Raw genomic sequence first — 72,089 nt, 5'->3', positions numbered from 1 at the left:
TTGCATACTTAGGAGTGCAAGTAGTGTCTTCAGGTGAGATACTCGGCACCCATCATATAATGGTATGGATGCTTTGTCTCTAAGCAGATCAAATGTCTTGACATCCATGGGCATCAATGCATCGATCATTACCTCCATCTCAGGCTCCAAGATTGTAGGAAAGTCTGGAAGGCTGCCTGTCTCCTCTGGTATTGACGGTATACATTGGGTGGTACCTTCCAAGCGGTGGATTGGCTCAGGCACTTCATCCATCACACGCCCAGGAACTCTTCTAACTGTCTGCAAAGGGTGCACTCCTCCTTGGGACAAGACGTCACCTCCCTGGATAGAAAATTTGCCAGCCACACCCAATCTTTTTGTATATGGTATTCAATTAGCTTGCGAATACAATGCATGATTAATATACACTTTTCTTACCGTTTGCTCAAAATCTGAAATCGCCTGATCAATGATCTCTTATTGAAACTCACCGAATCTAATTGCTAGCTTACATTGAGAGCAAGGACATGGGACACGTGATTAAGATACACCTCGCAATCTTGAACATCACGACCTTCATCGTTTTCCATTTGGTCTATGTTACGACAAACAATTTGTTCTTGTTATCATTCTTTTTTTCTTTCTTAAATTGTTTGAGAATTTATTTCTTCTCTTGTAACTCAACAAAATTAACGTATGTAAAGTCTCCACCCACCCACAAGTTAACGTATGTCGGAGTGTTTCCCGTCTCGTGGTATTGTACCGGACCTCACCACCACCACCACTACTACTACAAACAAGAAAAGAATATGTTAAAGAACAATATCTTACCCTCTCTTTGTTTTTTATCCATTCATTCTCTTCTCTCCTTCCATCTCTCTCTCTTTTTCTATTTCTTTATTATGTTGTATGTTTATTCCCTCTCTCTCATTCCTTCTTTCTTTTACTCTTCCTCTCCCTCTCTCATTTCCTTTAACAAAACATCTCTCTCTCTCTATCACTACCACTACCACTACAACAAACAAGAAAAGAAGAAAAAACTACAACAACAAGAACAACAACAAGCAAGAAAACTAAACAACAATAAACAAGAAAACCAAAAAAACTACTACTACTACTTCTACAACAAACAAGAAAACTACTACTACTACTACTACAACCATGACTACGACTACCACAACAACAAACCACTACCACTACCACTACAATAAACAAGAAAAGAAAAAAAAACAACAACAACAGCTGCTGCTACTGCTACTGCTACTGCTACTGCTACTGCTACTGCTACTGCTACTGCTACTGCTACTCCTACTGCTACTGCTACTGCTACTGCTACTACTACTACTAAACAAGAATAGAAGAAAAACTAATACTTCTACAAAATTTTCATTGTAAAAGGGTAAATCAAGGAATGATTCACTACATGGTAAATCCCTCTTCCCGTCCCTTTTACCATTTCTTTTCCAATCCGATGTATATCATGAAATGAGCTAAAAGAATTGAAGTGCCATGTTGAAAATAATCACAAGGAAAAGTGAATGTTGGGTGAGATGTGAGATGTGAGATAAAAGAGAGGTGACCCTCCCTCACACTAACAATCTTGAAGGGGTGCACAACTTGACTTGAGGAAATTTGGACACCCCCGAAGTTTCAAAGCCCATGTAGGGAGCCCATTTTCTCCCTTCCCTCACACAAGTATAGTGATGAGAAGTGATAAAGACAAAGTATCTTATTGAAGTTTCAACCTTAAATCAATTCCCATAGGGAACTTCAACATTTACAACCGATTGAGTAGGAAATTACAGGGATTAGAGGTTAAAATAGGATGTTTGGGACCTTTCACAAGAGTTTTCCAGATTTGACAGGGTAATTTTGGACCTATTCATCAGGACTTGCAAGAGTACTTTTAGTGTACAAGTCTCAAACAGGGCATTTACAAAATGGTAAAAAACAATTGCAAAGGCAAGGCTAATGAGGACCTGCAATAGCAAATCAAAGATTCCAAGGAACCTAATGCTAGAAATACTTATGGGGATGATTAGATGAGAATGTATATGAAATTCTAGCTTACATTACATTGAATAATACCTTATAATAGTGGCCTTTGTGGTACATATAATTATCAACCCCATGGTGGACAACCAAATTATGGTGATAGAGAATTGATAAATAAGATCATGCTATCCAAGTATAATGGTCAATCATCCTCTCCATCAAACCTTGAAGAGTGGCTTCGAAATTGGAGGATTCCTTTGATATATTTCCAAAGGCTGATTATCAGAATATTCACTTTGCTACCATACACCTAAAGGATTTTGCCCACACTTGGTGGCGATACATGAAGGAGGAAAACCATCAGTTAGACACTTGGGAGGATCTTAAGACACTCATGGTGCATGCCTTTGCTTCCCTTGTGGAAAAAAAACCTTACCATATATGTGGAGGGTTTGGATCCCAATCTTTCAATCGATGTGATGGCACAATCCCCTGCAAGTTTGTTTAAAGTTATTGAGTTGGCTAAAAGATATTCTAGGAAAAATAAGAGAGAAACTCCTTTGTAGTCATCTTTTGGGCATTAAAGAAATACTTTGAGGCAAGGCCAGTTAGGGATAGGTTGTGGAGTTAATAATAGGCCATTTAGCAACCCCAAAATACCTATGTATCTACCTTTTAATGTTTCAAGACAGTAAGGTAATATTTTGCCAATAAACAATTCAAGAATGGACTATAAACAAGGGGGCAACAAGCTTTAAAAAACTTTAGCATTTGATAATTAATATCAATTCCCATGGACTTGCAGTACAAGGAAAGAAAAGAAAAGGGACTTTGTTTTAAAAGTAGTAACAAACATATGATAAATCATGCAACAAAATTGTAAGAATGCAAAAGCTAAGATTCATAGCATGCTAGTCCTTTAGGATTCAAAGGATGAGAATGATGATGCAAATGTACTTATGGTTGCTACAAAAAATAAAGATATTGAAGAGGACATTGGGCAATATCAGTTTTATGATCATGCTGATACTTTCCCTTTTGACCCAAGTGGTAGTGTTCCTTTTGATCTCATTGGGAATGATGAGTCACATGATATCACTATTTGTTTCATTTCAATGGATGCATGAATAGGTTCAAGAAGCCCAAACACACTTCGTATTCAAGAGAGCATTAATGGAAAAAATGTATTCATTTTGGTTAATAATGGTAGTATCCACAGTTTCATAAATAAATCAACCCAAGACAGGTTAAAGTATTTCCTTAATGATTAACAGCAACCCATGAAAGTGCAAATGGAAAATGGAGATGAAAAAATTAGCAACCAAATGTGTCCCAAAGTGCGTATTTAATTGGATGAAAATTATGGGTAGCAAATGGACTTAATTGCTTTGGATACGGGCCCCATTGATATTGTATTAATAGGCTGCGGTTGGCTGATGAAATTAGGCAAAATTGTTATGGATTTTTCTCAGCTACTATATATGGAGTTTGTCAGTGATTGACAACTCATGAACTTGGAAGAAATCCATAACAAAACAAATTTTCAAATTATTACACCAAAGCAAGTTAAAAAAGGGTTCAAGAAATACTCTCAAATCTTTGTTTTGCATCTCAACAAAAAAGTATCAGATCAGCCCAAAGAATCGGCTAGAAATTCAACAATGAAAACTCTTTTGGAAGAGTACAAGGATTTGTTCTAGATACCTATAGCATTGGCCCCTAAAAGACTAGTTGACCAACCAATTGATTTAGGGCCTCATTCTAAGCCAATTAATAAAACCCCATTTAGACTCTCCAAGTGTGAAAGAGAGGAAGTTCGAAACATATCGAAGAACTGTTTGAGATGGGATTTATAGAGCCTAGTTCCTCATCATATCCATCTCCAGTCCTCTTGGTGTAGAAGAAGGATGGATCATTTAGGATATGTATTGACTGCAATGATCTTAATAAGATCACAGTGTAGAATACATATCTTATCCCTAGGGTGGATGATTTACTTGATGAGTTGAAAGGAGTAAATTATTTCACCAATATAGATTTAATGTCTAGATATCATCAAATTCATATAAGGTAGGGTGATGAGGTTAATACCACCTTTAGGACAAATCATGGGATCTATCATTTGTTAGTAATGCCATTTGGATTGACAAACACCCCAAATAACTTTCAAACTCTCATGAATAAGATTTTGCACTCTTTCCTCTTTCATTTTATACTGGTATTCTTTAATGACATCCTCACTTACAACAGATCATTTAGCACACATAAGAAAGGTATTTGATGTCTTGAGATAGCATAGGCCATTTGCCAAGGAGTTCAAGTGTTCATTCATGCAGATTGAGGTGGAATATTTAGGGCACATTATCAATGAATATGGAATTCAGGTTGATCCTTTAAAAATCCAATATGTAAAAGAGTGGACAATGCCCACTAATCCCACTTCTCTTCATGGATTACTTGGTCTACATTCATTCTATCGGAGATTTGTCTGTCATTATATTACTACGCAACAACTCTCATAGACAAGCCTAAAAAAGAAGCTTTCTTTTGGGATGCCATAACTAATCAGAGTTTTAATTAGTTGAAAGGATTGCTTACCTTAGCCCCTATTCTTATTAGCCCTAACTTTCTAAAGAATCCACTATCTAGTGTGATGCTAGTGGATGGGGCATTGGAGTAGTTTTATTGTAGAAGCATGGGGTAATATCCTTTAAGAGTCACAAGCTCAATAACAAAGAGATGGCAATGAATGTCTATGACCAAGAGATGTTGTCCATTTTTCATGCAATCAAACTGCGGCATCATTATCTTTATGGCAATCAATTCGAGGTGAAAAGTAATCATAGGATCCTCAAATATTTCCTATCATAGTCAAACCTCACTCAAAAGCAACATAGATAGGTAGGTACATCATAGAATTATGATTTTGATGTTATACATACAAGGGGCAGGGATAACATAGTTGATGATTCCTTATCCAAGATGTGGGCATGCACAATTTCAACCATTGCAAAAATTCATAGTGATTGGAGAGAGCATTTCTAAGAGGCTTATCTTTTAGATTATGAATTCAGCTCTATATTTCGAAAATTATAACAAGGCATTATGGATGAGAACTCTCAATATCAGTTGAAAAATGGTCTTATATGGTTTCATGGTAGGATTGTCATTCCACACACTTTCCCATTTACATAGAAAATCATCCAAGAGATGCATTTCTCACCTATAGCTAGTCATTTTGGTGTGTTCAAGACTTATAACAAGATTGCTAAAAGTTTTCATTGGAAGAGCCTTTGGAAGGATATGAAGACTTTTGTCTCTAGCTTTGTACCATGCCAGTAAAACAAGGATAGCATATTAAAGCCAAGAGGTTTATTGTAACCATTGCCTATCCTTGAAGGTAAATGGACACATATTACTATAGATTTCATCATTGGTTTACCGATGGGGCCAAGAAATGATGGAACAACATTTATGTGGTAGTAGATAGACTCAGCAAGGCAACCCATGTTATTTCCACAAAAGTTCAATATACAACATCTCAAGTAGCCAATCAATTCATGAGCATGTTTTCAAGCTATATGTATTACCATGATGTATAGAATGCATGGAATTTGTGGTTACACTTGGGGGAGTTTGCTTACAATAACTCCACTCATTCATGCATAGGAGTTTTGCCTTTTGAGGCTTTGTATGGATACAAGATTCCCCTTTCCATGGTCATTTTCAATGATAGGATAAACCCTCAAAGCAAGGAAGCATTGGATCACATGCAAGCTCTTCTTCAATAATGTAGTGTGGGAAATATTAATGTGGGGAAATATTAGCTACACTATTTGGAATATAAGGTGTAAGAGACTTTTATTTTTCATCATCAATAAATACAAAAGTCTTTTCATCTTATATCTTCTCTCTCTTAGCTCTCATGGCTTCTCTCACCTATTTCCTATCTTTCCCTCTCCTCATTTAGATTGTCTCTCCTCTCTAAACTCATATGTCCTCTCTCTCCCCCTTTACATTAGAGAGAGAGGAAGACAATAGAGGGGAGTTGTGAAAAAAGGGGTTGCCACATTTGTGCCAAATTAGGAGACACACACACACACACACACAGTGTGTGTGTGTGTGTGTGCCTACGTGTGTGATTAGGCAAGCACAAAGACAATTATAAAGACACTTGCACGGAGAGAGAGAGAGAGAGAGAGAGAGAGAGAGAGAGAGAGAGAGAGAGAGAGAGAGAGAGAGAGAGAGAGATGTGTGTGTGTGTGTGTGTGTGTGTGTGTGTGTGTGTGTGCCTACGTGTGTGATTAGGCAAGCACAAAGACAATTATAAAGACACTTGCACGAAGAGAGAGAGAGAGAGAGAGAGAGAGAGAGAGAGAGAGAGAGATAATGGGGGTTGATGGAGACAAGTCACAATGTGTTTTCTTGGTGAGGAGTTATTTCATAGGCAAATAAGAGAGCAAGGTAGAGAGAAAATGGGAGACTAGGTGTGTGGTAGGGGATAGGGAATAGGGAGGGAGCACTTAATGTAGTATTTTTTTACTAGTAATAGGGTTGTCGACAAACAGGATTGTTGACAACCCTTTCCTAGCAAAAAAAAATTTCACAACTCTCCTCTGTCATCTCTCTAAGGGGAGTTGTGAAACATTTTTGGGCCAGTTTGTTCTTGCCCAATCATCGTGTTTACTTAATTTGTACTATAATGATACTATTTGTGGATGATACCATAGAGAAGATGCAAAGTAATCCACCTAGCTCTTTTGTATGCCTACCTAATTTGAGGGAAATCCCATGGATAACGTCCTCTTGAAACATATACTTCCCTATTTGACTGAGCTAGAAAGTTTTCATGAGGGAGTCCAAGTTTTTCTTAGAGAATACCAATTTCACCCTCTAGCAATAAATCTAGATTGATATTTGATGTTTGCAATAAATACGTTCACTTGCTTTGCACACACCAATTCACTATCTTGCAAATGTATTTGTGGATTTAGTATTTTTTAATAGAAAGTTCATGTAGTATAATGTAAAATATAATAGCAAATCAAAATATTTGATTATTAAAGTTTGGAGTGTGAAATGGTACAAACTTGGAAGGAATAACTGATGTATGTAACAAGGCAATACTGCATTTTACAAAAAATGTAAACCAATTGCAAGGTTATTGTAAACGGATGCATAGAGAGAGAGAGAGAGAGGAATGTGTTAAGTGTATGTGTATGTGGTTTCATTAATGTGTGCACAATTGAAGTGTTAATACATCAATATGTAATTATAAAATATGTGCAAAGAATTGAGAGAGGGGGAATGTGAATGTGATATCACTTGTGTGTGCGTAATTGAACCAGACATTGTGATAATATTGTCAAAAATAAGCACACAAGCTTAATTTAGTGATGCAAAGAAGTTAAGGAGAGAGAACTAGAAATGCATTTTATATATATATATATAATGTAGTTAAGGAGAGAGAACTAGAAATGCATTTTATATATATATATATATATATATATATATATATATATATGATAAATAAGAGAGTTGGGGATGAAAAAGAGAAAGAGAGAGAGGGTTGTATTGGGGGGAGGGAGGAGATGGAGATGTATGTCATAGGTCCCCAACATGTGTGTGTGTGTGTGTGTGTGAGCTGGGGATGAGAGAGAGAGAGGGAGGGGTGTTATTGAGGGGAGAGGAGAGGAAGATGCATTCCATAGATCCCCAACATATGATAGAGTCTATGATTGAGAGAGAGAGAGTGTGTGTGTGTGTGTGTGTGCATGCATGGGTCCATTATAAACGGATGCATAACTTCAATCTATACATAAGTCTAATTAGATGAGGAAGAGAGAGAGAAAGAGAAAGAAAGAGAGGAATGTGTAAGTGTATGTGGTTTCACACATGTGCACAATTGAAGTACTAAGACATTAGGATGTAATTATAAAATGCATGTAAAGAATGGGCAGGGGAGTGAATGTACATGTGAGTGTGATATCGCTTGTATGTGCACAATTGAACCACTGATATTGTGATAATATTAACATAAATAGGCACATAAGCTTAATTTAATGATGTGAGGAAGTTAAAAAGAGAGAACTACAAATGCACAAAGAGAGAGAGAGAGAGAGAGAGAGAGAGAGAGATGTTACAGAGTGGAGGGAGGTGTTGGTGGCTGTCCCCCAACATATGAGGGCAGAGAGAGAGAGGAGAATTGTACTTGAGATAGTTAAAAAGCAGGGAGAAAGAGACTAAGTGTTAGTGGTGCTATTGGTTGTTGTACTAATACGAGGAGGGGGCAAGTAAGATGCGGTGGTGGTGGTGGTGGTGGTGGTGGTGGTGGTGGTGGTGAAGGTGGTGGGGGAGTAGTAATGGAGGTGGTGGTGGTGGCAGTGGAGGAGTAGCAATGGTGCTTGACATATACCCACAAGAAAAAGAGGACCAAGTAGACTATGTGGAATAGAATTAGAGGTTGCCAAAAAAAGCTCAATCAAAAGCTCACTCCAAAAGATCGCTTCCCACATGCAGTTGATCTGAAGGAGTCTTTAACTGTCTTCAACAAGAAATTCATAAACTTCTCAGATCCCACCTTCATTACCACATGCACCTACCTATGGTTACTCATGGAGCTACTAAAACAAACCCATACATTGTACGAGGACATGATCCCTAAACTATCCTTTGATGTCAATGCTAAGATGGATTCCATAGTGATGGCATGACTCCATTTTGTGCATTGTTTCTCCCATATTATTGTTTAGAGCTACTAGAAAACATAGTGGACAATAGGTTCACCCCTTCATCCCTTTTTCTCACAATCCATCATACCCTTGTGATAGTCCCTTGGAGAATATTTCCTAAGTGAGATTTACTTGCCCATAGACAATGCACCACATCCCTATAAGTTAGCATTTGAAAAATAAAAACATAAAAGAAGAAGGATAAAAGAAAAACAAAATAAAACAAATAGAGAGAGAAATAAAGGAAAAGGAGAGCAAAAGCTCCAACTATAAAAGAGGTGCACTCACACCATTGCACCTAAGAGTCACTAAGTTAGAGACACCTAATGGCTTCAACAAATGGCTCCATCTCTACCCCTTTGGCTCCTTCCCTTCTACACAATTCAAGGCACATTAAGAGAAGGACATCACGGGCTTCCTCAATTGACTTGTCACCTTGAATTCCATTGGACCACTCACCCCTTATATCAATTGGGTCCTCAAGTGTGGGACACATCCAAATAGTCTTGATTTCCTAGCATTAGATCCATCTCCTAGTTGCACATAGCACAACCACCATCACAACATGATTAGATAGACAACCCCCAAGGAGAGCACATTTGCCTTTATAGGTACACATTGGAGGATAACCTTGGAGCTACTAACAATGTCAACCCTTCCATTCCTCTTTAATACTTCCTTCCCATCCATTGAGTTCCATACACATTTGCTACTCCAATCTACTATTTTTTATGGTGCATGACATGGGATTAACACCCACCTAGCAAGAGGGATAAATGTTAATCTAAGGAGACAACAAGCTAGGGAAAAAGCTAGTCAAGTTGGAGAACAAGAAGTGAAATGATAAACAACTTGTGCGAAAAATGTTCTAAAAAACGTGATGTGCTTTTTTGAATTTCATTGTATTATTTTTAGTCACTTTAATTCCATAAAGTGGATATTTACTTTTCCCATTTTACCACCTACACATATTAGATTTGTCTATTTTTGTAAAAGGAGCTAAGAGCCAGGCCCACTATTAAGAAATTTGTGAACTATATTAGATTTGGATTTAGGAGACCCACAATAATTGTAGAGGTTGCAAGTAAGGTCTGTTCATTTAACAAAGATTGTGTTCACAAGTCCACTATAGGTGGATCATAAAGCCTAAGTGCAATGTAAACAAGAGGAGGAATCATAAGAGAGAAAGGGTTAAGGGTGCTGAATCAAAAGCAAACCTATGGATATAATGTGCAAAGAGAATAGAAACCCTCATTCTTTTGTATGAAAACTTTTGAGAGCCTTTTCTTCTCTATCTCCATCTTCTACTTCACACACACACACACACAGTTGAAGAGGTAAAGTCACTCATCATTCTTCCTCTTCCTCTTCTTCTTTCCATCTTGGTGAGAGCATGAGGGTGAGGGATTAACTGAGAGAGTGTGTGTGAAAGAGACTATGAGGGTGGAAAGGAGATCTATTCCTCTTCAGACTACTTTGTTACAGAGATAAGTTAGGTGCTACTACATATCATATATCTTCTTTCTCTCTTTCTTTTCATGGGTTTGAGTAGAGAGAGAGTTCAAAGCAAGAGTACAAGTGGGCTATGTGAGAGATAGCTTCAATCGGAGGCTAGATTGAACTCTTGAAAGAATAAGAGCTCCATCACTTATCCATTGTGGTGCATGAGCGAGCCATAGCATCCTTTTCCACTCTTGGGTTTTTGGTTGGGTAGTTTTTTCTTTTGATATTCGTGCTTTCACTAGATCCTTTGACCTCTCCTTCGTTTTTTTCATTGTCCTCAAATATATCCCACAAGTTTTTGCACATTAAATGATCCATGGTTTTCTCTTTCCATGCATGAAAACCCTTCCCATTAAACTTGGCAATCTATGCAATATCTCTCTTTTTCATTAATGAAGGGGCTTGTTGTGGGCTTATATATACACGAGCAATGTCTACCCTTTTGTAATTATGAACGCATTATTGGATTTTATTGAATAAGCACATTCTTAGGGTTCATCATATGAACAACCCCTTAACCTTTTAATTATTTTTAATGAGAATATTAGAAGAATATAATGGTGGTGAAGATAGCATTAACCATTAGCATTGATTATTTCATTCTTCTTATTCTCACTAATTGATGGCATCTATAGTAGTATATCATTTTTCTTCTCTTTTCCTTGTTAGCTTTCACTTGTTCATTTTTGTTATGTTTTCCCCCTATATATTTCACTTGCTCTACTTGTGGTACTTCAGCCAATCGCTGGTTAGGGTTTATAAGCTACATGTGTTTTCTTCCTTTTTCAGCCCAACATACACACATGTAATCTTCACTACTAATAGAGGATTGAATCTTCTTCTTTGTTCTTGGAGACTTGGTGGCCGGTAGTACTAAAGTGAGCATAGCAATAGGGCGTGTACAATTGATGCAAGTAATAGTTGATGGTAGTGAGGTGGCTTCTATCTCAATGCATGCACATGATAGAGCATCAAGTAATTATTGCATTATTTAGCGAACAAACTAGGGCTTTCAATAGGTAGCGTTGAAGGAGAAAAGTCAGGAGTTTGTCTTGAGGCGAGGTCAATGATTGTGATCAAGAAGAGTGTGGTAGTTTATGAGTCTTTAATAGTGCAGTTGGAGATTCAATGCTAGCAATAATTGTGGTTTTTACTAATGTTTCCCCTTAGGACATATGCTATCATAATGGTACAGTGAGAAGGCAATCCTTTGTTGGACAATTATACCTAGTAACTCTAGTTAAGTGGCCTTCTTATGGAGAAGAATGTTAATAGCAAAAGAAATTTGCTATTTTGCACACTTGTTTTAGATTATGGCAACAACATCACAGGTTGAATATTGTCATGCATATATGAGAAACGGTAGTTGGCAACCAAGCACTAGTTGTTGGCAATATTTGTATTATGTGATGCAATGAATAGCTTGTAGCAAGGACAACATATCGTGGTCTTGGTAACCAATAGGTCAACTATTAGCATTAGTCATTGGAATGTGTGGAAGCCAATTTTTCGCATTGCACGATCTCGATTTTTATCTTCTTATTGTGAACTAGCTCACATGTGACATTAGGAGGTAGAGAGAGAGTGCTCCACAGATGTTGTAGAGAAAGAATGAGAATGTAGACATGGTGTTCAGGCCTTAAGGTGGTTTAAATCCTACTATCTACTTGAGTGACTAGATGAGAGAGAATACTAATAGCAACCAAACATTAACTTACCAACAAGCAAAAACTAACCTAAGTGACAATCTAGCATTGACTAGAGGATCTTGATAGAGATAGCATATTAAGAACCTTGCCCTTCCATAACTAGTGATAGCTCAACATGGCTTTGATACAATGCTAGAAAAACATGGTGATTTAGAGCTACGATAAGCTATCTAGATGAAATTCAAGGAAACAAAGCATGATCAAGATTGGTGAATAAGTGAACGATAGAATGAGTAAGCTAACTAGCTTTCCAAAGTGGAAGCTTAGAGGAACATGGAAGCTTGTGTCAAGTCGTACTTAGCATGTTGAAATTTGAGCCAATTACAATCTTATATAGCTTTTGGAATTATCAATCTTCCTCAGATTGCTTATGGGTTCTTGCACTATGTCTAGAATAATATATCATCATTTATATATACTTAAACATTTACGTGTTTCATCTAAAACATAATTTCCACCAAATTCTTTTCATTATATGTGAGATAAAACATTGCATGCAAGTGCCATTGATCGCAAAATTTTCCTCTCTGTTTATATTTCATGATAAGTTCTACTACATGTTCTATGTTGTTCAAGTCCTCTAAAAAGGAGTCAAGAATAGTGACTTGGCTTGTAGTGGTCATTAATGCATGTTGGAACATAGGATCCCATATTACATTAAACATAATGAAACAAGCAACAATTCCTTCTGTCCATGTTATCTGTAATGTAGAACATTTTGGCTATTAATTCGTATATGTAAGTTATTAGCTAGAGCTTCAACACATATTTTTGAAGTTGTGAACTAGGATATGGATCTGTACTTGCATGTTTATTATAGATGGTGATGCTCATGTAGTGCCTTCTACATTCTTGGTAAATTTGGGACAAGGTACGTGCATGAGAGAATCCCAAAAATTTTAACAAAGTTCACACATTCGGCAAGTGGATTTGCACAACATATCGTATTCTTTCTAAATCATAAAATATATTATTTTATTCTCCTAGTTGACATAATAAGCAACTTTTTACATTTTGCATCTCATCTACATATGATAGTTTGAATCACTCAATTTTATCAATATGTTGCCAAATGCTCAATATCTCAATGTACTAACTTCTATTATTATTATTATGTCATGTGTAAGAATATATATGTATATGTAAGTTATGCTTTTATTTTTATAGAAATGGCTAGTTTTATTTTATTTAAAACTTCACTTATGACATAATTTGGATTATTAAGACCCTAATATATATATTTTTAAAGAGTTTTCTTAACACTAATGGATCTCTATCCAAAAGCATGTCTAAATATGCATGTTCAACCAAATTACATTTTAATATTAAAAAAATACAACCATTTTATGCCTATGATTTACATCAATATTCATTTTCACATGATAATTTCAAATTTAGCTACTATTTGATTGATATGTAGTTGCAAATATTAGGAGTATTTTCATAGTAGTAGAAAGTATTATCATTTTATTTCCAAATTTTTTATCTCTCATGCGTTAAGGCTATGCAAGAACATATTATTCAACTTTGATATTTTCAAAATTGCCCATGACTTTTCACTGTTTTTTTCTACTCAAACAATAATCATAACAAAATTTTACTTCTTTTTTCAAGAACTTTTAGAATTTACAAGCAAGTCCAAAACATTTAGATTTGTAGAGTAGTTCTAGATATTTTGAGCTAAATAATATATTCTAAGATAGTTTTGGTCCAAGACATTTTGGATCGAAAAGTTGAGATGCCACTGAGAGAAATAATTTGTCAATATGACTCAAAAATTTTGGGTTTCTTTTTTGCCCCTTCATTTAATTTATTATTCGACCAAAATTTGTGAGTTAATGTTAACTAAATTTTTGAATAATGCACCTTAGGCAAATACCATCACATACTTGCAAAAAGACTAGATATTACATCTTTTAAAAATTGGACATTGCAATATGGACTTCAAGTGTGTAGCAATGGAGGAATGCTTCAATGAAGGGCAAGTAAGGGCGGGTGTTAGGAGACCAAGCACTAGACCACCACTTCAAAGTAGCATTAAAGAGAAGTGTAATGACTTTTTGACCCATTAAAGAATTAGTTGCTAAGGTTGTGAACTATGCCAACAGTATATATTGGAACCACAAGCAATCACAAATACAATGTTCACACAAAATCAACCATTGGTGTTTTTATTGGCTAGATTACCCAAAAAATCAATTGAGATTCAAGTTTTTTGTCAATGCAGAAAATATATGTATGTTGGGTCTTGATGAAAAGTCTCTATTTTTTTAAGATTTTAATCATAAGTCCTACAAACATTGAAACTTGAGTTTGTCTTGATGAGAATCTTCTAATGCTTTGATATTTTACTTAAATAACTAGTTAATGTCATTATAATTTTCCCCAAAATTGATGACATTTTCAACCTTTTCTTTTTTCCATTGGATGGGGAAATGAGTTTTTGGGTGTAACAATGCACAAAATTGGTCCTTTAAACTACTAAGGGTTAGTTTATGCAAGGCCCTAGTGGTGTAAGGTAGTGTTTGGGATAAGTAGTATTGAGAAATGTACATAAACTCCATTAGACTTATCTTAAAACAACAAAACAAGTAACTTGGACATACATTTATAGAATGTATTACTATTATAATGTATGTACTTCACGAAGCTAACGCCGAACATATATGTCACGTCTCTAGGGCTCCCCAAACATCCTTTTTCCTTTTCAAGAAATAAAATTACAAAAGTATAAACCCAATGCCAATCACATGTAGTTACAAAAGTATAAACCCAATGCCAATCACATGTAGTTACAAAAGTATAAACCCAATGCCAATCATATGTAGGTACCAGCCAACCATAGGGTGATGAACTTTGGGTAGTACCTAGGGAGTGGGTTACGCGACCTGTGCTTGATGAGGTGTGTCATGCTAGAGAAGGGCACACCGGAGTAAGGATGCTGAGATCATCTTTCCTGCTTGTCATGAGGAGAAGACGACAGCAGGAGGAGGAGGAAGCGCCAGTGGGAGGAGGAGTCGGTGTCGGCCTTTTGATCATCTGCAGCGCTGTAGGAGGAGCTCATGGAGTTGTTCCTTGCAAATGGCAAGGAGGCTATGGAGGAGATGTATCTACGTATGTATGTAGAGCTTACTAGCTCCCCCATTTCCTACTGTTGTTTGAGCCGTGGCAAAAATCTCCATATAAAAGCCTAGCATTTAAACAATTAAACAATTAAACTTACTTCATTTGTCAATGTGTCAAACATACATGATCCTTGGATGCATGCACAAAGGATTTGGATACATACATAAATCAATGTACATTATGCATATGGTGCCAGCCCAAATATTGTAGTGCATAATGTTGATGCATGTGCTAACACACTTGTTTGGGCCTACACCATAGGCTCTCATTTTAATAGTATTGCCATGCTTTTATGCATATTGTGGCAACCCAATATTGCAATAGACATTACATCATGCATGTGTTGACATACATATATAGGCCTATGCCATAGGCTCTATTAGATAACATGTAGTTTTGAGTGCTAATTTGGAGTGATTGCGAAGTAAAAATGACATTGTTGTCTATATATGCACAAAAAAGCAAGGCTAGCTTCATTAGTTTGAGTCACCCTTAGCTTGTGCCTTAACATGTGTTATTGAGTATCAACATAGATAAGTTTTTTGTAATAAGAAAGCATTTGATCACGTGCACACAGAGAGAGAGAGAGAGAGAGAGAGAGAGAGAGAGAGAGAGAGAGAGAGAGAGAGAGAGAGAGAGAGAGAGAGAGAATGTGTGTTTACATTGTTAAACTTACATAAAACCTATAGGAAAAACATTTGTTGCGTGCAAAGTGCACTTTTTTTTTGGGTAAGTGAAAGGAAGCGACCTTGCGATAGCATGGTCATTTCCTTTCACTCACAAAAATGCAAAGTAAGTGAGGAGTAGCTGCGATAGTAAGGTTACTTCCTTTCAATCACAAAATTGTGAAGCAAGCGAGACATAGCCTCACAAGCTTAGCAATGATGCCGACTGCGCGAGCCTGCAATGACCATGCTAGGTAGTTTTACATTATTAGCTAAAATCCTTCTTTCAACACTTCTCTACATACGAAAAGGGGTTGCTTTCCCTTAGTTTTTATTGTAGTGTTCCACCTCATTAGCTTTTGCGTGGGAAGTGTGCATACCTAGCTAGATGCGGTTGGGCTTTGCTAGGTATGTGATGGCTTCTAATTAGAAGGCCCGATTGTACCTAGCTAGGTATGCGGTGCCTCTTGAATAGAAGCTAACGGGCTGCTGCGCTCAACCACACCTAGCTAGGTATGCCAGCACATGATGTAGTTGTAATGAAAAATGTGGGATCTGAAACTTCTTTGTGTTCGAAACCCCAACCACCACCAATAAAAAACCAGCTTGTCACTGGTTGCGGGCAGCGCACCAGACTTTTGGAAGGTCGGGTTTCGGATAAGGCTGAGTGAGCTAGGCGTCTTTCCCTCTTCTGCTTTCACTTGCGAGCAGCCACCTGATCTCTTTCCAGGGGAAAAGTACAAGAAAGAATACAGGGCAAAGGAATCACAGAGAGAGAGAGAGAGAGAGAGAGAGAGAGCGAGGGAGGAGGGTTTGGTAACACCATAGCCTAATCATATCCGTAAATCATAACATACATCTGCACCTTTTTCTGCTGGCGAGCTCAAACGGCAACCCCAGCGCTGCTTGAATGGCTGCCCTAGCATCATCAGTCTCGTCCTTGTCCTTGACGTCGACTGTGCGGCAATCTGTCGATACCAAGTGTCTTCTTCTTCCCAGCACTCGTCTTATCGGCCCTCCTACTACTTCTTTTGTGGAACTGAGGCTGGCCTGCTCTGACACGCTCTTGAGCTCCAAAGACCGTCCAAACTGCCTTCGCTTGCCTGTGCAATGTGTGGCGATGGCTCAGCAGAGTATGTGCTCCGTTCGTCCAATGCACCGGGGCCTCAATTTGTAGGAAATTTAGCAAATGAAGAATGCGTCTTTGTTGGATGAAGCAGAACAAGCTTCTTTAGTTCATTTGTTATCCATTCGTAAGAAAATTTCGAACTAAAGTTGTGCTTTCTCACTTCAACAGGTGTTCCCACAGTCTCTGAAACTAAGACTGCGTTCCTTACCAAGTTCCGTAAACCAATTCCTAGCATCTATAATAATGTCATTCAGGAGCTGATTGTCCAGCAGCACTTGTTGCGGTATAACCAGACGTACAAGTATGACGCTGTCTTTGCCTTGGGCTTTGTTACAGTCTATGATCAACTTATGGATGGATATCCGAGCTCTCAGGACCGAGAAGCAATATTTAGAGCATATATTGGAGCCCTTAATGAAGATCCTGATCAGTACAGGTACGAACCACATCCTAATATCATGTTTTGGATTGGAACGTCCCACTTTACTGGCAAAACTTTACATTTACAGACTGTCAATGTGAGATCATCATGCTTGTGATCAGTTACTGAGTAATCAAACTTTGTGGTTTTGGAGCTAACCAGGACATGGTCTAAGAGCGTGTTTGGTCAATTTATCTAAATTACAAAGACTTTTAGTTTTATCAGATAATGTACTGCAAACTCAGAAGCTGGAAAGTTGTTTTACTTCTTTGTCTGCCTTTTTTGAGCTTTCCACCCACAATTTCTGTGACTTTATAGTGGATTGGGCCACTTGCAAGCAGAATTCCTGGCCTAATGCTATACCTGAGCAATCAGACTCCAGATCCACTTCTGTTTCATGATATTGCATACTAAATGACTCCAGTTTAGTACACAAGCAAACTCTCTGTTCATATCATAAGCTGATGCAGTTGGATGCTCCTGCTCAAGCACTCATCTCACTATATATTTATCCCCAGAACTGCTTGCAAACCATGTTAGACTCACCATGAACGTGATGACTGTGAACACACTTTTCTCATTGGCGTAGAAAATTATGTCAACAATTCCATAAATTCTGTGAGTACTAATTCCTGCTCATGTGCATTGTATATTGAAATTATTGCTACTTGTGCCAGAGCAATACTCTTCCAAAAAGTGAAAGTTTTATCAGCTAGACTCTACTCCTAGATGAATCTAGTTTGAGAGGTGTGACTAGGTTATCAAAGATTGGGTTGAAGCCTTAAGCTGATGTATCAGGCAAAGATCTTGTAGCTATCCATAACTAGGTGATGGGCCTCCACTACTTTAGGATGATCCCCAAATGAGAAAGGCCATATATTGATAGAAGATTAAAGCCAAAATTAGGAACATATAGGACTTCTAATGTGAATCTAGGATCTTGGCAGTCTGGGAGTAAGCAGATTCGAGAGTTGTCACCCGTGGTGACGGAATCTCTTCTGTCATGGAGATCTTGGAGCCAATCATGCCAAAGAGTCATATTGCTTGGCTTGCCACTATCCATGAGCCAAGGGTTCTTGGAAGAAGAGGAAACCAATGAATATCATCCACCTCATACACATGGCCAAAGATGAATTTCATCATAGTAGCGAGTGTGGTGGTCTTCAACTTCTCCTGTCCATCCTTCACCCTAGGTTGAAAGTGAGGGCACTTCTTCCTACACTTCTCCTTGGGGTGAAGTAGTCTTCCACCAATGAGGGAACTTGAGAAAACCTTTTGGCCTCTCGTCTTGGTTTTTGCTAGATTGCTCATGTTTACCTTTCTTTCCTTTCTTTTGTTTTTGTCCATTGGTAGAAGTCCTAGCCTCAAAACACAACTAAGAGGACATGCTTCACTTATTTCCTTGTGCCAGGGCTCATGGTCCAAGATCATAGAGAATAGCTCCTCCTAGTTGATTGCTTCTTGTAGCTGAGAGGTGAGAATACTAGTGTAGAAGGCATCATACTTGGGTGATTCAAGATGGGACAAAGGAGTCATCATCGTATCCTTTGACAAAAGAGTCTTTCCAAGAGATGCCAATTCATCTATGATCTCCTCCATTTTTAAAAATATGATCCTTCATGTTGGGGAATTTGAAAGAGAAAGCCGCCTTAGTAGCATGAGCAAATGTTTGAACCTAGCGTAGACTTGCAAGAGAGGCATTACTCCTTCACCCTTGGGGAGGTGGTCTTGCTTGATCATAGCCTTTATGAACTTATTGTTGTTAGAAGTGGTGCAGCAATGGAAGCATAGAGAAGTGCTGAAATAAATTGCTGAACACAAGACAAAAGAACAAAAGAACACAAGAACATTGCAAAGGAAGAGAACTCAGAGATGTGGTCGGGAAATGGAATCCATATACCAAAAACACAAGAATGATGCGTAGAACAATGAGTCATTGGCTGTGTGGACACCGACATTGGCTCCTCTCTCCAACAAGAAGACCACCTGAAGAATGATAATGATTGAATGAGAGGAGGAGAAGCCACTGAATAAATAGGCCCAAAACATGCCAAATATGGCAGCTGGTTGGCTAGCATTTAATGCCAGTCGGTTAGCAATAAATGTCGAAATAATCACTAAAATGACCACTATAAAATGCCTAAATTACCCAGTAATATCAACCATAGCCTAAACTTACACATAAGCTAACTAGACTGCTTACACACTCTCTCAGATCATTGGTGATCTAATACAATACAGTGATACAATGATAATCATATACAACAAAGAACCACCAGAGTAGAACCATGGAAACCTAAGTAGTGGGTTATCAAGCCACCACCATGGTGCCTTGGAGAGAACTTGATGTCGATCGTACCAGCTTCTGAAAATAGAGAAGAGTCATAATAGATCTTTGTGTTTGTCAATAATGTCTCATAGTAGCATATAACACTATTGTGTCAAGAATGCCTCTGAACGTATGTGACCATTGATTCCCCGCCTTTGGCCAAGGCTGCCAAAGTGTCTGCTCATGTGAGCTTAAGACTAGAAGCCAATACCGCTCGTTGTCAAAGAAACAATCCATCATAAACCTTGATGTTAATCCCAGCTCTAGGATTTGAATCTGCCAGCAATGCATCAAGAACATCCCTCTATGGAACCTGTGCATGTAATAACCCCCGCCCACACTACATAAACCCCCCCCCCCCCCCCCCCCCCCCCCCCCCCCCCAAAAATTTTCATAAGAAAATAATTGATTTTTAAAAAAATTATTACACCTCTCCCCCCCCTATCAATGCCGACAGCTCTGGCGGAGGGAGGGAGAGAAAGCACGATGACGACATGGAAGGGGGAGAGGAGTCACCGACGTGGAAGACGAGGGAGGAGAAGACGTCAATGATGATGCAAGGGAGGTAGCCGAGGGGGAGGCCATGTGGCTTACCACCCCCTCCCCCTTGGGCATAACAGCCAGATCATGGGCAGCTGGGAGGCTGCGAGCCCTCACCGCCATGCAGAATAGGTGGTGGTCACTACCACCACCACTCCACCTTTTCCCCACGCTTCCTCCCCCTCCCAAAACATAGCCCTCCCTCCCTATTATAAAAACCCCCCATCATAAAGAAAAAAAGGGAAGTATCACCTCTTCTCCCCCCTTACTGCCGGCCTGAGAGAGAGAGAAAGAGTAAGTGAGAGAGAAAGAGAGGGAGAGAAAGGGAGAGGTGAGAAGAGAGAGACAAAGAAGAAGGAGAAGAAGAAGAGGGAGAGAGTGACAGAGAGAAAGAGAGAGAATCTTCCAAGAAGGTTCTCGTACTCTTTCCCTCCTTAGAGGGTGGCCACACGTATTTTCTCTTTTCCTTCTCCCGAGCTCATCCCCTAACTCGCAAGACAATTTTTCCCAAATTGACCCTCTTCTCAAGCAAGTGGTTGCTGAAGTCTTGTACGAGTCACGTCTAAAAGAGGAGAAGACCAAGAATGACCCCCAAGCGAAAAGTGTCACGCGCAAATGGCCATCCCTCAACGAGCAACGAAGTCTCAGGTGAGGGCATCACTGCCAATCCAACTACGATACCGGTCATAAGTAATGAATTTCCAAACTAATAAGATGCTTGTTTTGATTGTCGCATGAGGTACATTAGATGCCGCATGAGAGTAGGTCATGGAAAGGGATAGGTTTCATCTCACACATTCGAAAGATAGAGTTGCAAAGCGTAGGTATCAAGAAAAGTAAATTGTATCTAGATGCTATACGACAAATTCGTACATAGCATAATAGCGTTCCAAGGTATTGTCGACTCTCCTTTTCATGAAAATAATAGATAGGTATTTCCCCACATTGAAAGTATGTTGTAGCTTGCACACTTGACGGATTGCATGATAAGTAATCTAGCCTAGGGGAAATTCAATCTCGAATCTCTAAGATCTTTGCCCAAGCTCTCGCTAATATCACGAATCTGTTAGTTTATTGGGATCTTGATGATGTGCGTAATTAACACAAATGACGACCATAAGGATGAAAACTACGATGCCTTGAGTTGCCCGATAGCGACTATGTTTATCAATCCTATTCGGGGTTGGGCTAGATGCAACAACAACTCTAGGACAAATGAAGAGCTCAAGGATTAGGAAACCCTAAGTCAAAGGAAAGATCGATGCTTTTGTACTTGTTGGAAAGAAGACAGGGTTATCGATTAATGTAAGTGATTAATAGAACTTATGTCTTGTACAATGTTTGAAACCTTAACATATGCCTTAGCCGAAAGAAGGGTGTGTTAAGTAAAATTTACATAGAAGCGTTCTTGATCCCAAGGGGGAGAGCAAATATACGATGGAAAGGTTATCGCGACTATTCTTGTAATGTTTGGAAAAGAATACCATTGTTTTTGTTGATTGATCGATCAACACCCTAAATGCTTTTACAATCAACTGATTGCTAGATTGAGGTTTGAATGATTATTCCAAGCGCTTGTGATTGATGGTAAATGCATGGTAGGGTTTGTGATGACAAGTTGCCATGGAAAATAAAAGAATGTTTTCTTGAAAGATAATATTAAGCCGATTGCCTTGATTGTGCTTGATTTTTAACTAGATTAATTAAGGAAAGGATAATTTGCACGGGTGTATCATCTCCAAGTTCGCACCGCGGATTAACTCGAGAGGGCACTACTCGATTCACGGGCCGAAGGTCTAGTAGTAAATAGGCCAACCACGGAAAATGTGTCTCACTCTTAGGCCGCTTCGGGTCAGATGGAGCTCTGAATATCCCTTACCTAGTCTGGAACAGGGTTGAAGACTGCCGTGAGCCCAGGGTTTGTGGCGTTTGAAGATCCTATTCTAGATAATGGATGGAAATTATGGTGCCATGTGATTTGGACCGGATACTTCTACAAGGCAGAAGAGATATATAATTTCTCCTGTATGGGCAATAAACAAAGATTAACTTGAAGATAAGTTAAGGAACTTGTTTGACAAAGAGGTTGCTTGCTCTGTATTCGTGTTGTGCCATAAATTATGCGAACGAATCCTGTTCCTTAAAAGGCTTAATTAAGAAAATTGATTTTAAATGTCACACATAAATGTGATAGGACCTAATTAAATAACTAAAGAATGCCTATTGAGGGAAGCGGGTGGGCGGAACCCAGACGGGTCCATCCTACGGCAGGGTGGTCCTAGAGAATTGGGAGACTTCTCATAAGGTTTTATGGACGATCGATCCTTAGGAATTGTTAGGTTAGAACCCCGATTCATACCGTTTTAGGGGATTGGAATGGGACTATGCCCTAAGGCAGAGAGGTTGAGCGAGGGATACCTTTTGTTTTCCATTTTCCTTGAACTAAGTGCGGCATGGATTTGCTTTAGAATTGGGTATCTCTGCAAAAAGCAGGATGACCAGGACCTGACGCTAGAATGTTGTTAGGAGACCTTGACCTCTAGGAATCCAGATTTCAGGTCGATCCTAGTGGGTTCGGCTACGAATATTCTGTTGCGAGGTGGACTTGAGAAACCCTAGGCAACAAACCCCGTAACATTCCATGGGAGTGCCGGGCGGCATCGCTTAGACTCGTCCCTCGATCGACCACTAAAAACGTATATGGACAGTCGATAGGCGGGCACGTTACAGTTGGTATCAGAGCAAAACTTCGTAATGATACGTGATTGATTATTGTATGGTTTGTAGACATATCCTAAATAAAATAATCTAAGTGGTATGGCTTGATTGTTAGGCATCTTTTACACCCACGAATGCTGACATGCAAGAGAATAAATTCATTCTCACGCAACATAAGGCACCCAAGTTTGGTGGAGAAGGAATAGACGTCGTAGCGGAGGCGGAGGTATGGATTGAGTCGATGGACGATTATTTCTCTACTTCGGAAAACTGCTGCTACCAATCAAGCAATGATAGCCAAACTTAAGGTAGTTGGCTAGGCTCGGGTATGGTGGAAGCAATGGTGCAAAGATCAAGGTGTTTCTGAAGCCGCTGTCACTTGGGCTCAGTTGAAAGATGTTGTACGCGGACGATACCTTCCGCTAACCTACCAGACTTTGAGGATGAATGAATTCTTCAAGCTTGAGCAGTTGGAATTGACCTTGGAAGCCTACTACTTGAAGTTTGTAACCCTACTAAAATACGCATCACCTATGGATATTGCGCAGCAAGTATCCAAGTTTTGCCATGGCTTGAACACTCCTCTAAACCATTGTCTCGAAACAGTGCATCTAACGGACTTGCAAGTTGCATTACTTCGAGCGAAGCCAATTGTCCAAGAACTTGAACCGGGCAATGGTGACAAAAATGATTTCTGAGATCAGGGCAAGAGATGCCACACGTGCGGAGAAATAGGGCACATCCGTAGGAGACATCCCAACCGTTGATGCTTCCACTGCAATGAGCTAGGGCACGTCTGAGTAGACTGCCTTGACTTAAGTTTAGAAGATATTGAGCCTCCAAGAAAACAAAGCTACACAGGCGCAGTCTATGGATATATAGAGGAATCAGATGAAGACAAAGACCTAGAACCCACTACACCTTATCAAGATGACTAGAAATCCTAGAAGTTTTATTGACATGTAATAGAACTTATATTTGGAATAAATCCTACTCTTGTACCTACAATTAATTGCAATAATATGAGTTGCACTACTTGAGTCATTACTAGTAGCGCAACGGACGCATGGTGGGTCCTAACCCACAGACCTTAAGCCCCATTAATGCTTGTCTTCCCTAGTTCTTCCGAGATGAGGACATCTCGAGTTCTCTAAGGGGTTAAGAATATAATATTCCTCGCTCGCACTGCATAACTCCCCTCTCTCCCCCTAATTTTCATAAGAAAATAATTGATTTAAAAAAAATTACACTCCCCTTGTCAATGCCGACAGCTGGCGGAGAAAGGGGGAGACAACGTGATGACAACATGGAAGGGGGAGAGGAGTCACCAACGTGGAAGACGACGGAGGAGAAGACGTCAATGATGACGCGGGGGAGGTAGCCAATGGGGAAAACAAGGGAGATGATGACGATGGAGAGGGGGGAGGCCTACCACCCCCTCCCCCCTTGGGCATGACGGCCAGATCATGGGCAGTTGGGAGGCTGCGAGCCCCCACCACCATGCAGAATAGGTAGTGGTCACTACCACCACCACTCCACCTTTTTCCCATGTTTCCCCCTCCCCTCCCCCCCCTCCCCCCCCCAAAATAATAATCCCCTGCCTATTATTAAAACCCCCCATCGTAAAGGAAAAAAGAAAAGTACCACCTCTTCCCCCCCTTGCTGCCAATCTGCTAGCGAGAGAGAGAGAGAGAGAACGAGAAAGAGGAAGAGAGAGGGAGAGAAAGGGAGAGGTGAGAAGAGAGAGAGAGACAAAGAAGGAGAACAAGAAGAGGGAGAGTGATAGAGAGAAAGAGAGAGAACCTTCCAAGAAGGTTCTCCTTCTCTTCCCCTCCTTAGAGGGTGGCCACATGCATTTTCTCTTTTCCTTCTCCCTGAGCTCATCCCCTAACCCGCAAGCCGATTTTCCCTAAATGGCCCTCTTCTCGAGAAAGTGATTGCTAAAGTCTTGTGCGAGTCGCGTCTAAAAGAGGAGAAGACCCAAGGATGGCCCCCGAGTGGAAAGTGTCACGCGTAGATGGCCATCCCTCACTGAGCAACGAAGCCTCAGGTGAGAGCATCATTGCCAATCCAATTGCGATACCGATCGTAAGTAATGAATTTCCAAACTAATAAGATGCTTGTTTTGATTCCCGCATGAGGTACATTAGATGCCGCATGAGAATAGGTCATGGAAAGGGATAGGTTTCATCTCACACATTCGAAAGATAGAGTTGCAAAGCATAGGTATCAAGAGAAGTAAATTGCATCTACATGCTATGCGACAAACTCGTACATAGCATAATAGCATTCCAAGGTATTGTTGACTCTCCTTTTTATGAAAATAATAGATAGGTATTTCCCCACATTGAAAGTATGTTGTAGCTTGCACGCTTGACGGATTGCATGATAAGTAATCTAGCCTAGGGGAAATTCAATCTCGAATCTCTAAGATCTTTGCCCAAGCTCTTGCTAATATCATGAATTTGTTAGTTCATTGGGATCTTGATGATGTGTGTAGTTAATACGAATAACGACATAAGGATTAATACTAAGATGCCTTGAGTCGCCCGATAGCGACTATGTTTATCAATCCTATTCGGGGTTGGGCTAGATGTAACAATAGCTCTAGGGTAAATGAAGAGCTCAAGGATTAGGAAACCCGAAGTCAAAGGAAAGACCGATGCTTTTGTACTTGTTGGGAAGAATGTTGGGGTATCGATTAATGTAAGTGATTCATAAAACTTATGTCTTGTACAATGTTTGAAACCTTAACATATGCCTTAGTCGAAAGAAGAGTGTATTAAGTAAAATTTACATAGAACCGCTCCTAATTCCAAGGGAGAGAGCAAATATGTGATGGAAAGGTTATCATGACTATTCTTGCAATGTTTGGGAAAGAATACCATTGTTTTTGTTGATTGATCGAACAATACCCTAAATGCTTTTACAATCAACTGATTGTTAGATTGAGGTTTGAATGATTATTCCAAGCTCTTGTGATTGATAGTAAACGTATGGCAAGGTCTGTGATGACAAGTTGCCATGAGAAATAAAGAAATGTTTTCTTGAAAGATAATATTAGGCTGATTGCCTTGATTGTGCTTGATTTTTAACTGGATTAATTAAGGAAATGATATTTTGCACGGGTGGATCATCTCCAAGATCGCATTGCGGATTAACTCGAGAGGGCACTCCTCGATTCACGGGCCGAAGGTCGAGTGGTAAATCGGCCAACACCGGAAAATGTGTCTCACTCCTAGGCCGCTTGGAGTCAGGTGGAGCTCTGGACACGCTTTGCCTAGTTTGGAACAGAGTTGAAGACTGCCGTGAGCCTAATGGTTGTGGCGTTGGAAGATCCTATTCTAGATAATGGATGAAAATTATGGTGCCATGTGATTTGGACCGGTTACTTTTGCAAGGCAAAAGGAATATATAATTTCCCTTGTATGGGCAATAAACAAAGATTAACTTGAAGATAAGTTAAGGAACTTGTTTGACAAAGAGATTGCTTGCTCTGTATTCGTGTTGTGCCATAAATTACGCGAACGAATCCTGTTCCTTAAAAGGCTTAATTAAGGAAACTAATTTTAAATGTCACATATAAATGTGATAGGATCTAATTAAATAACTAAAGAATGCCTATTGAGGGAAGGGGGTGGGCAGAACCCCAACGGGTCCATCCTACGGCGGCAGGGTGGTCCCAGAGAATTAGGAGGCTTCTCACAAGGTTTTACGAACGACCGATTCTTAGGAATTGTTAGGTTAGAACCTCGATTTTATACTGTTTTAGGGGACCAGAATGGGACTATGCCCTACAGGCAGAGAGGTTGAGCGACACTTCCCTTTCGTTTCCTATTCTCCTTGAACCAAGTGCGGCATGAATCTGCTTCGGAATTGGGTATCTCTGCGTAAAGTAAGATGATCAAGACTCGACTCTAGATTGCTGTTAGGAAACCTTGACCACTAGGAACCCAGATTTTAGGTTGATCCTAGTGGGTTCGGGCCATGAACGTTCCGTTGCGAGGCGGACTTAAGAAACCCTAGGTGACAAACCTCGTAACATTCCATGGGAATGTCAGGTGGTGTCGCTTAGACTTGTCTCTTGATGGACCGCTAAAAACGTATCTGGATAGCCGATAGGCGGGCATGTTATAGTGCACTCGTATACCTGTATAGATTAGGCTCGGCTGCCCCATCTCACGACCCTCTCACACTCCCTCTTGTTAGCAGAGTATTTGTCAGCTCATGTGTGAGTCTGAGCTTGATCTGGGCTGGGCATTTTTATTAGGTATTTTAGGTTTTTTTCTGGTGTGGCATTTTATGCCAGTGGAGCATTTTATGCACCAGTCGGCCAGCATTAATGCTGGCCGACCAGCATTTATTGCTCCCCACTTTTCAGCCTATTTATACTCAGTGGCTCCTCCTCAGTCATTATCATCATCATCATCTTCACCATCTGCAGACTCTGTGGAGAGAGGAGCCAGTGCCAGTGCCCACGCAGCCAGTGACTCACTGTTGTATGCGACTGTCTCGTGTTCAGATATATGGATTCCATTTCCCGTGCATACATCTGAGTTCTCATCTGTATCGTGTTCTTTTCTTTTCTCTTTTTGTCTTGTGTTTCAGCAGTTTATTTCAGCACATGTTTATGCTTCCACCGCTGCCCGACTTCTGACATGGTATCCGTTTTCAGGATTTGTGTTTTTGCTGTGTTTTATTGCTGATTTCAGGACTGTTTTGTACCCCTGCTGCTCAGGCGACTACTGTAGCAGCCAGGCGACCTGTTTTGGGGCTGTTTTCAGCCTGCGTTTTTTGCAGTATTGCCATCGTCTGCTGCCTATGCACCCTCTGCTGCCTGCGTTTTTCATCTGCAGCTGCTGGCGACAGTTTTCTACCTGTTTTTCTCCAGTTTACAGCCTGCGTTTTGCTGATTCAACGTCTCTCGTGGCTGGGTGACTGTTAATTCAGGCCGTTTTTGCTGTTTTTGGCAGTTTTTGACTGATTTTTTGACTTTCTGCAGGAGATTTTGTCTTCTATTGATCACATTTTGGGTTATATTGCATGTGAACTCTCATTTTCTGCAATCTGTGCTTGTGTTTTGGTTGTGTTTCCTCTCTACCTTCCATATGGCTCCTCCGTGCACTTCCACTGATAATAAGTTACATGGACCTGATTATCTCACATGGAGTGCTATCATGAAAGCTTGGTTTGTGCAGAAGCGGTTATGGTACATCGTCTGTGGAGCTATTGCTCGACCTCTCCGTCCTTTTCCTCTTCCTGAAAACTTTGATGAGGACAATCATGAGGAAGCGGTGCTCACATGGGACTCGGACAATGCCCGTGCTTACTCGGCGTTGCTTCGGTGTATTTCTAAAGCGGTCTTACCGGCGGTTACCTCCTGTAGGACCTCTCCTGAAGTATGGCAAAAGTTGCAGCAGATGTACGAGGCACCTTCCACCATGCGGGCCGTCACACTTTATGGCCAGCTCCAGCAGATGAAGTTTGAGCCGAAAGATACTATTCAGTCTTTTCTTCTTCGTGTTACGCAGGTACAGGACCAGCTTCGGCACATGCAATCTGCTCTTCCCGAGGCGCATCTCGTCGGGACGGTCCTCTACAAGCTCCCCCCAGAGTTTGATGGAGTGGCCAATGCTTTGCGGGCGCAGATATCATCGACTCCTGTCAGTTTTACACATATGACCTCGATGCTTCTTGAGCATGAGACATCCTTGAGATTACAGGGGTGGCTTCTGGCACATTATGGAGGTGAGGCTTATGTAGCTTCAGAGAGGGGTGACGGGAAGAAGAAGTCGAAGGCCCAGTGTTACCACTGTGGCAAGAAGAGACATTTGCGGAAGGACTGCAAGACGTTAGCGGCTTCCAGGAAGAAGGAGCAGAAGACGAAGCGGGACGTTGACTCTACCGATGAGTCCTCTCCTTCATCAGACTCCGACTCAGATCCTCCGCCCAAGGTGAAGTCCAAGGCGTGGAAGGGATCCTCTTCTTCGGATCGTGGGAAGGGCTTGGTGGCCTCTTTCTCGGCTGCTTTCTAGTGGTGGTGATGAGGTCATTCCTCACGACTCTCTTGTGCCAGAGAGGGAGTGTGAGCGGGTGTTCAGATGGGGCCGTCGTGCCTTATCTATACTTTTATACAGGTGCACAGGTTCCAGAGAGGGCCGTTCCTGACGCATCGACTTCAGTCTGGCGGAATCAAATCCTGGAGCTGGGATTGACATCCAGGTTCATGATGAGCTGGTTATCTGACAGAGAGCGGGAGGCTTTTGTCTGGAGCTCACATGAGGGGACACTTTGGCGGTCTGGCCAAAGGCGGGGACTCCATGGTCACATATGTTCAGAGGCATTTTTGACAGGATGGTCTTGTATGCTCTTGCGAGACATTGATGATGGACACAGAGACATGCTATGATCTTCTCTATTTTCAGGTGTTTGGTACGCTCGACATCGATATCAGGTTCTCTCCGAGGCACCTTGGTGGTGGCTTGATCACCCACTGCTTGGGTATCCATGGTTCTACTTGGTGGTTCTATGTTCTATAGTTTCTGATCCCTTTTCCTTGTACTATTATATTGTATCAGATCACTCATGATCTGAGAGAGGGTGTTAGCAGAGTATTTGTCAGCTCATGTGTGAGTTTGAGCTTGATCTGGGCTGGGCATTTTTACTAGGTATTTTAGGTTTTTTTTTGGTGTGGCATTTTATGCCAGTGGAGCATTTTATGCACCAGTCAGCCATCATTAATGCTGGCCGACCAACATTGATTGCTCCCCACTTTTCAGCCTATTTATACTCAGTGGCTCCTCCTCAGTCATTATCATCATCATCATCTTCACCATCTGCAGACTCTGTGGAGAGAGGAGCCAGTGCCAGTGCCCACGCAGCCAGTGACTCACTGTTGTATGCGACTGTCTCGTGTTCAGATATATGGATTCCATTTCCCGTGCATACATCTGAGTTCTCATCTGTATCGTGTTCTTTTCTTTTCTCTTTTTGTCTTGTGTTTCAGCAGTTTATTTCAGCACATGTTTATGCTTCCACCACTACCCCACTTCTGACACCTCTTTGGCACACCGGAGAGTTGTGAGGGATGACCGCATCACCTAAACTAGAAAGTAGCAAAGGAAGGGGTAATCAAGCCCTTCCTGTGGTCTAAAGAATTGGATTCCTTCCGTGCCGTGGACTTCTCCTTGGCGAAGGATCGGAGTCGGAGTTTGAGGAAGAGGATGATACGTCGGCAGAGTCCACAACCCGCTTCTTCTTTTTTCGTGAGGCTGCTAACTCCTTGTAGTCCTTCCGTAAGTGACCCTTCTTACCACACTGATAACATTGGGTCTTCGACTTTTTCTTCCGGTCACCTTTCTCTGAAGCTGTAAAGGCCTCACTAGAGTCGCCATAATGAGATGAGAGTCTCCCCTGTAAACGGAAAGATGTCTCATGCTCAAGCAACATCCAGGACATATGTGTAAAGCTCCTGGTGTGGAGGATGTTTGCGCCCTCAAAGCATTCGCCACTCCATCAAACTCTGGGGAAAGCTTGTAGAGTATCGTGCCCACTAGTTGTGCCATTGAAAGGGCAAATTGCATGTGTCGAAGTTGGTCCTATTCCTGTGTAACATGGAGCAAAAATGATTGAATGGTGTCCTTGGACTCAAACTTCATTGTTGAATCTGTCCATAAAGGGTCATAGCACGCATGGGGGAAGGAGCCTCGCACAACATCTGAAGCTTTGACCATATTTCGAGTGATGTCCTACAGGAGGTAACCGTCGGTAGAACTTCTTTAGAAATACACCAAAGCAGTGCAGAATACGCATGGGCATCATCCGAATCCCATGTGAGCATAGCTTCCTCATGGTTGTCCTCCTCAAAATCTTCGGGAAGAGAAAAAGGATGTTGAGGCCAAGGAATAGCTCCACACACAATGTACCAAATTTGGTTCTGCACAAACCAAGCTCTCATCACAACACTCCATGTAAGATAGTCAGGTCCATGTAACTTATCATTTGTAGAAGTGCATGGTGGAGCCATCTGGAAGGGAGTTGCTACAAAATGAACAAAAACCAGTCAAAAACTGCCAAAAACAACAAAAACGGCCTATACAAACACAGCCATGGTTAGGGGCAGAAAACCAAAAAACGCAGGCTGGTGTAGCATGGAATGTAGCAAACTGACGATGACAGGCTGAATTCTAGGCACAGGCTGAAAACACAGGTTGCTGGTCTGAAAAACGAAGGCCTGATCAGCAAGGGGAAGAAAGACCTTTAATCAGCAGAAAAATTGCAGCAGGAACCAAGATTCTGCAAGCTGATACCATGTTCGAAGTGGTGCAGCAATGGAAGCATAGACAAGTGCTGAAATAAACTGCTGAACACAAGACAAAAGAACAAAAGAACATTGCAAAGGAAGAGAACTCAAAGATGTGCTCGGGAAATGAAATCCATATACCAAGCACGAGAATGATGCGTACAACAGTGAGTCATTGGCTGTGTGGGCATCGGCATTGGCTCCTCTTTCCAATAGGAAGACCACGTGAAGGATGATGATGACTGAATGTGAAGAGGAGGAGCCACTGAATAAAGAGGCCCAGAATATGCCAAATATGGCAGCTGGTCGGCCAGCATTTAATGCATGGATAGCCTTTTTAGTCAAGGCAGCAAACAATTCCTATGGACAACAAACGATTTCTCTATTATCCAATCATCGAGGTTATTCTGGGGGTGGTTCATTCTTTCAAAGTATGGATGCCACTGTACTTGGCAATGGTGGAATGCACTATACAGCTGGTTTACAGCCACCTTTCCAGGCTGACAGAGGAATGTGTATGGGATGTAGCCTGAAATGCATATTGCTATGTATGGTGATGTGGACGTGCAGCTAGGAATGCATTGGGGATTGGAACCACCACCGATGGGCAACATAAAGGATTACAAAGGAGCTGAGACGGGTGAAATTTGAGATCTTTAGTGATGTGCAGGATAGGATGAAGGCTTTGACTTTTAGTTTGATGCAGTTTATCTAGCCATAACTTTACTGAGCATTCAGTAGTACACAAAGCAACCCCTTTCTTGAAAAGGAATGCACTGTATGGTGATCTACCTATTGATGTAAGGCAAGCTACTAGCAGCTTGGGGTGCATTTTAAATAGGCTTTCTCTTCTCAATGGCTCACAAATACATACTTTTGAAGTGGATGTGAAAGTACGTCGCACAAATTGGATGCAATGCATTGTGTTGATGTGATAGAGTACACCAATAAATTTGGGCCAGATTTGTTGTTAAGTAGCTCTTTTTGTGAGGTTGCATGGCAAAAATTAGATAGAGACCTATTGTTGTGGTTTATCTAAATAATTTGTGACTATTGTACGAAGATAAAAGTGACTAGCACGACACAATTGACTGAAAATGCAAATGTAGCCTTTGCATTGATGAAATGTCATGTTACATGATTTAAAGGTAGTAATGTTGCCACAAAAGATAATTTTGAAAATAAGGGCAGCAAGACTCAAGCTAAGGGTAACAAGTCAAAATCCTTCTATAAGTTGAATCCTTCAATAAGTTGAATAAGTAGGGAATCAATCCGAGCCATCCTACTAGGTAGGTAGGTAGGGCAAATGCCATTTGGTAATATCAAAACCTTCGTCGAAATGAAAGCTTTGTTTACTGCAAATAAATGCTTGTTTGTGAAGGCCCACAATGCAAGTTTGAAGACCATGTCGATGACAACAAGGATCAGAGGGCCAAGAAGCCTAAACCTATTGCAATAATTAATACTTGCTCTTGTTGGTGAGCAACCGAATGGAGATGATACAAAGCTATGCTATGCATGGGGCAAAGTCAGTGATTAGCATGCTTTGGTTATCTTTGATGTTGGCCCTTGGGGCTTGTGGCAACTTCATTTCTCTAGAACTAGCAACCAAATTGGGCATTTGAGATGATAAGATGGGGCTTGTGGCATTTTCATTTCTCTAGAATCATTGACCAAGTTGGGCATCTGAGATGGACCCCATGGATGAGGCTAGTTTGGCTTGTTTCGAAAAGCTAGTTACCCTATCATTGGAAAACTTTGTATTCATTTGTAGGCCCCAAGTTTGGGTATCGAGGGAATGAAATTGAGTGAAAACCCTAAAGTCTTCTAAAAAATTGAAGAGAAATTTAAACAATTTTGAGAAATTTTTACATTAACAATGCTTGATGTTGCGCCCAATGCCAAATCAGGACCCAATTCAATGGCCATTGAATTTGGCTGAAAAGTTATGAGGGCTGGAAATTTCAGCATGAGTTGGGTAGTAGCATAGTAGAACGACAATTTCCAATGTTCTTGACTATGATGCCTACATTTTTTTCCAGTTTAGTATCAGTTTGCTTTTGTCACTTGGTTGTGCAATCGAAGACGATTGCAAGGATTTCAAGGGGGAGGTCTGTCACGAGAATGTGTATTTTTTAATGCTTAGCTTTTGGCATTATTAAGTTGTGCACATGTGAGATACACATGTGAATTTGCAAGTTAGTTAAGTGATAGTGAGACCTTAGTAAACCCATGGATCAATGGGTAACATTGGCAAAAGTTGTAATAAGTCATGTGCGATAGGTACTAGGTGGTACCTAGTATCAAAACTTGACCTAGAGGCTAGAACATTTAATTAGCCATTAGTGTCAGTGGGGTGACATTAGGGAATTGGCATTAATTAATTAATTAATGCTAGATCCGGTCTAATGAGTGCTCAAGGTCACTTGGATGATATAGTGACCTAGCCAATTTAATTGTTGGCTAGTCACATTAATTTTTTGATCCATAAATAAATAATTTTTAAAGAATTAATATTTTGAAAATTAATTTAATAAAGTCGGATAATGCTGAAAATTGTTTTGGAAGGTTGCCACTATGCAAAATTGCCCATGCAAGTGGAAAAACATTTTTGAGGTACACACAGAGAGAGAGAGAGAGAGAGAGAGAGAGAGAGAGAGAGAGAGAGAGAGAGATTGATATTTTGTATGGAGTCAGATTTGTAAGTATTGGGCTAGCAAGGAGTTGTTGTTTCCAAAGGAGATATTACGTAGCACATGGAATATCCCATTGCTTGATTCAATATCCTCTTGAATTCATGGTAGGTTTATGTATTGGAAATCTTACGGTAGCCTCTTCATGTGTGGATCCAAGTGGCACAATCTATCATGATTAGTATGGTCTCTTATTTCCTACCCTTGCTTCCTTGGACCAAGATGTCTCTCTTGGAATTGGTGTAGCCTATCCGTTTTATGTTATGGAAAAAGAAAGGCAATCATTTGGGTTAGCTGTGGATATCTTAGTTGCATATTACTACTTTAAAATGGTTGGGTGAAGCTGCATTATTGAATATTAATATTCACATGATAGCTTTGAGAATGACACTTTTGCAAGCCCTTTGCGTGTAGACTCATCCTTGGACTGATGTTGCAAAATTCTTTATTGAGGAGACTCGTATCTCCCATGGTTGCATGGTTATCCAGCCATCTTGGTGGCATGTGATGAATTCTATGAGGCCTCTTAAATTGCCGTAGTCATTTCTTCTCAATCATTTGATTGCCTTTTAGCAAGAGATACTTCATTTTATAGTTTGGCATCCTTTGGAAATTGCCTTTTAGCCGACCGGTCACTGAGAAAGCAAATATAGTTTGGCATGCCTGAGATAGTAGAGAGAAGTGGCAAGATAGATTTCTTCAATTGTGGAGGTTGAAGATTTCTTATCGAGGAAAAGTTTTTTTGTGGTAGCTACTTATCAATGATCTTCCTATTGGGGATATCCTTTGTGCTTGCAAGATCTCCTGGGACCAATGTGTCTTTTGCACTACTTGTGATGAGCGTCGAATCACCTCTTCATCTCTTGCTCGTTGGGGAGACAGATATGGAGCTTTGTTTCTTGTGCGTGGACCTCAATGACTTGTTAGCAGCGGATGCCCATCCATTCTTGGCTATTGGGCAAGATGCCTTCATTGTATTCTTTTTACTCGGATTATGCTTGTGCCTTTTCCAATTTCTTAAATGGACAGCTCTTTGGCCCATTTGACGTACCCGTAATGCCTTTATTTTCGACTCAGCCTTGGGTATTCGTGGTCATGTGGCCCGTATTCGAGGATTACTCTTATGGCAGGTTTCTTCCATGATTTCAGCAGATGTAAAGCTCCTTGATGTGGCCTTGGACATTGTTTGCTCTTCTCCAATTTTGCAGCCAACATGATATTTATGTGTTTTTTCATAGTAGCCCTTTGGTTTTGACTTGTGCTTGATAGGATTTTCATGGCTCGCTAAAAGGCCTGATGTGAGACTTGTATCCTTTTTGTTTAGATGATGAATGCTGGATGTAAATATTCTAACATTAATATACACTTATTCACGAAAAAAGAGAGTTTGAGGTCGATTCAACAATTCTATTGTACATAGGCTTGGTCTAGGATGAGAGAGAGAGAGAGAGAGAGAGAGAGAGAGAGAGAGAGAGAGAGAGAGAGAGATCATCGACAATTGAGAGAGTGTGGATGATGAAGGTGTCAGACTACCTACCTTTTCTCTCGCCTAGACTAGTTGTCACCCTCTAGGAAGTCTAGCACCCTACTTTCACTCAACACAGATTTGGTAACTTTTGCAGGCAGTTGTGTGGAGGTCCTGGTTTAACTGTCACCCTACAGGAAGTCCAACGCTCTATTTTACCCATTTTGGTAGCACACAGACTTGGGGATTTACTATAGGTAGGAACGCCCTGGAAACTACTGCAAGAAAATCTTTCTTGTCATACCAACAAGCACATTCTCCATACTTTAATCAACCATGAAAGGAAAAAGAACACCAAGAACCAATCTTCACACAACATCATATAATGAATCTCCCACGGATTTATCACAACAAAACTTTAACATATTCTTTATATTTTTCATAGAAACCATCAAAGAACCAAAATAACACAAAGGAATGTTCAATTTTGAATGGAATTCATCACAGAGTATTCATATTCTATCATTTTCATAGTCTTCATAGTCTTTCTCTCAATCTCTCACATGTATATACAATGCTTCTTCATAGAATCTGGCTCTCTCTCATGTACTATATCTCTTACGTATGCGCTCTCTCAATAGTACATGAGAATAACAAAGAATCACACTCAATATTATTCTCTTTGTTGTGGATACCCCTCCCAAGAGATATACCTGATATGAAGAGGTACCATAGCCATTATAGTGACCCTTGAGAGCTCATTAATGCCATTGTCACTTCAGTCTTCATCTCAAGTCTTCAACTACTACTTCTTTTACTTCTTTGAGCTATTAAGAGCTTTCATTATTCTCTTTTCAAGATTAGAAAATATCCCTAAGCTAAACATCCATCCATCATAACACTTACAAAAGCATTCAAAAGCTCAACAGTACACTAGGTCTATAGAAGGCATAAAAACCATATAGCTCAAACCAAAACCAACTCAACCCAATTTATTAGTTCTGCCTAGTGAATAGGCTATGGGTGGGTGCTGTTGTTCAAACAGACAAGGTTAGGGTTCAAATAGACTGTACCAGGCTGGGCATGCAGGGAAGCGGCAATTCAGTCAGCGAACATGCAGGATAATCCAATAGAGAGTGCACAGTCAGGGTGGGGCAGACATATTTAAGGCAGGCAAGCAGATAGGCTATGATAGGCAAGCTGCTTAAGGGCAAATAGACAAACAGGATTATCATCTTCTAATACATTAATACAATTACTATTCTTCTCCTCTTTACCCTTGCTCTTAGCTTCAATGGCTTCCTTCTCTTTCTTGCCTTTCTCTCTCCATTTCTAGTGGTGGATCCTATAGGTATGACTGCTTTGGAATCCTTGCAGCAGGGTGGTTGTCCTCCTTTGCAGGGGCAAGGGGGCATGTACAAATGTGAGATGCCTCAATAGGTTTCATGCACGCCTTGCCTGTAGACCAATAAGTCTTTTCAGAATATGCTTGGCAATGCAAATAATCTGATGAATGATTATGCGTGTGTGAATGAAGGAAAAGCAAGCTCTTTCCCTGATGGTGATCATATGTGTGGCTATCATGGGAGCATATATAGTGATGCAGTAGATTGCTGCCTTTCATGAGAGGTCAACCATTTTTTATTTTATGGGAGGGAATCCTGTGATTTCTCGTATTAGAGTATATGGTTTCAGTCAATGCTATTGAGTGATGATGCACGCCACACCAATGCTTTAGGGCCAATGCAAACCCCTCTTGTAGAGGAGATTTTGTTAGTAGATATGTCAGTTCATGGTTGAGTCTGTACATGTCAGTGGGCTAGGGCACTAGGATATTTTCCTGACTATTTAGGCATTTTTCTTGGCATTTTATGATGGTCATTTTAGCATTTATTCTTGGCCAACCAGCATTAAATGCTGGCCAATGTGACATGATTTATGGCCTCATTTTTGCCTATTTATTCAAGCTTCTTCTCCACATTATGATTATTCATCACTTGTTTGGTTCCGGTGGAGGGAGAGGAGCAAGTGCCAGTGACTCACATTGGTGCCGTCTCATATCTTGGCATATGGATTCCATTTCCCGAGTATCTCTTTGCTTGTGAGTTCCTTGTGTAGTGTTATTTTCTTTTGCAATGTTTCTCTTTCTCTTTTCTTTGTCTCTTGTGTTCAGTGGTTTATTATAACAGTTTTCGATGCTTCCATCATTGCATCCACTTTTGAAAGATTTATGATGGCCCTAAGGGGTTTTTTGAGATTCTTTTGCATTCTCCGAAAACGTAAATATAGATTCACTTCAAGCTGTGCTTACTAGTGAGTCGCGTTCTGCTTGTGAGGGTCAGGCATCTAAGGACACTCCTTGGATTTCTGTGGTTAAACTTCATGTTCAACAGGAAGCTCGTTTTATTCTTGCGCATTTAGCCTTTGATAATATCACACAAACTTTTCAATGCAGGGGTAAATGATTCTACTCAAAACCTCAACCTCAATCATCTCATGTGCCTATAGCTGGAGTGTTTGGCAAAGGTGCTTCTAATTTTGCTTTGAGATTTGATGCTCGTGGCAGGGTGCTGCCATCTCCAGATGCATTTTGTGCTCAACAGCATCAATCTCCTCCTTGTGCTTCGATTGCCCGATTGTAGGGGGCGGAAATTGTGTATGTGATTCATAGTGAAATGGAGAGATTTCAGGCCACTATATCTTGGCATATGGATTCCATTTCCCGAGTATCTCTTTGCTTGTGAGTTCCTTGTGCAGTGTTCTTTTCTTTTGCAATGTTTCTCTTTCTCTTTTCTTTGTCTCTTGTGTTCAGTGGTTTATTATAACAATTTTCGATGTTTCCATCATTTCATCCACTTCTGAAAGATTTACGATGGCCCTAAGGGGTTTTTTGAGATTCTTTTGCATTCTTTGGAAACTTTAATATAGATTCGCTTCAAGCTGTGCTTACTAGTGAGTCGCGTTCTGCTTGTCAGGGTCAGGCATCTAAGGATGCTCCTTGGATTTTTGTGGTTAAACTTCATGTTCAACAGGAAGCTCGTTTTATTCTTGCGCATTTAGCCTTGGCTCTCGTGCCTTTAAATGTGCTCAGGTGTGAACACACCTTAGCACTTGTACTTACACATATATATCTATCTAAAAACCTAAAGTGGTACACTCGTCATTGTACCTAAAATCGTGCTCACTCTTTGCTATTGCTCTCTCTCACTCTCTGTCTCTCCGCGCCTAATGAACACCTATTGTCTCAATTTTCGTGCCTAACCCGTCACTACAAAGTGGTATTAGAGCTGGTAAGAGACAGCTCAGATGTTGCAGGAGTCCCAGGTGGACTCGACAAGCAGGAGTTGTACTGTCGAGCAGTCGGTTGAGGCAGGCAGGATCACGACAAGTCCAATAGGTGACGACAGGTTCAGTGTGGACCAGTGGGCGCGACGGGCAGCAGCGGGGCTCACGGACGGGACCAGCAGGCAGCACAAGCAACGTCTGCAAGTGACGTCTACAAGGAGCAGCGACCAGGCGCCAGCGCGACCATTATGCAGGAGTCGCGTGACGGGCTCATGGTAGGTAGGCGCAGGCGACAACGGGTTTGTGGCGGGTAGGCGTAGGCGACGTCCAGTCGTCGACCTGCACGGGGTCAACAGACCCTGTCACACCTTTCAAAATCATTTTTTAAAAAGAAAAAAAAATCAACTTCTACCCCCCTTTCTTGACGGGGTTTCACGCGCTTGGCACAAACGGTCAGATTTGTGCAATTGTGGTCCAAAAAAAATTGGGGCTTTTCCCAGATTTGGGGAATGTGATGCAGGACAAGCAAATTTGTCTCAAAAATTGCAGAAATTTGTGAAATCTTGCCTCCGACATTTGGGGCTTTTCATGTACATGCACAAATTGGGCTGAAATTTACCCAATTTCTCGACATTGATGCACATTGGACACCATGCAATTTGGGGCTTTTGCAGTTTGGGCCAAATCTGTGCAGCATTTGGTCATTTTATGTACATGCAGGTTGAATTCCATGCAATTTCATATGTAGGTTGAAAGTGTTTTCCTTCATTAGGCCTGTCTTTAATAAGAAATATGGGCAATTATTTGTTAGTAATTAACAGTAATTTTGGCCTAGTTCCGCATTGCTTAACAGTTTTAAGAGCAAAGGGCCCTAGAAAATGGTGGACAAGATGAGGATATCATATGCTTGCCCTATTTTAGGCAGAAAACATACAAAAGCAAGGTAAGATAAGCCAAATCAATCACAAAAACAATAGATTCTTTGTGGAACAACTACAAACAAGAGTACCTGCTTATGCTTTGACAATTAGTGTCCTCAAGTCAATATGATCAGGTTGAATAACATTGGTCTTTTGTTTATACGAACAAACTTTCTCCTATTACTTAGAAGCAAACAGCATAATACATTTTAGAGGTACAGAGTGTAATATACCCTTGCCTGCCTACTGTAGGGTGGACTGGAATATTTAAAGAAGCTTAAAGATATAGAACAGGGAGAGGAATAGACATTGTGGTTGATGATACAGTTAGAAATGCTATGATCATGCTTGGCTAGAATGAATGCGGTGTCCAAGCAGCAAGGAAGGCCTTTTGCTGCTCCATTGCATGATGTGCTGTAACTGTTTATCTTGCCCTAATGGGCCCAGAGTTTGTGAATAAGATTGACCATATACGGCGCATTGTATTTACTTAAGACTATGCCAATCATCAATACTGCAATGAAGGGGCAGCTCAAATGTGTGAGGCCTGATCATTATTTGATGAGGCTACTCTTCATGAAATGGCTTATGGTGTGTCCTCATAACCAAGTGCAGATCTGGTATCTGTGGCGTGCCATCATTACTTCAGCTTTGACTGTAAGGCTTCTTGTCAATGCATGTAAACTCAAGTCCCACATGAGGATTCAATCAAAATGGTGATTCCGACTCCTATTACTAGAAGTCTCAAGTGGTGGAGACATTCTTCATCCTCTTGACAATGCAGAGTGGGCCAAATTTGAAGGACAGCATATGAGTCTTCTTGACTACTTGCTCGAAACTGTGCTTCATAATATGGAATAGACCTCTTGTGCTTTTGTGGAGTGGTTATTGATCGTTCCAAAACTTGGAATTTGAACGAACACTGTTGGCTTCAATTAATAGGGGAATGGCTTTACCAGTAAAAACTGCGTCCTCTGTCCAAATGCAGTTGTAGTGTCCTCGTTGATCATTATAAATTAGGTTTCATAGCAAAGTTTCCGCCGGCAGTTTAAATGGACACTTCTTTTATATGCACTACTTAACTGTTTCTGAAATGCAACAGCTTCGAGTTTCAAAAACCTGTTTTCTAAACAAAGAAGTTAGGGATTTATGATGGTGTTTGAGATCATTCAAATTCATATCCAAGTGCAGGAATGATGCCAAAGCTTTGGAGGATTGGGCAAGCACAAAAAATGCACAGACAATTGTCTCCTTTAAGTCAGAAAACGGGGAAGTGGAATCTATTCTGAAGGATATCTCTCAAAGGGCAGCAGAGGGAAAATTTCATTACAGCCGTTTCTTTGCAATTGGTTTGTTTAGACTTGTTGAAAGGGCAAATGCAACAGATCCAGCAGTATTAGAGCAGGTATGGATTTTAAATCACTGTTTAGAATTGCTGATTTGGCAAAACTAGCTTTTTAAGTACTTAAAGGATCTTTCACATTTGTTCTGTTCTTACTGCATGATGTGCATGGACATTTAAAGATCTTTGCATAGGTAATCAATTAGGTAGCTCACTACATTTTAGACTTGAGTAGCTGGAAAGAAGACAAAATGGTGCTTAAGGTATTTGGTATATATAAGAAAGTGCTGTTAGGGACTGGTGGTTTTGAGAAACAAATCAGCCATCCCCCAAGTGTATAGTGCACTATGCTACTAGGTTGTGCTTCTTACGGCGACCATATTTAATGGAAGATGATTTACCTACTCAGTGTTAAAGATGATGTGTAGATGTCTATATGGGTCCAAGTAATTTGATTTGTCTAGTGATTGATCTGCATGACAGATCTGTTTTGTGACAAGAAGTATCTTGTGTCATTCATGTGTCTAGTGAACTTATGCAGTCTACATTTCATGAGGGATCATACATTTAGACTGAAATGTGCTTTAGTTTTTAGGTGGACAAATTATTTCACTATCCTTAAATACTAGATGCAAGGTGCTTTTTTTGGAGAAGCCTACTTGTAGGTGAAGTGGCTCTAGCTCTTGTGAGCTTATCCCCAGGTCATTCTTTTGTCTAGGATGCCTACTGCAAAAGGGCAGGTTCTTTGTTTGATGATCACTCTTTTTGTGGTCTTCCTTTTTGACATATTACAAGAGCTCTTGGGCTGCTATATTTTAGGTTTGTCTGGCTTGTTTTGAGGTATTGTGTGTGGCTTGAGTTGGCAGTGTGAGACTAGTGGCATAAGCTTTACTTCACCTTTTTCAGTGTTAAGATGTTGTGGAAGACCAGTACTGGGAGCTTTTAAAAGGCATGAGAGAACCTAAATGTAGGTTTAGGCCCGAGCTAGCATTTCATCCTATAGTGAAGAGTGGCTTTGCATGAGTCAGAATCTTGCATTGATGGCTACACCTTCAATTTGCTTGCCTCTTGTACAGCACTAAGTTATTTGATACAAATGCAGCATCATAATTGAAAACAGACTTGCAACATATTCCCAGAGTTGAGCTTTTCAGCTTAGACATGAAAACTTATAGGGCCAACATGTAGCGATTTGGAACCGTTTGGTCAAAGTTGATGCTCTTTGGAGGAACCTGGATCAAACACTTTGACCTCTAGGCCTATTTGGAAAAAGTGGCAAAATATTTTAGAGCAATTGGAAAACAACCATAGTATGAATTAGAGCTTTGAAGACACTTCAATGTGGTGGGAGCTGATTGATGTGGTTTTGAGCTGATATGGGCACTGATGGAACAGCTCAGGACCCCATCTGAGAGTATAGAGTTTTACCCTAGGTGTCTTGCTCATGTTTTGGGTGTTGCCTACTGACGATGATGTGGGTTTTACAGTGGTTGGAGTTGGCAGGTGACAGCAGCTGAAGGGTTACCAACAACAGCAGGTGACAACATTTGGGGTAGCATTTCATGTCGCAACAGCATTTAATGCATAATTTGCTGCAGGCGACCTGTTTTTGGGCATCTTCAGGGGCTGGAAATCAAAGAATTCTCTCCTATTGTTTCTCTATCTCACATACATGTATGTGGGTTGTGTGTGCGTGTGTCTGCGCGTGCGCGTGCAATTTGGCAAAGAAAATTGATGATTCAAGGCTCAATTTGGACTTGAAGTGTTGCTGTTGGGATTTTGCTGATCCTAGATATTTAACCAGCAAGGATCAAGGTTTGCATAGCTGCATTGGGATGTGTGCGTGCATGCCTCAGTGTTTTAATCTGTGGACAGCAGATTGGGTGAGATCTGGTGGTCTATAATAGGGCTGTTTGGCATGTAACAGGAGAAAACTTAATTTGGCTTTGCAAGATGCATTTTCAAGGGGTAGAGTTTTAGGTTTGCTGGTTGTACAGTACAGTAAGTTGTTTCAAAATTATGATGGATTGAGCCTTGATCTGCTAGAATTGAAGGGGATAGCAAACTTGGACAATTATCGAGTTCTCAGCCTGGTGTCTTCAGGAAGACTGCAGTTGAAGGGACATGGTGGGATTTTGAGTTCTCGGCTTGGTGTTCCCAATTGTAGAGCTTTGGCCTTTCCCAATTGTAATCAGTTTTTAAAATTGATGTGAAAAGAAATACTTCCAGGGGTACCAAGGATTTTGGGGCCAGTTGGTGTTGGCTTGTCTCTTTTCTTGAGGGCAATCCAGCCCAAAGTGGTAGAGTGCTCAATTTTCAATTTATCATTTACTTTTTTGCATTAAATGCTTGTTGTAATCAATTGTAAGTTAGGGTTCCACCACCCTTCCTAAAAAGGAAGGCTGGTTTTATGTTTCAATTTCCGGGATACGTTAACTCCCTTGAGTAGGTGGGCCCAAGGCACATGGAAGCCAAAATTGCAAGCAGTTGCTGAAATTGTTCTCAACTATGACAAGATTTAGTAAACATGTCTTCAAGCAGCGAAGAATCACACTATGATGGTGCATCAATCATTAAAGAGTCTAAAGATAAGCCGCTTGTAGAGAACAAGAAGTTGTTTTAGAACTGTGAGTGATCAATTTGCTGGAACTGAAGGGGATTTTAGTTGAAAGAACTTGGACGGATTTGGAGATCTCAAGCTGGTTTCCCTAGGGAAGATTTCTTTAAGGAACTTGGACAAGTTTCGAGTTCTCGACTTGGTTTCCCAATTGCTGTTATTAGTCGTGTGTCATGTACAATCATCTCCTACTTGTGAGGCTTAGTTTGTGTTAGATGGGATCATTAGGAGCTTTGACACTGTGTCTCTCATTTGTCTTAATGGAGGAGGCAACTCTTTCTAGAGCATGCATTTCTTTTTTAGTTGGTTTTAGGTGTATTCACAGTGGCTAGTCAGTTTCTAGCTTTTGCATTTCTTTTTTAGTGGATTTGGACTGTGTTCACACGAGCTAGTATGAGGCGATCAGCTGATCTAGTAGGTGATAGCATTTTCTTGATTGTTTTATGCAGGTTGGCCAACATTTTTAAGGTCAGTCTGACCAGGTCAACCATTAGGCATTACTTACTATTTATAGCAGGCCCAATCAATTGGTTGATTATTCAGAGGTTTTGCCTCCGTAGGTTTCAATGCACTCTGATATTTAGGGGTACTTCTTTGTCTTCTGGTGCTCCCTTTTGTTATTAGCGTGACCTATTGCCCTCACTAATGCCTTGGGTTGCGTGTAGGGATTGATTAATCCTCTTTTGTATTCGGCTTTCATTCAATTTGGTGCAGATTTTCTCCTTCATTCTCTTCTTTCATTGTAGTCTTTCCCTTCCCTTCTCTCTCTGTGTGTGCGTCTCCTCTTCCGTTGTGCACTCTCACATGGTGTTATTGCCAAAGTGAGGACTCTGAGGTTGTATGAAGAGAAGACCTCACTTAGCTTGTTGTTTGGAGTAGATCTATCGCAAGGAATGCAGATTTTCTGCATTGTTAAGGCCTTCTACAAAGTGTGCAAGGCAACTATAATTTCCCTTTGCATGGTGTAGCTGACTTATGCTCCGTTCGAGGCTCAAGCACACCAAAACACGAATTTTCTAGTGTACTCGTAGGTTCTTTTGAATAGTTATCAACTATCGGTTTAACAAGTCTGATTATAGATTGAGAAGATTGGAGACCTATTCTCCCCCTTGCTTTTCTACATCTTGATTAACTTTTAATCAAATGCTAAGCAAAGCATTAAATATTCACATCCTCGTGACAGTGGGCAAAGGTCTTTTGATGGTAGAGAAAGAGAACTTTGTTCACATCTCCCTTGCGATCCAAAGTTTATACACATGCATAAGGACAAAATCCTACAAACTCATACAAACTCATAAAGAGAAAAGATCACGCTCTAGAATTGAGTTGATCCCAAAGGGATGCTTAGTCCATTGTAGAACCAGTGCAAAAATACATAATTGGATGGGGAATCAAGGTAGTACCAAACTCCCACAAGTCAAAGGTGTCAAAGATACACTCCACTTTGCAAGACCAAAGAGAGTAGTTAGAATCATCAAGTCGATCTTCTTTGGGAAGAGAAGGAAGCATGAACATCTGAATAGGAGCCATTGTGGCTATACAAGGATCTATAGTACAAGCCCCATGAGAAAAATGTGCTCATGCAACTTGCACATATGAGGTGCAAGTTAGTTATTTCACAGTGTGGGATCCAAGACCTCGAGATATTAGTAGGTGCCAAAGGCAAAAATTGTAATAAGTTATGTTTGATATGTACTTGGTGGTTTTTGGTATTGGATTTGGTCCTAGACTAATTTATTGGCCAATCGATTTTTAAAATTAATATTCAGAAAATTAATTATATAAGCTGGATAATGCTGAAAAATGGGATTAGAAGGGTGCCACTTGGTAGAACTCGTCCATAGAATAAACTTTTTTGGGGCTGGTGGAAGTCTATTCTAGCCATTGCAAGAGAGAAGGAGATTATTAGAGAGCAAGGAGAGGCTGCTAATGTGATTTGCAGCCACGAGGGATTAGTCCTATAGCATGTGATAGTAGTTTGGAGTCCTCCAAGTGCAAGTGATAGCAACCCAAGGTTCTTCTGGTACAGGTGACATCATGTAGGAGGGGGCAGTAGCGTTTTTGGTGGCCCTAAGCTAAAGGTGACATCTTGCATGGCTATTTAAGCAAGGCAATAACAGTTTTTAGTCTTTCTCGCGATGAAACTCTGAAATTTCTCTTTTCATCATTCTCTCTCATCCCCCAGGCATCTCTCAAGTTATCTCAACAAAATCCAACCATTTGAGTCATCAAAGGTGGAGATATTGGAAAATCTCTGCTGAAAATCCTAATTTACAGCAGAAAGTAGGGTTTGACAGCCACCTCAAGATGGGTGCTCAGAATTGAGGGACTAGAACTTGAATTCTAGTAGCTAAAATTGAGGAATTTCGGCGAGATTCAAGATGCCAGCTAGCCAATATCAGATTTGGGGCTAAATTTGTCTTTCAAGGAGTAGGGTGAAGGCCAATTCCAGAGCAAACCAAGGGGCAAATTGGTTTGGAGGCTTGCTAGTCAATTTGGACAGCAAGTCACTTGGATTAGCGAAGGAGGTAAGAAGATCTTAGTTGTATTCCATCCATTTGCAAAAAAAGGTAAAGAAATACTGCAAGGGGTGCCGATTGTGGGGCCAACAAGTTGTCCATTGCCCAAGATTAAATGGTAACATTTGTATTTTCAGTTTATGTGAATTAATTGCTTGCTATAATTAGTGTTAAAGTAAGTTAGTACCACCCTATTTGAGGACCAAGGTTGGTTTCACCCACCGTATCACTATAGAGAAGAAACTCCATATGCTTTCTATTGATGATTCCTCTTTTGTGCAGGATCACATCAACAAGATGGAGGACATGCAGGATGAGCTTGCATCCCTTGACAGAACGACTTTATTGGAGGACACGACAATGATTCTCCTTACTAGCTCCGTTTATTTTGAAGGACAAAGAGCAACTCAATAAGCCTTTTACTACAAGTTTGGAAGAGGGCATCAAGGACACAAAGGCCAAGAAGAAGAAGAAGAAGTAGGTTAAACATTCAAAGTCTTCCTTGGGCTCCGAGATAAATTTGAGAAGCCTAAATGCCCACATTGTGAAAGGTTACTCATCTTGAGAAGAAGTGTTGGAAGAAATACCCTCACCTTCTTGCTGGAGTGAAGGATGGAGCTAAAACATTTGAGCCCTCCTCTACTTCTTCATGAGTTGTTACACACAAGTCGGTGTTTCTTCATATCCATGAGATGGAGGAGTCTTCTTAGCAGCTATCTCATTTTTACAAAGGCCTTATCTTATTGACAGTGGTGCTTTAAGTCATCTCACTCCTCATGGAGATTTGCTAGAGGATCTTTGCCCATCGAAGGATATAGTCTATTGGTGACATTTGGTTAGTGCCTATTAGTGGTGTTGGCACTTTGCCGTTGTTGTTTGACCATTAATTGGGGTCTGTTTTGGAAGTCCTACATGTTTTGGACTTTTTCATTCCTCTCTGTTTATGGCCTTACTATCCTCGGTACCTAGGTTGTCTTTACCGAGCAAGCCATCCTTATTGAGCATTCTTCTTTAGGAGCCATTTAGTGACAAGTTGGCAAGAGAGAGGGTTTATACGCTCCCTTCCCCTTTCATTGTGTAGGGTCCTCTAGAGTAGTCTTCCATTGCTGCATGCATTTTCAATTGTCTACCATTCCCGAACTGTCCACCGTTGTGTAACACTAGATCCAGGAAATCCTAGTCGTTAGATCCCACCTGATTTAAGTTTTCCTTTTGTCTCGAACCAAAGAAATGTAGATACCCTCTGTCCCATTGCTATGAGGTTATTTGATTTTGTATTCATTTTTATTGAGCACACATTTAAAGCTATCAAGGTTGGGGACTCGTTGGAAAGTCAATGTGGAGACATGAAACCAAACCAAGATCCAAAACTTGGAGAATCACCCTACGCGAGAAAAGCTTATAAAGAAGTAGAGACTATCACTATATGGATCAAGAATTTATTTGATTAGATAGTAGAGTTTGAGATAGTGAAGACCAACGGGGAGTTAGCTAGAAGATTTCAATTTTGAGGAGTTCAATGCCATGTTACTAGAGTAGCTTTGGCTCATGGGCTGACCGGTACAATCTCATGTGGATATGGAGGATCTAGCTCTAGCCCGAGCGATAATCTCTTATATTTACTCATGAAGATGTTACTAGAGCAGCTTTGGCTCATGGGCCAAGTGGTACAATCTCATGTGGATATGGAGGGTCTAGCTCTAGCCCAAGCAATAATCTATTGTATTTGCCTATGAAGATGTTATCGATGTCTATGTCAAGGCCTAGGATGTTTGGATCGGCTAAGCTTTTAGTGCTCGATGAATTAGTACTCCCTATCTGTGTGTGAACTATGGCGGTGAGAGACTCTCTTGTGTGGACTAGACTGCAATTACTGTACTGAGGTCTCCTCTAGACATATGTCATAACAACCATATTCACCAGCATGCAAAGTAGGTTTCATTCACTACATGCTATACATATATATATGTTCCCAAAACCATTTACAGATTATAGTATGAAATTTTCACAACAATTCTCTGTGCAAAATTGAAGCAATTTCTAGCCACAAACATCCTCAAATCACATTAGACACGTGTCATGACTCGTAGAGAACAATAATGATCACATAGGCATAAATGCTTGCTCAAATTTCCATAACTGTAATAGATAGTTTTCAGCCAGTTCAATGTTGTAACCAACAATAAATTATGTGTGTAATCTGAAATATTTTAAGCTCAAAATATCTTCAAAACATCTCTGACATATACCATAACCTTGGGGGTTCAATGCAAATACATACAAGCATCAACAGCGGTGTATGTGACTAGTAGCAATGTCAGACAAGCCTCTTACAGGCTGTAAACAGCCAGCCCACTGTATAACCAGCAGTGAATTCAGTCCATATTTAGGGTATTTCCAGCCCACAACATCCAAAGAACATCCACATCACATCCCCAGTAAATATGGAAAAGATCCAGGCTTTTGTAGGTACCAAACAAGCATCACAGTGCTTCAACTTTCAAGTATTAACTGTCATACATTCAACGACAGATTTCAGCTTGCTCTTGCCTTCCACATCTAAGTTTTAAACTCCTCAAAACCATGCCCAAATGCATGAGAGTGAAGGAATTTACATTATCAAACATTTCGTGTCATTGTCTATGCTTATCATAGGGCATCTATGGTAGAGAGTCATCTGACATATCCTATCAGGATGAGGACATACATAAGTATCATGGATAGCATACCACACCGTTTCAGACCTAAGAAGGCTATTATGTAGCCTGATATGCATCTCACCAAGCTCATAATCTTTGCTCCAAGAGGTAAACATGATGCCTATTATATAGTCCAATGGCAATACTTCCCATCAAGCATTTGATGAAGACAAGAAAGCTTCAGTCAACCTCACAGTGATCTGCTCCAGATTCAATGCTACTGGTTATCTGTTGTAATTGAGCACAATCAGTGCTGAATACACTATTGAAATGATCAAGGCACGTGCCAAATGCCAAGCCTCAGTAGGGCTACTCAACCAAGGCATTAATGCTCCAAGCTTGATGTTTATCATGAAGAAAGCAATGCTTGTTGTTTTGTTTCATGTTGCCCATTTCTTGCTAAAAAATAGGTGCAGTTTTCAGAAATTGGAAATTTTTACTACTACCTTTATAGAGCTCAATGCTCATTCAAATGGACCCACACATATGCCAAGAGATCTACTCGAATAGCCTTAGCAATCTCTGAGCTAAACTCTCAAGCTAATCATACCTTTGAAGTAATGTAGATGGTTGTCACACATGAACTTTTGCAAGACTTCAATCTCTAGCTCCTCGCAACTCCAATGCTGTGCTTTCGGGCTTCACAAGTCATTCATAGATCATGGGGGTTTATGGCTCTAATACCATGTTAGGAGAGAGAGAGAGAGAGAGAGAGAGAGAGAGAGAGATTTATGAAAAAAGAGAGAGAGAGAGAGAGAGAGAGAGAGAGAGAGAGAGAGGCAACAGGAGCAATCAGCTCTCAATGTTCATCTTCATTATTATCACACTCAAAAGTACAAAGTACATCTAGCTTGGATCAAGTGACTAACCACTGACGAACTCTCTAACTCTAGTTAAGTCAGCTATTGACTTATTCAAGACACACACATGATTGACAGCTACACATACCGCTGTTATGTCAGTAGATAGTAGGTAGATTGTGAAGCGCTTCAGTGTTCTAGAATAGCTGTAGTTTTGAGGAGCATGTCACGAAGTCATTGCATCTCAAGGAGGAAGAGGCCAAGGCATTGTTGATTGGTAAAATCTATGATTCTGGATAGTGATCCAAATCCGTCTCTAACAGATAGTGGAAAGGGCCTCGGACCTCAAAATAAGTTGGGTAGCAATAGATATAATGCTTCTTTTGTCTCTGGCTTTAACTAACATATTTGGCATATGTTCTCCTTTGGTGGGATGGATGTGTATCTGCTAGCCTCAATTGCCAATTCACGTGAGGAGGTGTGCAGTTGGTCAATAGTACACTTGATCCCATGTGTAAGGCAGGGTGTCCATGTATCTCAAGCAAACAATAAATCCATCATCTGTAGTATGAAAAAAATGCTCACGGTAGAAACCATCTTTGTTTCTAGCTCATGCATTGGTGTCAACCATGTCCCCTGACATCCAATTGGGTAAGATCCATCCTAATGATCTTGCAAATCTTTGACCTTCTCAAATCAAGAGATGTTGCATCAAGGGAGTATTGGAAGGGGGATTACTTGTCCATGCTAAGCTTTTCTTTGTCGAGTCTATCAATGGCCATTGGGACCCTACTCTTTATAAAGAAAGTGCTGTTGAGCTAAATATGCATTACTTGCTGATTAGCCTCTTAAACAACCCCAAAACACACTAAAAAATGCTATTTTAGAGTAAAAACCCTAAAGCCGGGTGCGGTTCAAGAGAGTTCAGTGGAAACCCTAAAACGGGGAGTGGTTCGAGAGAGTTCAGTGGAAACCCTAATTTTTGGGGCGCCCTTCCACATCTATAAATAGACAGGCTGCCCCCATTCAGCCTCATTCCATCTGTGCAGGTTTCTCACTCCACGTGCAGATTTCAGCCATCAGCCTCCTCCCACGTGGCTGTCTAGCTCTCGAGACTGCTGCCACTCCATTCGTGTTTGCTCTTGCTGCTGGCGTCTTCATCCATGTTGACGTCAGCTACTAGCGACATCATCATCTGCTGCGATTTGATCATCCAGTCATTGCCAACCACATTAAACATTGTTTCAGCCTGCTGTTTACAGCAAACTGTGCGCAGTTTCCAGTCTCTAATCAGCACTGCTGCGTTTACTAGTTTCCAGCCTCCAAACTGTTGCGTTTTGATGACCAACTTGCTGCCATTCACTATTCAGCACTTCTACACTCCAACTGGTGGTCATAGACTTGGGATCCGTCTCCAGTGGACGTCACACTTTGACATTGCTCTGCCCTCGAGCACATTGTACACTCTTACATTCATTTACAGCATTCATTCACTTTAGAGTTGTGTTCTCTCTCTCCCTTCTTCTGTTTGTGTTTCAGTTTCTGTGTTTGAGTTTTGAGTTTTGCGTTTAGGGTTTGAGTTTTCCCTCTGTGTTTGTGTCTGTCTCTCTTTATGTTTCTGTCGTGGTCATACACTCTTATGTGTCCTCAGTGCAAACTCTAGCAGTTTACTTCAGAAGTGGTGGTCTTTAGACAAGGCTTTGGTGGATCAGGAATAGGGTGTTAACCCTCTACAATATAAAGACTAGTTGCATACTCCTCCCATGTAGCGGTGGATGTAATAGGTGTGGCTAGGTAGTGCTCTCTGAAAAGCCTCGAAACCTCTTTAGAGTCCTAGCTCAAGAACAACTGATATAGGTCTCGCTTTAGCTAGGTCAAGAATGTTCTCTTCTTTCACCATGTGAGACGTCTAAAGAATATCTATGCTTGCTTGTGGGTAGTGGACCTGTGTGTGATCTCTCTGTGTAGCCGTCTTCTAGTCTTGTGGCATTCATCATTATACCAATTGTTTCGAGGTGTAACCTTGGTGGAGGCTCTCTGTGTGGGTTGTGGCTGTGGGAAGGCTACACCTGCAGCTATGTGTAGGGCCTTGCTGAACTGCTGAGTTAGCTTTGTAATGGAATGTTGAGGCTTGCATCATGTAACAATTTGGTGATCTTTCCCTCATAGATATCCTCTCTCTCTCTAGAAAAGATGTATCTTATGTATTGGTGAGTTGTATGATGGGTTTGTATATTAGTGAATTGGAGGTCAATGGTGAATGATAGGTAGGCATGGTCCACTACAACTCCGAGGAGGTATGGTGCACATCAGTTGGTCCTAGAGGTCTTACGCCATCATTTGGTGCACCTCTCCATGACTACCACTCTTCCCTCTTTCGAGCTCTCCCCTTTTGTGCTTTTCTTAAATACTCCCCATGGTGGGGAAGTAGAGGATGAGTGCATGCTCTTTCAAGCTCTCCCCTTTTGTGCTTTTCTTGCCTACTCCCCAAGCGGAGACACGTGTCTTTCTTGATATTCATTAATGTGTATAGCTCCTTGGTGTTCTCTTCCACTTTTTCATGCATCTTCAGCCCCATCACCCAAACATGGAGTGTTCTCATTTTCCTTTTTTGTTCCTCCTCCAATGTCTCGTTGATTATGGTGGTTGTAGATGTGTGTGCTGTTTGTTTCTCCTCTGCAATTTGAATCCATTGCTGCGCCTCTTTTACTTGCTATTGGGTTTTCTTGAGCATCTCTGCCCAAGAAATGGCATCTTTTGTGGCCTCCTCTTCCTTCTTTTGGAGCTGTTGTACTTCCTCTTTGATGGGGGTGAGCTCTTTGGTCATGCTAAGTTGAATTTCTCCTTCTTCAAGCCTGGGGCTGAACTGAATTTCAGTCAGTTGCTGCCCAAGTGATTGAATCTCCTCATCTTGAGCTTCGTTCTTCAATTCCAACTTTTCAATCTTATCGTTTATTTGCCTGTTTTACACTATGCTCAGTCCGTTGTCATACTCGACTTTGTTGATGGCATTCATAATCATCTGCTCTATCTGGACCTTCTCCATTTTGGGGGTGAACTTCTTGCTGTGTTGGGCTTGTGGGAGAGCTCGATTCAGAATACTTCAGGATAGGGGATGGCCATTTCAGTGTAGGTGAGGGACAGCCATTTCCAGGACAGGTTTACTGTTAACGGGGGGTGGATTGCAGACTGAGAGGTGGCAGCAGGGAACAGAGCAGGGATTGACTGGGGCGGCAGAGGCGGGGACGGGGGAGAGCAGGGCAGGGGATGGATGGAAGGGAAAGGACTGAGGGGGGCCCCGGGGGGGGGGGGGCGCGCAGGAGGGGACAGGAGTAATGGTTTTTTGGGGGGCAGGGGGATGGTGGGAAAGGCTGGCACTGAAGGCCAGGTGGCGTAGGTAGGACAGAGTTGGCGAGGGGCTGAAGGACGGCCCGGGGGGGGGGGGTGGCTGCTGATGGCCAGGGGCTGACAGGCGCTGTCGGGACAGGGAGCCGTTAACCTAACGATTGTCACGACTCACAACCTGACGAGGGGGGAGAGAGAGAGAGAGAGAGAGATATTACTCAAATCACAATGATGATCAATCAAAGTACTCAATTGAACTGAATCAAAGTACAATGATCAAAATGATCCACGTTGATGTGCTGAAATGGACGCAAAAGCTCTTTAAATAGCCTAGGACTGATTGTACTTAAAGTCCTAGGAAACCCTTGCGCTAATTGTGCTAGGTGTATTAACTACTGCCCTAGATGACAGTTCGTGTAGGTAGGAAGCCCATACCAAGGGACATAGGTCTTCAATGGGCAACCCATGAAATGGCCAAGGACACAACGAAAGGACACACACTGTATGGGTGGGTGGAAGCAATGAAAGGAACACAAAGAAGGAAACACAAAAGATGATGAAGGGAAGAAACTCAAATGTGGTTGAAACAAACAGGAAAGAATGCTACTACAATAGCTGTTGCACGTGTGCCTTGGTACATCAGTGAGGTGCCGAGTTCCGAATGGCAGGAGATGGAGAAATCGAGCCAAGCAGAGGGAGGAGAGAGAGATGATATGGTTGGACATGACTGCGATAGCGGGAGGGTAGAAACTGATCGCAATATCAGATGACAGCGACAAAAGGAGGGTGATGGCCATAAATAGCCCATGTGATCAATAATGAGCCAACCGGCAGGAGGAAAAGTGTCACACGAAAGGTATCGAATTGGGAAGCTTGTGTGTGTGTGTGTGTGTGTGTGTGTGACAGTCACTTAGGTGCGTTGGAGTAGGCAGGCTGGAAGTGTGGGACTTATTGTGGCCTTTGCTTTTTGGTTGGTACTTGTGGTACCTATTTGGGTCTTCGATCATTTTGGGTTGAAGAAGGTGGTTTCTAAGTTGCATGGATGCCCGTCCCAAAGATGGGCTTACAAGCTGATTTGTTGAGCATGGATATTATCTCAGGTTGTAGCTAACTTTTTTCTCTCTCTTTTTCGTTTGCCTGACAGCTGTGTAAAGAACTCAACGTAAGTAAGTTGAGTGTCGATAGAGACCTGGATGTCTACCGTAATCTGCTTTCCAAATTGGTACAGGCCAAAGAGCTGCTCAAGGAGTACATTGATCGGTATGCTGTGCAGTGGATGTCTTTTGAAAGTTCATTGGTCGAGGAGTCTGCTGGCATGTTCCTTACCATTTTGACCGGATGTGTTTTTTTCTTTTTTTGCACAGGGAAAAGAAAAAACAAGTAGAGAGAGAAACAAGCTCAAAATCCAGTGAAGCTCTTGCAAAGGTGGAGGGCATTAAGTTGTGAAAACGTTTTTGTTTTTGGCCTCTCTCTCTCTCTCTCTCTCTGGGCTTGAGCCTGGCTAGGAGTCTGGAAGGAACACCAGGCTCTTTCTGTACATCTTTTAGTATTTTTGTTGGAGCGAGTTAATTATCAATCATGTAAGGCATTTCATAACAGAATCGAAGGAAAAGTGCCTGATATTAAAGGAAGAACTACAAAAAGGTAGGAATATAAGGGTGGGGGGATGGTAGGTGGGTGAGAGAGAGAGAGAGAGCATGCTGCATGGCGCGGTTCTTCAAAATGTTGATGATTCCATTGTGTCATAGGTTACAGCAGCAATCCTCATTTCCGGCACAAACAATCTCTCTCTCTCTCTCTCTCTCTCTCTCTCTCTGTGTCTAATTAGTCTTGCCTTCAATCTGTTTCACTTTTGGGAGAGGTGCTGTCGGTCTGCACAGATGATTGATAGCGATGAAGAATAGAGACATGTTGATGTGATGCCTTCTCACCAACTTGATATGGTGGAAAGAGCATGCAACTACTGAAGAGTGGTAGTCCTTTGACAATAGCCTCTGGTTGAAGGGTGTTTTTGAAAAGGGGAAAGGAGGCAAGTGACAATGCAATGCTAGGGCCTCTAAGGGAGTTTCGAGCGAAAGAAGCTCGTGGCACATATACGGGCATATTCTTCACTTGGATTAAATTATATGCGACAAAACATATTTGCCAACCCGTTGTATTAGCCCAAAGGCCCTTGTAATTGCAATCCTTCAATGACACCGATTAGCTGTTTAAAATAGTGATGACGCGAGTACTCATATTTCAGCACCCATTGATCAATCTAAGACTGATATCACTAAACACAAATCGAAAGAGTGTCCATGTAGGAAAATCATATCCTCACTGCCGTTTGAACTGTTGTTGGATGGAATGGCGTATGCAAAACTAATAAACAATCTTTTTTACTAAGTAATGTCCTTTGTGTAGGAACATTCTAAACATTCTTCTTGCTAAGTAATGTAGTCGGTAGCAACATTCCATCTAAGTAACATACTTTTGTCTAGGAGTTGTTTTGCTTGTATGTCCCCATTGAGTTGAGAAATGTTAGCTAATGACGGGCATCACTCCAACATGCACAACATGTTCATTTGTGAAATGCAATATTCTCTTTCTTCCAAGCAATGTACTTCATACAAGGGCAATCAAACTTGTTGCATCACTAGAGTGCTATCCTTGATTTCCTTTAAGATAGAAATAAATATTTGGCACACTACTCAACACATTGCTTTTATATGTAGATACATCACCCTAGCCCTTTGCTAACCAAGTATAATAGCACTCAAGACTTTTAGTTTTTGTCTAAGTGAGAAGAACAAGGTTTGAAACATATTAGTCTTTAGATTTTCATTTAGGTGGGAATTCAAACTTTGTAAGTCTCAAAGTAGTTAGTTTAACCTTATATAAGTATGATGTAGGGTCTTGATACGCAATCTTTCAAAGCATGCTTGTGTGAATACCCTTTAGAAGTACTCATTGATAGCTCATGATATGTATTGATGCCAACCATCATTGCTTGCCATCGAAGACGAGTACTTTCTCTTAGTAGACTTGCTATCTTGGGTCGCCCCTAGATAGATATTCATGCCATGAAGATAGTTCTACATATCTAGAGAGGCCTATTGATCTTTTTTTGGTAAATGGTAATAGTCTATGTTGGTAGCCATTAGGAATCCAAGCATCAATGTAGTTAGTTGTTTCCATTTCATTATCATTATCATTCTTGAGTCAAGACAAAATGGTTAGATGTACTCAATTCTTTAGTCTCATAGGATATCTTGACTTTTTAGAGGTGTAAATACAACTCCCCCCCCCCCCCCCCCCTCTCTCTCTCTCTCTCTCTCTCTCTCTCTCTCTCTCTCTCACGTTGTGATAAAGTACTAAAGGTTTGACACATCGCGACTTTAGTTGTTTTGGGGCAAGACAACAAGATGGCTTGGAAGGTGACTTCAGAAGCCACTAGCCTAGAATTCTATCCCGTCTCCTTGATACAACATATGTATGCTACCTCACTCTACTAAGTATATGGACAATCTCCTCTCAGACCCTATTGATGAGACCAACTTTAAGCTTTTTCACATGCAAGCATACTTTGGGATGGCACTAATATCCTATAGATGGTCAAGTGCAAAATTGTGATGGACTAGTAGCATCAAACCTCTCACATGGGAGAAACACATCACCACCACTCTTAGTGCAATTGCTTAGTGAAACCCTATGTGAAGGCCTCTTAGCTAGTTGGTCCAGTAATGCTAAAGTACTTATCCTTAAAGTTGGAGATCTTATAGTTTCTAGTATCTTTAGAACCATTGTGGTTAGCCATGTGCTAATTGAGCTTTATGCATGTTTACTAGAGTATAAGTTAAGTAAATGATGAGAGATGTATAAACATTAGGCATGCAAAGAGTTGAGATTTAGAACGGGGTATTCTAATCTTAACCCCATCCCATGCACACTCCAAGCTATTGCAAGGAGGATAGAGCACTTTAAAGGAAGTTTTATTATCTCTTTGTGAATTGTAGCAAAGCATTTGAGATAATGTTATGAGTCAATATGGTATATAGACTACAAAGAGCTTGAGGTCCTTGTTGAAATGCAATGGGATGTGTTGGTAATGTACAACTCAACAATTAATGGGTAGTTGAGTTGTGGCAAGGAGGGATGTCGGAGGAGATCATTATCACCATCCTAATGAAGTAGTTTTTCCTATTCTAACCTACTCTTTCGGGATATAGATTGATGAGATATTGAATTATATTCATAGGTTGGAGGAGACGGAGTTGGCCTTGGGGGATTATTGATATACCTCTTTACTAATGTATGCTTATGATAGTTTGTGAATGTCGAACACCTTACAACATTTGGATACATTGGATGTCTTTCTTAGGATAGAGACCTTACAATGAACCTTGGAAACACTAGGATAGATACCTTACAATGAACCTTGGAAAGACTAAGGTTATGATATTTAATGTCTCCACCTAGTGGATTGGACAAATTAGTATCTTAGTCTATATATGGTGAGGAGATAGTGGAAAGGATCCATATAAATTTATTGTGGTTACTTTTATAGGATCGAGATTTGATATAAGGAGAGTAAGAGCAAACAAGTTGATCCAAGGCTATGCGACAATAAGAGCCATAGAGAGCTAGTGTGAATAGATACTTTTAGGAGCCTTGAACAAATCTTAGACTCTTTGATGCATTGGTGCTTGGGAATTGAGCCTCTACCATATGAGACCTAGATCAAAGCATATATCACTAGACAGAGAGGTCTATGGTGAGTAGTACAGATGGGAAGTCTCATAGTGACGATGATCTCCTAGATGATTAAGTTACCAATGTTGCATGAAATAGTCAAAACAAATATAAAAGCACCACTTATTGTGGTTGTTGAAGCCCTTTTCCATATAGTGGTTGTTATGCGTAGACATGGGAGCTTCCCTATATAGAGATAATTTAGACTAATCTATAGTAGTCTAGACAACTAGCAATAATACAACTTATTCACAGGCTCAAAAAAGCACATGGTTGCATACAAATGTTCATACATGGATCATCTCTCCCCTCTATAATATTTCCAAACTCCTTTACAGATCAATTGAGAGAAGCTCAACATGATAATCATGATAGACATCATTAAGCTTTGCACGGGCATAATACAAAGCATTCAATAAAATAATTACCAAGAGTTCAAAGCATGAGCAACTAATAGAGCTTGTTCAAGATACTTGAACCCCATGATATGCCCACATTACATATACATATTGCTCATGCAAAATGATGTCATACTATTATTGTCATTTTCCTTCTTTGACTTTATCCACTTTGATTGTTATCCTTCTGTCAGCACTATTGCCATCCCTAGATCTTGTAATCTTTGCTCCTCTACACAACATTCAAGAATATACTTACTGAGAATTCAAACCATGGGCAGCTAGTAGAAGTTGCTATGCTAGTTTTTTTTCTCTATCGTGCAAATGTACAAGGCTAGAGTGGTTGCTTTGTTGTTATTCACCTTCTAGTGCTCCTTGGCCTATAGTGTACCCCACTAAATTTGACCATATACGAGTAATTCCTAAAATATGTAATTGATACGTGAGTATCTCTAGCCCAAGATTAGGAAACTAGTCGCCACACATACAAATTAGCCATTTGATTAAAATACATTGCAAAGTGTTGCAAAAAAGGCCGTTAAGGAAAAATATCATATTTTAGAATCAATTGTTAGGGAGAAACATGATTAATTTAAGAAGACACATCAAAGGATTACAAGATAAGAAAGTGCTTCTACTTTGAATTATAAGTGGGTCTCAACAGTAGGTACAATATTGTCACTATCATGGTTATGCATGGATGGTTTTGCACTCTCCAATTGTGTCAGGCTACCTATGCACTCAACAATGGGACATGACTAGAGCACCTATTCTTTTGGGAATTCAACCTCCTTTGAAAGACTTGCTTTCTTTGATCATTGTCCTCTTCTCTCCAAACCATTAAGTTCATAAACAAGAAAGTATGCAAACTAAATAGTTTCGAGGTTATAATAGACATAGCTCTTACTCCCTTTCATTGTATTTAGCCTGATCTGAAGCTTGAGATGGTCTCACAATCCTTGTGCAGTCTCATGAGTTCCAAGAGCTCTCACTTCAAGCTCCAACTTCCATGGCAAAGAAGAAAAGCAACAAGACGGAGATGAAGAAGCCAAGAATGCTTCACCCTTGTTCCTTTGACTCTCACTCACACACACACACACACACACACACACTCTCTCTCTCTCTCTCTCTCTCTCTCTCTCTCTCTCTCTCTCTCTCTCTCTCTCACATACACATAATAATGAATCTTTCATTATATTTTTCAACTTACATACATGGACACTTGTAGGGCACTCTTACATTAGGATGGCCACTTTTTGAGTTGTCCCTTGGGATGGCTTTTGCCTTGAGGCTCTTGCCTTTAACAAGCTACAATTGCCTTATATAGAATATTAGAATATTTTCCAATACAATGTATTACATGATCAATTAATTGTTGGGGGCACTTCCAAAAAATTATTTTTCCTTTGAGTGTTAAACCTTCTTCTTGCTCTTCCTCTTTCATTGCTGTTGTTCTTTCCCACGCTCATTTGCTTCTACTCTTTAGCTAGGGATTAACGTTACCCTCTCTAGATGAGTGCCAATCTCTTGGCACTCCATGTTGTGGTGGGTGTATTGTGTTAGGGATAGCCTTGAAGTGGTGACTTGTTGGAGTCCAAGTAGTGTGAGGTGCATGTGGTAGTGCAACTGGGAATGGGTTGTAAACCCTAGATAAGCCCAAGGTGCTATCCTACACTTGAGGACTAGTTGGTGCATGGTTGTGTGGTATAGTGCCCTGGGGTGACAATTTTGTAGCGGTCGGGACTGTGGTGTCCTACACTTGATGTGCCCTAGGATAGTGGAGTGGGGAGAGGGGCTAGGGCACACCCTAGATTAAGTGTGTATGATTATGCTCTCTCTCTCTCTCTCTCTCTCTCTCTCTCTCTTGCCTTCTCTTTTTTCTTTTGTTTTTGTTTTCTCTCTCTTCTTTTTTTCTCATTTTTTTTCCTTCTATTCTTATTATTTGATTTTTGTTTACTCTCTTTTGATTTCCTTCTTATTGTTGTAATTACATAATACATTTAGAGCTCTATTGCTTGGAAATTGGGCATAGTGTGTGTTAGACATGGCCATTGTCTAGTAGATATTCTTTTATGGCATTGTGGGTGCTCAGAGATGACTCTAGATAGAATAGCTGAATGCAAATGGAAAATCTCCACCATGTCCTTTGGTAAAGTTGTACAAAAAGAGCGTTACAAACTTGCTCTAAGATGGAGGTGCAATATTGCCACAATTTCAATACCTATTTTTACATAAAAAAGGAGAGGTGGGAACCCATGTTCATACAATGCGATATGTTATCAAAGAAGCTCCATGATAACTCCATGTAATTACATGTTTGAGGAAGGATGGGTTTGAAAGCCTCTTTATAAAGTCACTAAAAGAGAACACTAGATTTTGTGAGACTGAAATATGTCTGCTTAGCTCTTAGGGTGTAAATGTTTGTGGTACTTTTGGGAAATTGTATTGCATATGCTCCTCTTTTGTGTACTAGTCATGCATGCAGGGGTAGGGATAGTAGGTGTGATCACCCTATTTGAAAGGATGTGTATATTCTCCAATGTTTTGATGAATAGATGTATGGTCTATAGGGGGAGTGGCTTTCGAAAGTTGAGTCTATTGTACACCTTGAAATCAAAGGTGATGGATATGCTAGCTTTGTGTCGCTTATTATGTTATCGAATGGTTTCTTCGAGGGCTTCCTCTTCTTTTAGCGTTTGTGAGTGCCACATCAAGAAAGGGATCTACTACTTTATGTGTGTGTTTCTTCATTACATTGACCATTCTTTAATATGCCATCTCATTTTCTTATGGAGCCTCTTAATGTCCTTCTTTGTTAGTCTTTGGTTGGTGGATCCTCTTGTCGTCTAGTGCTTGTTGAAGGGAAGGGGCTAGTCTAGAGACTAGACATTTTGCTAGATTGGATTTAAAGTAGTCTTGAATGCTCTCTTGTAATGCTCCTTAGCCATTTCTCTTAAAGTGACTTGACTTAAAAATTACTTCCATTCTTTAATTATTTGCATCTAGCCATGCCTCCCCTTTCTCAATGGTGGTTGATGGCTTCTTAGATGGATGTTGGGGTAGAGGTTGTCTTGGGGCTATGTGTTTCTTGAATGAAGGATTTCATGTTTTTATGGACAAGTTGGTAGAGCAAGTCCCTAGGGAGCCAACAATTGTAGAAGTTTGGGTTATATTAGAGCTCAAGTAGGGGGTCCAAATTAAATTGATAGGATAGCTTGCAAAAGTAGATGCCAACATCAATAGTAGGGTTGGTCCTTAAGCCGACTTGCTCTTTAGCATCATTTGAATCCTTCATCCTTGGTTTCTTCTAGCTCCATAAGCGACACCATTAGATCATTGTGATGGTCAAATAATGTTTGATGTAGCTTGGTCCACTTCCACTCTAATTGTTCGAGCAATTGCTCAAAGATAAGCAAGTTGGCTAATATACATCCATAGACCTCCTTATACTTGTTCTCTTCCATGGATAGCAAGTCTAGAGTGGCTAAGATGTGCATCCAAACCTACTCATTGTTTGGGAAATAGATGTACTAGTTAAGAGAGCCAATCATAGCTCTGCAATTGGTGTCTTCCTAGAGCATGCTGAAGATAGTATCCAAATCAATAGGCATGGTTTTCCAAATTTCATCTCTTTCACTTGTTACCTAAGTAGAACATCCCATTACCCCAATCCTCAATGAATTGAGTATTTGCATCTAGGGACAACCCAATACTAAGTGATAGTCCATGCCCTTCATGGCAATGAAGTGTACCACAAAGTTAACTCTTGTAATTTTGAGAAGCTAGTCCTCTAGCAATCCTAATGGTCAAACCTTATATCCATCAACTATCATAAGGTTAAAGTACATACTTTCTAGGGGTGGGTTGCTCTATATCTCAAGAACAATATTAATTGTCATGCCCATGTCTATAATTACTCTTCTAAGCGAGTCCCCTAAAGCCTCCACTAGAACGACAATGTGTTGATGTGCTCCTTCCCATAGCTTGTTGACTTCAAGCATCCCTAGAGATGGGATTGGTGCCCCAACATCAATGGTATTCTTTTGTGCCATACTTAAAGGTAGTTTGTATTATTCTACCCTTGCCCCCCTCACACCACCCCCCCCCCCCTTTCCTTCCCAAAATCTAGAGTTTGAATGTCTTCCAAAGGTTGGACTATTTCATCACAACATCCCAAATGGTATCCACACACTACTTAAAGCTAATGTGGTAATGAGATTGGGTTTGACCTCTAAGAGTTACCGCGGAGGAATTGATTGGTTTCTCAACTAAGCTCTCACCCTCCTTCTCATAGACTTAGGCTCATCCTTTGCTCTACTGGATCAGAGTTTAACCCTTGCATGTCATGGTCATGTCTTGGTTGCAAGCATGACATGTTCGTGCTTATGTCTTGGTTGGGAGAGTGGCATAATGATAGATAGCCCTACAACACTTATCTCATGAGTAGATTTAGGGTCTTTCCTAACTGCTTGGGCCTCTTGTATCCACTTTTAGACTTTTTCTATTATTTCCACTTGTCATTTTGCATTAGGGTATCCTTTCTCCTTGGAGGGTGACTCTCTCTACACTATTGTGGTGACTCTCTCTACACTATTGTGGTGACTCTCTCTACAATAGGTGTAGCATTCTTGGAGGGTATCATTGTGAGCCCCTTGCTCTAAAATGCTACCTTGGCTATGGCTCTCTTCCTTCTCTTGTTTGCATTCTTCTTCCTTCTGATGGATTTGTTGGGGGAAAGGAGCATTTGTGAATGCTAATGCTAGCATTACAAAGCCTATTGAAGGACCTAGGTAAGTACGATGTCCTATTTGGTTGTTGACAAGTATTTATTGCATATTGGTTTGGGTAGGGTAAGTGCTTAGAAACTTTGCAAAAATTGGGTTCATGCCTAAAGCATCTACAATTGATGCACACATGTGGGGACCTTGAGTACTATAAGGGGAGATGATCCTCTCCATCATATATGTATTGCACATTTTGGTGGTATGGCCATGGCTACTTTAGGGCCTTGATGAGCCGGGCTATGTTAGATTTCCATTGCTTGAAGAGGGTGGGTAAGAGTTGGTATAGTTAGCTGTGAGTTGCTCATATAGATGTAGTGTGTCTTCTCAACCTATCCCTTTTGTCACGATTTCTCTCTCAATGTAAATCGTCAATGCATATAGCTTTGTCCACCTCATTGAGGTTTGACCTATCTAGCTAGAGCCTTGTTGATCCATTCATCTCATATGCCCTTCACGAAGGCCTTAGTTGTAGCCTTCACATTCAATCTCTCAATGATAGGAATGTGCTTGTACAAGTTGCAGGGCTTAGAGACATAGTCTCTCTAAGTTCATAAGCCCATACTATAAAGTTGTCTCTATATTTGACTTCTGCAAGGCACATAATGAATAGGTCTTTGAGCAGTATGAAGTGGGATTTCTTAGTTGCATCCAATCTAGCATACCACATTCGACCTTTATCACCTCCAAATGCATGCTCCTTCTTCTTAGCATCTAAGGTGAGACTATTGGCCATGCAGAGTTATTCCAATTGCTCTACAAAACTATATAGGTTTGCTCTTATCATGTATTTCTCTATTTGCTTGGAGATTAGTGGGATTTTACCTTGGTCCTTAGATCTAGACATGGATCCTAGTCTTGCAAAGTAGTGTGTTGGTGGCAACATGCGTCCTAACCTAGATAGCATTAGTGTTGTCAAGAAACTTCCTTTACACTAGGTCAATGTTAGTTTGACAAGCTAAGCTACCCCATGTTGAGTAGCAAACTTAATGTCATATAGCTCATGATGCATGCTCTCCTTCTCTCGCTTTGCTGCTATGGTTAAGTTCTTGAGCTTGTGTAACATTCTCTTGCTCTATTCTACGAGCATTTGATATGGATGTTCTACGTTTGATAACTCACTAACATCTTTTTTGTTGTGGCTTAGAAGCTCCTAGTCCATGGTAGATGTCTCATTCCTTATTGTAGTTGCCTAATGGTTTGATGTAAGTGTGATTCTATGATCTAGGGTGGGGTCCTATCATCTACTTTTGTAGACTCTTGTGCAAGTTGGCCTGAAATGGCTTGACTCGTTGTTATTATTCGTCCCCTTAATGACTTTGTGTGAGGTCCCCTTTAATTCATAGAGTCTATCCTTAATGGTTTTGGGGTTTTAGGTCCTTACATTGACATGCTTTTTCTATCAAGCACATATTAAGCTGTACATATGTAAAATGATTATCTTTTAATACTTTTGTATTGTTTACTGTAGCACAGAGGAGCGGGAAATGGAAAAAAGGAAATAGCAAAAGGCGCAGGACAAAAAGAAGAAAAAGGCGCCTTAACCGGTAACCAGACCCTGAAAAAATTAAAAGCACGGGCACGACCCTCAGGAAGTCTTAGAGTCGCCCAAGGAAAGTAAAAGAGTAAAAAGCGCACCACTAAGTGTGAAAACGCTCCCGAATCCTTGTAAGAGAGCGCCAAGCTCACTCTTGTGCAAATTGTATGCATTAGTTGTGAATAGGATAGACTAGAACGGTGGGAAATGAGAAATGGGCCTAGGCTAATGGCCGATCATGTAAAAAAGGGGATGACCGCCCATGAAAAGTAGGGCATGTATATAAAGTTGAAAAGTGAATGAGAAGCTCATTCTTGTGTGTGGCCAAAGCTTCTTCTTCTTCTTCTTCTTCTCTTGTTTTCTTGCCTTCTTGCTTGTGCTTGAGAGAGGGATTGAGAGAGTGTGAGGGAGTGAGGGAGTGATTGTGTGAGAGTGAGGGATCTTGGAGAAGAAGCTCTCAATCTTCTGTCTTCATCTTCCCCTCCTCTCTTCTCTTCTCTTGTCTCGCACGTGGCTATGGAGGATGAAGCTCATGGGAGAGGGATTGAGGTTGCTTGAGCTTGCCTCAAGGATCGTGGAGCTACCGGTGTGCAAGAAAGAGGAGCGTACTCGATCGAGCATCAAGGTAAGCTCACTACACCCGTAAGGTAGGCATTGCGCGTCGGCTATGTGAGAGGTAGCCATGGCTGCTCGGTTCGAAACACTTGAGCAATAAGTGGTCCGTAGGTCTCGGGGTAGAGCTTCAAGCTCCCCTCCATTTTGGTTCCGTTTTCGGGACAGACGGAATCGAGCCTTGAGCGCCGCGCGCATCAAATCGAGCATAGAAGTAGGGTTTGCAGCCCGAACCGGTGCTCGAGATAGCTAGGAGATTTAGGAGGTTTTAATCCGTGAAACAAGTAAGTATTTTGGTTTGTTGGAAGCATTAGTGTAGGACTACCATTCTGCATCTCTATTTTGCATTTTGGCTGCACTAGATTAAGGTTAGATTAGGTTAAGAAAAGAGAAAACAGAGGTTTTGGCTGCTGCTGGAAACAGGGAAACAGGGGACCAAATTCAAGTTTCTGGGTAAAACAGGGAAAGGGAACTGGCTGTAAGGTTTCGCAGTGCTAGGAAAGGACCTTAAGAGGCTTGGGAGGCTAGGACAAACCTCATTTCACTGGTTAGCTTTGTGAGAGAGAGAGAGAGAGAGAGCTTCTGGTTGCCAGGAAGAGGGAGCACTATCAAGATTTTGGGTGCCATCGATTTGTGCTGCTCCAGGTGAGTCTGGTGTTTCTTAGTAGTGTCCTAATCAGATATGGAAAGTCTCTCGTGATTGTGTGTAGCAGGCATCAAGAGGGATCGAAACGCGTCAGAATCGCGCCTGCCGCCAGACGCAGTCGGACCAGGTCTCAGTGGGCCGATTCCCAGAATCAGACCACCCGATTCCTGGAGTCGGACTGTCCAATTTCCAGAATCGGACAGTCCGATCGGACGTGCCACATGGCACTCGGACTGCCCATCATAGTCGGACCATCCAACATTCGGATCGGACCAAACAATTTTAGGACTCGGACCACACTGTCCGACTGCTAGACTCGGACCACCCTGTCCGACTGCTAGAGTCAGACCAGCTCTGTCTGATTCCTAGAATCAGACCATCCTGCCAGAAGAAAAAAATAAGGATCTTTAGTTGACCCTGCCACAGACCTGACCCCCAGGACACAACCCTGAACACCCCCAAGACCCAGTTTGACCATTAGAACCTCAGAGACCAATCGAACTTAGAGCAGAATAGAAAACGCAGCACAGACCTTCAGAAAGACCATAGAATAGCCGGGAACCGAGCTTAGAACTCAAATTAGGCTAAGAATGTGGAGAGAAATAGGGTGGAGTTCGTATTAAATGCTTTCTGCATCGGCACTTCACTCTTGGGTTCCACTAAGTCTGCACTGTAAGAAAAGAGAAAAGCCTGTTTTCGCACCAAGCACCATGAAAGCACTAAGCATAACGTGTGAATAAGGATTGCAGCTGCTTTCAAATAACAAGGAACACATCAGGATATCTAATAACATTAAGGAACCCGCTAGTAGGAGAAGACCCCAAGATTGAGACAGGTGCCTGAGTGCCCTACTAGTAGGACTTGGAGAAGACACGAAGACACGGAAAGCAACAATATAGAGGATTGGACGTTGCGAGCTGCTTTGATTGATTGACAACCTCGTGGAGCTGGAAGCAGAAACAATGTCGGGATCAAGAGGCGAACGAGGAGAGGACCAATTAGACTTAGGAGAATTTCCAATCTCAGTCCACTGAACTAGTCCACAACTACGATCTACTCACTAGGACTGTGATCCAGGGCAGACCTGTAGAGGAAGTGGTAGCAAACCTGGAAGAAGAGAGAAGAGCGATCAAGAGAGCGCTAGAAGGCATAATTGCCTACAACCATGAGCAAAGGGCTAGAAGGCTACAGCAAGATGTAGATATGTACGAGGCTAGACGAGTGCTAGACCTAGCTGGAGCGGCCAAATCCGGACCGAATGTAGAGAGGGAACGGGCAGCAGAGGCTGACATGACATTGAGCGAACTGGTAGCAAAGCGACTCATGGACAATACGTCCATTGAACAGAGCGCTACTGCCCTAGCCACCGCGCTACTATCGGGATTGGGAGTCACGCAAGGGGCTAAAGGGCAGGCTAGAATCCCCATCGTAGCAAAATAACTAGCTAGATACGAACCTAGCAGTGACCCGTACAGTTTCATGGAGCAGTTCGAGTAAGTATGTGAGGCAAATGGTCTTACTGACCCTGCACAACGAGCTCAAGCTTTCGGCTTGTGCTTAGGCGATAAGGGGAGGACCTGGTATTCTAGTCTAGATGACGCAGAACGACGAACTTTGCTCGCCTTAAGGGCCTCTTCATCAAGAGGTTTTCGGAGGCAGGGTATTCGGATAACCTCATCGTTAGGTTGATGAATATCAGTCAAAGGGAGAAGGAGGACGTTAGGGATTACATCACTCAGGTGCGTAGCCTCTACAAGAGAATCCTTGCCAACGAGCGACCTACCGAGAGGGTAGTGTCTACAGTGTTCATTAACGGGATTCGGAGTGAGGAGCTCTACAAGGCTTTGGCCAGTAACTCCACCTTGCAACGAGACGTGCTAGCTAGAGTTTTCGAGGAGGCAATACGCGTAGACGATCAACTTAGGGAACGCAGCATGAGGACTACCAACCGAGAAAGTGCAAGCCAGAGGGATCCTGAGAGATCAACTACTTCGGGGGAAAAAGCAATTGCTAGTGTGTAGGATAAGGGAAAGAGTGTAGACCATGACCAGGGGATGGCAGAAATGAGAATGGAGATTGCACGGTTGCAAGAGCTCATGAGGAAGCCTGTGAGATCGCATATACAATGTATATACTGCGGTGGCAATCACCTCCCAGTTGAGTGCCAAGATCCTAGATCTCGACCGTGCTCAAATTGCGGTAGATTCGAGCATGATGCAGTGCATTGCAGAATGCCGAGGAGATTCCCATATGCACATAAGTATAACCCTCCATACTTAGGTAATAGGCCACCCAATTTCTTTGAGAGGGGAGCCCAGTTAGCTCTTCCAGCACCTACTGACTCAAGACTTGCCGTGCCTAGGCTGGAGATGAACCCAACTGGTATACCCAGACCACTAGGGCCTTTTGTAACCCACCCATCTAGCGATGCTCCTGTTCACTTTGTGGAGGAGCCTAATGAAGAAGAAACATATGTCAACCCGTACGTATCCTATGATGAGGAGAGCAACCCAGTCCTGATGGACTATCGGCCACCAGTGCCAGTGATGGCTTTAGGAAGAGGAAGAGGCAAAGGCTTTGGAGGGCTCAGCCAGGATCTAGTCACATGCTGGACTTGCGGCCACCCAGGCCACATTTCATCACGTTGCCCAGAACGAGAACAAGCTAACAAGGACAAAGCGGATCTCCGATGCTACAGAGAGTGTGGAATCACACATCTGTTTTCTGACTGTCATAGGTAGAAGCCATCAACCAGCTCTGCCAACATGCCATCGGTACCTTTGGGGCTCTTTGGAGTGGAAACCTTTGGTAGTGAGAATACGCCCATCCCACTACATGCTATGACGCGAGCTCAAACAAAATAGGCAGGTATCTCCTTGCCAGGGCCAAGTAACCTTGACGCAACCTCAATAGGAAAGAAAAGCCGGGGGAGACCGAAAAAGAGAACCGATGCAAAGATAACTCTTAAAACCGAGGAAGCGACCACGTTAGTAACGGGAAAGAAGGTCACAAATGCAGAGGCGGAGACCTCAGCTCCTAAGATAGCCGAGCTAGGGAGTGCCAAGGTAGGGGAATATCCCCACCCCAAACAGCAGCTCAAGGCTATAGCTAAGATCAAGGAGTGGGTCAAGGACGCCCAAAAGCACCTCAAGGATGCTGAACCCATATTAAAAGATCCTATTGACAATTTCTCCAACGTGAGCACACCAGTCTCACCTTCAAAACTACAAGCTGTGAGCATACCTGCACCACTAGGGGCAACTCAGCAGCAAGGCCAGGGGGAAACTTACCAGGGCAGACAGAATGGATGGCCTAGAAATACTAGCCTCAGGGGAAGACGAGAGCCCAGTAGCCTCCTCACAACCTTGTTGTCTACTCCAGTAACTCTAAGCTTGGAAGATCTGCTTAGGCAAAATCATTCTTTGTGGCAGGAGTTAAAAGACTTGGTGGAGGGACACACAGGACTTGCGGGTGCTGAACCACAAGATCTTGATGCAGTTACACAGATCCCAAGTCTAACTCTACACTCAAATCCTAAGTCTTTGCACATCAATGCTTTTTGGGAAGGCACTGAAATGCACGTAGTTTTGCCCGTCCTAGCCTTAGGAGATATGACGCGAAAAGGAATTGTAGACATAGGCGCAGGTGTTAGCGTACTAAACCATGCAGTCCTAGAGGCATGGGAAAACTCTCCTATAGAGACTGCGAGGTTTAACATCACGTTAGCAAATGGAATGAAGGTAAGACCATTCGGGGTCTTAAAAAATTGGCCAGTAAAGATTGCCGGTGTGCAATTTTCAGTAAACTTCATTATCATGAAGGGAGTGGATTACGACATACTATTAGGCCGACCTTGGATGAGGAATGCGCGTGTCATAGAGGACTGGGGAAATGGGTTTATTTTCCTAGGGAACAGAACTAGTGCAGTAAGGGTAGAGATGGACACTTGGAAGACGACCCCTGTTGACCTAGATGCCATCTTAGCTATGCTGAAGGGCGATACTCAAACGACCAAACCCTATGGATCACTCACTAAATATATTCCTTGCCCTGAGGATGAGAGGGATTGGATGCACGTTCTGGTAACCATTGACCTACCAATCTCAGATGAGGAAGAACTATATCGGCAGGCTGCTAAAGCCGCGACCATGCCAATTGAGTAGCCAATTGTGCCACTCTGCATGATGGCAGGAAGCTCACTCAACCCATGCAAACCAGCCTCGTTCCATATCCCCAGCAACAAACTAAAGCTTTAGGAAGTCGTAGAGTATCTGACCAATGAACTAAAAGGCAACCTGGCTGCTAACTTAAAACCTCTACGTGATCTATTAGCTAAGCCAGAATGGAAATGGACCAAGGTCCACGACCTGAGTTTGTTATATAATTGGGCCTTAGTTACTGGTGACACGGAGACTGGAGAGAAAAGCTTAGGTGATGATGAGCAGTCAGAAGGACAGGACTCTGATGATGAGTATGAGGACTGTCGCTCTATGAGAGAGGAGAGTGAAGAAGAGATAGATACGATAGAGTACGACACGGAGGGAAAAGCAATAGAACAAATCAGGGTAGACTCGAGGCCTAGGCGAGGAAGGAATAGTCAGAACAAAAAAGGAGTCATGCGAATGGAGTGTGATAGATCCTGGCTAGGACGCATAGGAGCCGTGGATTACGAGCAACCCGGAGTGGCACGACCATGGGTAATCCTAGTGCTCAAGATGGATGCACCTACTGAACTATGACCCCCTGGGGAAACGCCTTCCTCAAGTGAGGGGTGCGAGTTTAACTCAGAGTCGGAGGTCAGCACTGAGAGTGATCCCGAGATACCACAACCTTCTAAAGTCAAACGCACCAAGGGAGACTTGCCAGTCCACCTGAGGCGCAGGAGGGTAAAAGAGGAGGCTAGGAAGCAAGCAAAGGACTCAGAAGCAGAAAGGCAAAAGAAACCGTAGGATCTACCCAAACGGTTTACAAAATTTAAAAAGGGTGACAGAGTGGTGATTCTGCTAGGTGCGAAAAGACAAGGCCAAACTAGTGAACCGATCGAGGGACCCGCCAAAGTCAAGGAAGTTAACTTGGCTGGGGAAGGTGAAAAGCCAAGACCTGTGTTCATTGCAGATGACTTGATGGAAGATGAGGAGACCAAACTCGTTGCGCTCTTGCAAGAGTACATTGACGTATTTGCCTGGACATTGGATGAACTTAAGGGAATCGACCCTAGGGTTGTGACTCATAATATCCCAATGGTCCCTGATGCAGTGCCAACGAAACAACGACCTTACCCCATGAATCCCAAACACGCCCATGCAGTAAAAGAGGAGATTGATAAACTCATGAGGGCAGGATTCATATATGAGATCGAGCACACGAACTGGGTATCACCTATCGTGATTGCCATGAAGAAAAATGGAAAAATCCGAGTGTGCGTGAACTACAAGAAAGTGAATGCCACTACGAAGAGGGATAACTATCCTTTACCTTACACCGAGCACATGCTTGAGAGGGTAGCAGGTAAAGAAGCCTACAGTTTTTTGGATGGTTTCTCGGGCTATAATCAAGTACAAGTGCACCCCGACGACAGGCAGAAGACTGCCTTTGCCACGGAATGGGGTGTATTCGCCTACATTGTCATGCCTTTTGGGCTAATGAACGCACCTGCAACTTTTCAACGCCTAATGTGCACTATCTTTAAGGACATGCTTAGGCGCGAACTGGAAGTGTTTGTAGACGACTTATGCTTACACTCTAGTTGGGCCGAACACTTAGAGAAATTGAGAGCTGTCTTTGAAAGGTGTAGGTTGTATCACCTCTCGTTGAACCCCTTAAAGTGCCAGTTCTGGGTGAAACACGGATGCATCTTAGGGCACATAGTGTCAAGGAACGGCATTGCCACTGACTTTTCCAAAGTCAGAGTCATTGTTGACTTACCGCCACCCGATAACTACAAGGGAGTTCAATGCTTCTTAGGACACATTGGATATTATCGACGCTTTGTACTGAATTACACACTAATCGCTAGACCATTGTACAAGCTGTTGATAGTGTTCGAGTGGACTGAGGAATGCTAGCGTGCATATGAGGAGTTGAAAAAGGCTCTTACTACTGCACCAATCTTACGAGCCCCAGACTGGAACATAACGTTTCATGTACATGTAGACGCCTCTAAGTTCGCTATTGGAGCCGTGCTATGCCAGCCTGGTGAACATAACTTGGATTACCCGGTGAGTTTTGCCAGCAGGCAGCTCACAGAGACCGAGATGAACTATTCCACGACAGAAAGGGAAGGGTTGGCCATGGTATTTGCGGTAAAGAAGTTTCGGCATTACCTGTTGGCCACTCCCTTTGTCTTCTTTGTGGACCATCAAGCCTTGCTGTATCTAGTGAACAAGCCTTGCGCTACGGGATGCATAGCTAGATGGTTGCTCCTTCTACTGGAGTTTGACTTCTCTGTGGTTGTACACAAAGGAAAGCAGCACTACATGGCTGACCACATGTCCCGTATACCCACAGGAGAAGCCGTTGGACAAGGCATACCTGACGATTTACCGGATG

The 72,089-nt window shown here is 41.5% G+C and overlaps 1 protein-coding gene across 1 annotated transcript; it reads left to right on the top strand.

Moving 5' to 3' along the window:
- The first annotated feature begins 16,332 nt into the window (after window positions 1–16,332).
- PSB29 (photosystem II reaction center PSB29 protein) lies at window positions 16,333–54,433 on the top strand. Its single transcript, XM_087696153.1, has 5 exons — window positions 16,333–16,841; window positions 17,006–17,273; window positions 40,702–40,915; window positions 53,977–54,092; window positions 54,197–54,433. The coding sequence occupies exons 1-5, from the start codon at window positions 16,619–16,621 to the stop codon at window positions 54,276–54,278; spliced, it is 903 nt and encodes a 300-aa protein (XP_087552279.1). The 5' UTR covers window positions 16,333–16,618; the 3' UTR covers window positions 54,279–54,433.
- The last annotated feature ends 17,656 nt before the right edge of the window (window positions 54,434–72,089 follow it).

Source organism: Lygodium microphyllum, chromosome 16, assembly GCF_053477565.2.
Source record: "Lygodium microphyllum isolate KBCC chromosome 16, Lygodium_microphyllum_v1.1.10, whole genome shotgun sequence".
NCBI classification, from domain to species: domain Eukaryota; kingdom Viridiplantae; phylum Streptophyta; class Polypodiopsida; order Schizaeales; family Lygodiaceae; genus Lygodium; species Lygodium microphyllum.
The sequence above is the reverse complement of the archived record's forward strand: the minus strand, read 5'-3'. Positions and strand labels throughout refer to the sequence as shown.

Bases quoted from the DNA above. Each gene is read 5' to 3' on its own strand.
- PSB29 (XM_087696153.1), top strand. From the start codon at position 16,619: ATGGCTGCCCTAGCATCATCAGTCTCGTCCTTGTCCTTGACGTCGACT. The intron at 17,274-40,701 runs GTACGAACCACA...ATCCAAGTGCAG, and splicing joins GAAGATCCTGATCAGTACAG to GAATGATGCCAAAGCTTTGG. The intron at 40,916-53,976 runs GTATGGATTTTA...TTTGCCTGACAG, and splicing joins ATCCAGCAGTATTAGAGCAG to CTGTGTAAAGAACTCAACGT.